This window comes from Lutra lutra, chromosome 3 (assembly GCF_902655055.1).
Source record: "Lutra lutra chromosome 3, mLutLut1.2, whole genome shotgun sequence".
NCBI lineage: Eukaryota > Metazoa > Chordata > Mammalia > Carnivora > Mustelidae > Lutra > Lutra lutra.
Genome location: NC_062280.1, coordinates 39,369,962 through 39,440,613, shown reverse-complemented (window position 1 = coordinate 39,440,613; position 70,652 = coordinate 39,369,962). Strand labels below are relative to the sequence as shown.

General features: G+C 49.5%; 1 protein-coding gene and 1 long non-coding RNA gene across 5 annotated transcripts; one reads left to right on the top strand and one right to left on the bottom strand.

Moving 5' to 3' along the window:
- Positions 1-15,986: 15,986 nt before the first annotated feature.
- Positions 15,987-53,505, top strand: GPR55 (G protein-coupled receptor 55). Of its 4 annotated transcripts, none has more exons than XM_047722540.1 (2): positions 15,987-16,202; positions 50,041-53,505. In XM_047722540.1, the coding sequence occupies exons 1-2, from the start codon at positions 16,184-16,186 to the stop codon at positions 51,009-51,011; spliced, it is 990 nt and encodes a 329-aa protein (XP_047578496.1). In that variant the 5' UTR covers positions 15,987-16,183; the 3' UTR covers positions 51,012-53,505. The 4 variants fall into 4 exon arrangements, with proteins under 4 accessions (XP_047578496.1, XP_047578498.1, XP_047578497.1 ...); XM_047722542.1 differs by lacking the exon at positions 15,987-16,202 and adding an exon at positions 41,382-41,554; XM_047722541.1 differs by lacking the exon at positions 15,987-16,202 and adding an exon at positions 41,382-41,790.
- LOC125095966 (uncharacterized) lies at positions 31,232-41,648 on the bottom strand. Its single transcript, XR_007126020.1, has 3 exons — positions 41,535-41,648; positions 35,038-35,412; positions 31,232-34,769 (listed from the first exon to the last, which is right to left on the bottom strand). It is a non-coding gene; the product is annotated as an uncharacterized LOC125095966 (long non-coding RNA).
- Positions 53,506-70,652: the final 17,147 nt, after the last annotated feature.

The following is a 70,652-nucleotide window of genomic DNA, read 5'->3' as shown; positions in this document are numbered from 1 at the left end:
ATCATCTGAAATTGGCTCATTTGGTCAACACATTTTTTGAGTGCCTATGATGTGCAAGCATGAAATGTATTCTATCAGGATATGGTGGTGACCGTGGTGGATCTGGAAACTTCTTGCCCACCTGGAGGTGATCGTCTCATGAGGCTAATCATCCCAGTAACCCTACCATGATTGCTAGCCCCACTCTGCAATCAGGGAGGCTGTCGCAGAGCAACTCTAGGCAGTGTCCAAGACCCTGGCACTGTGGCAGGGAAGGTTTTGACCCTGGAGTCTAAGTTCTGAGCCGGAGCCCTAGTGTTTCTCTGAGGAAGGACACACTTGTTGTCACCTGTGTTAACGTGTTCAGGCTGGTTTCTATAGCAAGGGCAGAGGACAGCGAGCCCGGTGGTGAATTCCTGGGAACCAGGGAAGGACCAGGGAAGTCAGGTCCTTGAAAAAAAGAAGGGGATCAGGACACTATAATTATGTTCAGATGTCTAAGAGTCTTCTAGTACATCGGTGTGGAAAACTAGGCTATAAGAGAACATTTGATGCTATTAAAAGAGGTTCACGGGATGTGGCTAAATAGAAAAATGAGGTTGTAGAACAGTCTACCTTATGAACCTCTCTCCGCTTTTTGGGTAAAAAATGTACATACAGAGATTTTAAAAAAGCTGCATAAATACACTTCAATGTGTTAACTTGAGTGTAACTAGGTTATGGATATAGAAATGCCGGGTTTCGCAAATAAAAAAATAGGACATCCCGTTAAATTTGCATTTCAGATGAACTGTGAATAATTTTTTAGAAAAAGTAAGTCCCACGCAATTATTCGTTGTTTATTTGAAATCCAAATTTAACGGATGTCCTGTCTTTTTTTTAATCCAGCAACTGTCTATGTGAGATTTTGTTTACCAGTGTGTGGTTTTTTTTTTTTTTTTTATGATGAATATACACTACTCTTGAACTAAAGAGGGGGGATCAAGAGGAGTCCTGCTGCAGTAAGAAGAGTTAGTTACAGAGATGTGCACGGGGGGATTCCTGGATTCGCAGGGACCTAGTCACCTGCAGTATAAACTCTGTTCTCGCACACAGGGGTCCTGGCCTGCGCGGAGTCTCCCCACGAGATCTGAGCGACGCCGACCACCAGGTGGCGCTGCCGGGCTGCGGTCCCAAAGGACCCAGAGAGGGAAAGATCAACAGTGCCTCCTCTTGGATCGGGGTGGTCCAGCTGGCCCTGAGGAGTCCCCAGAGGCAGGGCTAAGAGTTCAGGAAGAGCTGGGTGCAAAGTTGGAGCTCTGTCTCCAAAGCACACTCCTCTCCCCTTCCCCCCCAGAACTGCTGTTGACTGTGGATGAGTCCCAGGGGAGAACCGAGATGCAGCCACCTCCCCCCGCCGCGTGTTTCCTGTTCCCTTTCCTCCAACTCTACCAAAGGTATCTCCTCAATGACTCAGCTCAACAACCTCCGGGGACTCAGGCCTTGCCCTGGAATGGGGGGCAAGGACTAATCTTGTTTCCTGCTGGTCCAGGCTGGCAGTGATGCTGTGGGGAAGGAGGAACAGGAGGAGGGGGCAGGGAGAGGTACCGGGGCACAGCCACCAACTCTTGATTCCATCTAGAGGGACTTTTGGGGGAGAATGTAATTCTGGGAACTGCCAAAGTATTGGGAACTGCCTGGCTGGAAAGAGGCCCAGGAATAGGAGTTCAGGTACCTGGACATCTTTGGATAGAATAGGGCATGGTAGAGCCTCAGGGTCAGCCCAGCCTGAAAGGGAGAGGCAGAGAGAATGAGAGGGAGAACCAGAATCCTCAGCGATCCCCAGAAGGCCTTGGCGGAGCAGGTGTTGGGGAGTGTGATGGCTAATTTTATGTGTCAACTTGGCACCCATATGTTTGGTCAAATATTATACTAGATGCTTTTAGGAATGTATTTTTTAGATAGGCTTAACATTTATATCAGTAGACTTGGGTAAAGTAGACTGCTGTCCATAATGTGGGTGGGCCTCACCCAACCAGCTGAAGAACTTAAGACTGACCTGCCTCAAGAGAGGGGGAATTTGCCAGCAGGATGCCTTTGGACTCAAATGGCAGCATCACCTCTTCCCTGGATCTGCTTACCCTGCAGATGTCGGATTGCTAGGTTCCAGAATCATGTGAGCTAATCCCTTAAAACAAATCTCTCTCTCCCTCTCCCCATCCTATTGGTTCTCTTTCTCTGGAAAACACTGACTGATACAGGGAGCACCAGGGCCCTGACTGAGATTGGCAGACCTGAGAATTCTCTGGGGCGGTCAGCACTGGATGAGCATCTACTATGTGTTGACTTCTATGTCAGGCACCGGGCACAGTGACTTTCTGGAAAGGCACTGGACCTGGGCAATGAGGTGAGGAGAAAGCCCTCTCTTAGTAGCTCGTCCCAGAATTCCTCTTGGTGAGAACAGTCTCTGCGTGGGAAAATATCTTAGAGTCACTTGGATTAGTGAGAGCCACGGGTGTGAACATCTCCCTTCCTCCCTACTTTGCCTCAGTGACTTTACGAAGCCCCTGCTCTGCTCAGCCTTGCACAGAATGTTCTTTGGCCCATCTGAGGGGGGGAGATTAGGAGCATTCCTTCCGCACTCAGAGAGTTTGGGTCAGGGTCATGAGAAGAATAATACACAGGAGTTGCCATGTATAAGTATATAATACAGGAAAGCCAACTGTGAAATCTGGAAATTGAAAAAGAAAAAGAAAGAGAGAGAGAGAGGGAAATCCCTCTTCCCTCCCCCAACCACCATTTGCAAATTAGATCTGTCCCAGGGCAAGGAATAGCCCACTTACAGTGCAAGGAACAAATTGAGTTTTGGTTTAGAGCCTCAAGTTCTGGCATTTGGTGGTTTAAAGGTGATCTCTGAGCATGGTTCTGGCTGAAGGAATTTTAGTTTCCTGTACTGACCTTTGAACCTTCTGCTCACCCCTCAGGAAATCTGGGACTTCACAGAACACAGTCCAAGGCTAGCATGCCAAAACCATTAGCAGGATTAATTGCCAAATGGGTTTTCTCAGAAGCCTGGGTCCTGCATAAAGTGGGCAGCCCGCAAATGCAGGTCCAGGGTAGGGGTGGGGGGGGGTCAAACAAGACTCTATGGGCCAAGGTCATAGAGTCCACTGGAAGATGAGCTAGCTGGGGTCTGGGGTGGCTGGCCAAAGTTGGGGGGGTGTGCTTGGAAGTGGGCCCTGAAGAGGGGGTATCATTTGCATAGCTGGGAAGGGGTTTGAGGCCCAGAAGCATTTCCCAGAATGCCTTCTGTTTCTTCTTGAGAAGTGGCGAGAGCCCGAGGGAGCAATGGGTTTCTCAGCGCAGTTCTGGTATGAGTGTCCCTGACCACAAGCTGCTAGTACCACGCCAGAAAGAAAGAAAGAAAAATCGTAACCGCTGCCTCCCATCCCCCGTGTCCTGTGAGAGTCTCATCCTGTAGTAGGCTGAATGGTGGCCCCCAGAAGATATTGTCCACATTAGAATTCGTGGGACCTGCGAATGTGACGTCATTTGGACAAAGGCTCTTCACAGACATAGCTGAGGATCTCGAGATGCAGAGATCTGTCTATGGGATCATTATCTGGATGGGCCCTGAATCCAATGGCAAGTGTCCTCGCGAGAGATGCACAGAGGAAAGACACCGAGACAGAAGAGGAGAAGGCCGTGGAACATGGAAGCAGAGAATGGAGTGCTGGAACCACCCGCCAGCGAATGCCCAGAGACCCCCGAAGCTGGGAGACACAGGAGCAGTGTGTCCTCTAGAGCTTCCGGAGGGAGTGAGGCTCTGCTGACACCTTGATTTTGGACTTGGCAGCCGTCCGAGCGGCAAGCCATTCACTTGCTGTGGTTGTGAGACTCCAAGCTGAGGGTCGCTGGTTGCAGGAGCCCCGGGAAATGAATATTCATCCCAACGCGCATCTTCTCCGAATTCCTGGGGGTTCATGCTCCTGAGACTCTTCAGCCACGTGTGCCCAATTTTGCCCCATTTTGCTTCATGGCCACCTGCAAGTGAGATGGTCCCCTCATCCTGCTCCTGCTCCTGCTCCGTGTGAAATGTACTCGCACCAAGAATTTCTTGTTCTTAGGAAACCATGGGGCAGGAGTGTAGCAGAGACGGCTTCCATTCTCCAGCACAAACACTGAGTCTTCCCTCCTCCAAATTTGGCTAAATGAAACCATCCCCCACCTTTATGGAGTGAATCTGACACCCGTGGGCTAGCAGGTCCTGAGAAGCGGAATCGTGCACACGAGTGTGTGTGTGTGAGACAGAGAGTGTTAGCATGTGTGTTCCCCACACCATTCTCCCCCTTCTCATCCCCACCACCCTCGCTTCCAGGGGAGGAAGGAAAGGCATCCTTTCCAGCCAGGAAGCCAGAGCCTGGCCATCGGGGTAGGAGATGTGCCCAGAGTCTGCTTCTGAGGACAAAGAAAAGGGAAACAAAAGAAGACTGCCCAGGATTGAAGAATTTCATGTGTCGTTCTGGCCGTGGTGGTAGAGTTTTCTGGAGGATCAGGGCAGGCTCTGGCCACACAGAGCCTCCGTGATGACTCGCAGATCTGCGGCTCGGCTCATGCCTCCCCTTTGTGTCCCTGACTGTCATGTGGTGGCTGTGTAGCTGTTGGTCACCCCACTTCACTGTGGGCCTTTTCCAGGATGTCCCTTTGAGGCTACAACCATTTTGCTGGTTATACAAGTCAGAACCCTGTGAGTGCCCCCTGACCCCCTCCTCCTTATCATCCCCCAAACCCATCCCAGCCCCAGAGCCCCAGATTGTTTATCTTGCTTGTCACCGAAATGTCACCTCAGCAGTTTTCCTCTTATCAGCACTGTTGGCACATTGTTCCTCCCTCCGTGACCCTTGTGATGGTTGCTGTTCGCCTTGAGAAGGGAAACCAGCACTGCTTGTTCTCTGTGAGTGTCCCTAGTATCCCCAAACAGTGCCTGGTGCTCAAGAAGTACTTGTCAAATAATTGAATAAATGAAGTGAATGAATGAGCAGATGCTATGTTGAGCCAGGGTGGTCCTGGAAAGAAACAGATCTCGCAGAGTCCGAGATCCACCCAGGAAGAGCCCCAGGTACCCCGGATGATAAGAAAGGGGAACCTCTGGCATGATGAGTAGACCCCTCCCCGCAACCTGAGCACAGGGCTGGAACCAGCCAGAAGCCTCACAGGTCCCAGAAGCTGGCACAGGTGTGGAATGCCTTGGGAAACCCTCTCCACCTGGCTGATGTTTGCCAGCTGTGTTTTCCATTCATTAAACTTTTCCAAAGGCTGTTGAGTTCCGAGTGTCTGTGAATAGTGGGTGCTGAATGGGGCAAGGGGGCTCAGGGAACGTGACACGTACACCCTTCCTGCTGCCTTCAGGAAGACTTCAAAGGAGCGTTAGTCCAGTATAATTTAGGGAGTCCTTCTAACCTTCCGGTGTGGGTGGCAGCCTGTCTTGGGTCCAGCAACAAGCCCTATTACAGTTGGCTCTGCCCACCCTGCAATTGTGTGCACCATGACATTTTATTTTGAAATTGTCAAAATTGAAAGAAAAGTTGAAAAAAAGACTACATGAAATAACCCCCCCCTACACACACCCTCCCCTAGATTCTCCAACTGTTAACATTTTGTCGTATTTGCTTTCTCTTTCTCGTCCCCTTTCTCTGTGTATTTTACATACTTTTATTTTGCTGAACAATTTGCAAGCAAGTTGCTGACATCTTGATACTTCTCTTCTGAATATCTCAGCATCTCCTCCTAAGGATGTTCTGCCACAAAACCACAAGACCATTTTCACAACCATAATAGCATCCAGTGTACCATCTGTATTCAAATCTCTACTGTTGTCCCCCAAATCTCGTTTAAAGTTGGATTTTTTTCTGCCACCCAGAATCCAGTTGAGGTTCCCGTATGATATTTGGTTCTGTCTCCTGGGATCTAAAATCGTCTGTCACCTAGATGTCGTTGCTGTGGCTATTGGTTTGTTCCAGTGACCTTGGCTCTTTTGAAGAGTCCCGGGCAGTCAGCATGTGGGATACTCCCCATGCCAGATTAATCTGCTTATTTACTCATGGATACATTCAGGTTTAAGACATTGGACTAGAGTACGACCTAGGTGATGGTGTTTACCACTACTTGAATCACACCAGAGGACAGATGACGTCAGATTGTGCCCTCTGGGTGATGCTGAGTGATGTTCTCCAATTTCTCCTTTGCGATTAAGAAGTAGCTTGTGGGATCCTCATATGGGCCTGGACTCTACTGAGTGTCCTGTTCACCTAATAGTTTTGGAGACATCAGCGGCGAGCCTTGCCTGAATCATATACCACTGAGGGGGGCGGACATTGCAAAGTGGTGGCGGTTCATTCTTTCATTCCTTCCACCTTTATGAGCTGCAATTTCCCCCATCTCTTTCCCTAAAAAATCACTGCAGATTCATGGATTAAAAAAAAAAATGTGTTATAACCTGACACTACCATTATCCATTTGGGCGTTGACCTGGTCCCACATTGAGCAGCGGGAGTCCTTCAGGTCAAGCTCCTGTATCCCTTGCACGTGATCACAATTTGCCTTTGGCTCCCTGAGATGTTCTGGGCTCCCCCTGTACATTTTTAGCTCCAGGCCTAGAATTAACCATTTCTTCAAGGGGTCCTGGCTCCTAGAACGACAGCTAGAACACAAGAATACAGGGGTGCCTGGGTGGCTCAGGTAGTTAAGCATCTGCCTTCAGCTCAGGTTATGATCCCAGTGTCCTGGGATCAAGTCCCATATCAGGCTCCCTGCTCAATGGGGAGTCTGCTTCTCCCTCTCCGTCTGCTGCTGCTCCCCCTGCTTGTCTCCCTCTCTCTGTCAAATAAATAAATAAAATCCTAAAAAAAAGAACAAACAACGCAGTGTGATGTGTGCTCATTGGTAGAGGAGTGTTGTTCCTTCTAGGTCTGTCAGTGAACAGAAACTGGAAGCTCATTTTTACAAGATTTTTTATATTTATGTATTTGAGAGAGAGAGAAAGAGAGAGAAAGGATGAGTGTGTGTGGGGGGGTGTTGGGCAGAGGGGGAAGCAGACTTCCCGAAGATCAGGGAGCCCCATGCGGGGCTTCATCCTAGGACCCCAACATCATGACCTGAGCAGAAGGTAGCTACTACACCAACTGAGCCACCCAGGCCCCCTGGAAACTCATTTTTCAAACAATCATGAGTTCACACTGATATTTCCACCTCAAATTTAACATTGTAGGGTTTTTCTTTAACTTCTTTTACTTATTACTAGTTTTTTTTTCTCTTCAGTAAAATATGTATCTCCTTAATACTATATTATGCATAAAAGAATTTCAGAATTATAAGACCAATGGTATTACTAATAATATACCTAGCAAGTAAAACCTATATAATCAATTTTGTTCTGTTTGTGTTTGCACTCTATGGTAGGGTTTGCTTTATCCCGTCCTTGCAAAATTTAATTTTATTTTTTTGTACACATGAAACATAAGATTCAAAGTTAAAATGACATAAGAAGATAAACAAGAGAAGTCTCACCACCATCCCTATTTCCACATTGTTCCCTCCCACCAACACGGTTAGCTTGTCAGTTTCTGTTACACTTCCTGTGTTTCTTTTAATGAAAATAACACATTTTCTTATTTTTTTTCTTTCTTATACAAAGACAGTAGTGTATATTTCCTCTTTGTGTATTACCCTGAACTTTGTTACCCATTTAAATAGACCTCCCGTGCTCACTTTCATTTCCTCCTGTTTGAGAACGTTCTGACTTCACATGGAATCCATTCAGTGTTGGTTTTTGTTAACTGGTGCTGAGAATTAGCAAGGGCCCTCGATAATTTGATACATTTGATACCAGGGCACTGGAAATACCTGGGTCTTCCTGGGGTTTGTGTGCCCCCAGACTCCGAGAGTGATGGGAAAACAATAGAACGGAAGCCCAAGTTCAGGTGAGGGTCATGCAGCAGGCTGACCTCTCCTTCTTCTGGTCTCTCTTGGTATGTGGTGGCTTTACCCATCTTGGGATGGGGTGGCTGACCCCAGAGGATTAAGATTAAATATTGCAAGGAGAGAGGCACCTTCTGTGACCAACACTTGCCTTAGTGGAAATGCACACTTAAAAATTTTGAGATAAAATTCACATCACATAAAACTCAAAACTAACCATTTTAAAGTGTGTACTTTAGCCGCTTTCAGCACTATCACAATGCTGTATAACCACCTTTTCACCACCTCCAAAGGAGGTGATTTCATAGGAAATTTCATACCCATGAAGCAGTCATTCCCCATTTCCCCTTCCTCCCAGCCCCCGGCAATCACTAAGCTGCTTTCTGTCTTTATGGATTTGCCTATTCTTGACATTTTCTGTAAATGGAATCATCACGTATGCACCCTTGATGTCTGGCTTCTCTCACTTGCCTTCATGTTTGCAAGGTTCGTCCACATTGCAAATGTATCGGGACTTCACTGCTTCTTATGACTGGACACGCCACGCTTACCCATTTCCCAGCGGGTGAACAGCTGGGCTGCTTCTGCCTTTTGGCCCTACAGACAGCGTTGCTGTGAACCGCGTTACATAAATCTTATGGTCTAAACACCTGTTTTCCATTCTTTTGGGCATATCCCTAGGAGTAGAGTGGCTGGGCCACACGGTAAGTCTACGTTTAACCCTTCAAGGAGCCGCCAGACCGTTTTCCACAGCAGCTCCCCAGATTTCCACGCTCACCAGCGATGTAGAAGGGTTCTGGTTTCTCCGCACCCTCGCTGACGCTTTTTACTCTCTGTGTTTTTGGTGATAGCCATCCTACTGGGTGTGAAGCGGGCAAAGTACATGCTTGTGCCACGAGCTTGAGATGTCCGTTACTCGCTTTCGTCATGATGCCCTTTGGTTCTGCCTAAGGCTTCTATTTCCCTGTAAGTTGTGTCTTTATTGTCTTTTAAGCTGGTGATCCCGGGGATCCATGGCTATAGGAGAGGAATGCTGGTGTATACGAAGCACGATGTCAGCTGAATGTTTGCAAGAAACCTCAAATGGAATCTTTACTGCATAGAGTCACACCATGTACTATGGGGGTACAGGAACACAGAGGTGATATTGTTAACTTGGGGTTTGGGGTGTGAAGTACAGAATGAGACAGGTGACCTTTAGGACTGTTTTTGAATCTACAGCAATTGTTGTGATCAAGGTAACCTGGCCCAGGCCTGAGGTCTCCAGGCTCCTAACAAAACCACATGAATGGGTAGAGTAGCGCTTCTCCAGGCCAGTTGGCTCCCCACTGGGGGAGCTTTTCACCCAGTCAACTGTGTTGCTTGGGGCCTTAGAGGCAAGGAGGCCATGCCCTGGGGGCTGGGAGACCCAGTGAGTCAGAGACCAAGACCAGGGAGGGTGAGAATTACCACTTCCTGTATATGAAAAATAGTCAGAGGGATGTCGGTTGTGTCCTTTCCTTCCTTCCCCCTCAACCCCCCGCCCCCGACTCCAGGCTGTGGCCAAGAATCAAATTGGATTCTTTTACCAAGACTCAGCCTTAAGCTCCCCACAAACTCCTGGAAACTCAAGGGGTTTGAATAGGGGAGGTCCCAGGTAGTTTTCCTTATGGCTGTTAATGATTTTAATTATGGCTATTTTTCAAGGTTGGCGGCTGAGCAGATGAGCATAACATTCATTCAAGAATCGAGGTCATGGGTGCATGGGTGGCTCAGTTGGTTAAGCGGCTGCCTTCTGCCCAGGTCATGATCTCAGGATCCTGGGATCGAGTCCCACATCAGGCTCCCTGCTAGCGGGCAGCCTGCTTCTCCCTCTGCCTTTGCCCCTCCCCCTGCTCATGCTCTTTCTCTCTCTCTCTCAAATAAATAAATAAAGTCTTAAAAAAAAAAAAAGAATCGAGGTCTTATCTCCTGTAATTCTCATGCCAAGTAAAGTCCAGTGAGGTGTGAAATCAGAGAAATTCTACCTCGTGGATCAGGCAAGCCTGGACAGATGTGGGGGGGCCTCTGTGGGGGATCTACCATAAAGGATGGATGCGATTGAGATGGAATTGAGGGGAGTAAGGACAGGAAAGAGGCAGGAAGGAAAGGTGGGTCCTGCATCCGCATACTGACCGAAGCTGAGAGTCCCAAAGTAGGAGGGACTTCTAGGATAAAACTGTGAATCTGAAATATATGTAAAGATTATTGTGGCAATTTTATTCTAAAAGTTTCACAGCCAGTGACGCCTGGATGGCTCAGGGGGTTAAGCAGCCACCTCTTAATTTCGGCTCGGGTCACGATCTCAGGGTCCCAGGATCCACTGGAATCCCAATATGGGCTCTATGCTCAGGGCTCAGTCAGGGTGTCGGCTTGAGGATTTCTCTCCCTCTGCTCCGCACTCCATTCACACGCAAAATAAATAAATAAATAAATCTTTAAAAATAAATAAAAGTTTCATGGCCAAATTTGGAAGTTATGAAAGAGGAATGATTATTTCTTGGTGTTGTTAATTGTGAGAGCCCTAGTTACTTCTACTGAACATTTGCCAGACTAAAAAAGACACTCCCTTTTAACTGAGATAGGTAGTTATTTTTCAACTGAGATCAGAGCAGGATATTTGAGGGATACCTGGGCTTCCCAGGTCAGGTCACTCCTGCTGTCCAGGTCTAGTTGTTAAAAGCATCTACCTCCACAATCCGAAGTGTCCTGGCTTGGACAATAATTAATACGGCTCCGCTGTTTATCATGAATTATTATTATTATTTATTTAAAAAGTGATGGGAAAAAAATTGTGATGGAATATACATAATATAAAATTTACCATTTGACCCATTTTAAAGGGTACAGTTCAATGGCATGAAATTCATTTTCATTGTTGTGAACCATCACCACCATCCATGTCCTGAACTTATTTTTTTTAACCTTGCAAAACCAAAACTCCATAGTCATGAACCATTAACTCCCATTCCTTCTTCCAGCCCAGGCCCTGGCAACCACCCCTCTAAGTCCTGTGTCTGTGAATCTGGTAGCTCTAGGTACCTCATGTAACTATAATCATACAGTATTTGTCTTTTGGTGACTGCCTTGTCTCACTTAGCATAATATTTTCAAGATTCAGCCATGCTGTAGTATATGTCAGAAAGTCCTTTCTTCTTTAAGGCTGGATAATATTTCATTATATTTACTATGTATGTATGCATATATATACATTTTTACAATGTGTGTGTATACACATACACACACACACACACACTCACTTCCTTTATCCATTCATCTATAGAGGGACAGATCGCGTCTACATTTTGGCTATTTTTCCTAATTCTGCGATAAACATAGGCACACAATTATCTATTGTGTCTCTGTTTTCAGCTCTTTTCAATTCCTGAAATGTAACTGTTGGATCATATGGAAATTCTATTTTTAACCCTTTGAGGAACTGCCTACCGTCTCCAGTAGTGGAGACACCATTTCACATTCCCGCCAGTAAGGCACAAGTGTTCCAATTTCCCTGCATCCGCATCAACACTTGTTACTTCCTGTTAGTTAGTTAAACGATAATAGCCATTCTAATGGTTTCTCAATGTGGGTTTTTTCCTCTTTTTTTTTAAATTTTATTTTTTATGAACATATAATATATTTTTATCCCCAGGGGGGTTTTTTCCTCTTTTTAAACAGTTTTTTATTTTAGCTCTACTGTAGTTAACCCACAATGTTTATATTAGTTTCAGGTGTATGATATAATGATTCAACAATTCTATACATTACTGTTGCTCATCATGGTCAGTGTCCTCTTAATCCCCCATCACTGATTTCCCCCATCTCCCCACCCACCTCCTCTCTGGTATTCAGCTGTTTGTTCTCTGTAGTTAAGAGTCTCTTTCTTGATTTGTCTCTCTCACTTTTTTCCCCCTTTGCTCATTTGTTTTGTTTCTTAAATTCCACACATGAGTGAAATTGTATGGCATGTGTCTTTCTCGACTGACTTATTTCACGTAAGCTAATAAATTCCAGTCCATCCATGTTGCAAACTCCAGGATTTCATTCTTTTTTTTGTGGCTGAATAATAATCCACTGTACATATACACCACATCTTCTTTATCCATTCATCTATCAACGGACACATGGGCTGCTTCCATAATTTGGCTATTGGAAATAATGCTGCAGTAAACATAGAGGTGCATATATCTTTTTGAATTGCTGTTTTTGTATTCTTTTTTTAAAGATTTTATTTATTTATTTGACAGACAGAGATCACAAGCAGGCAGAGAGGCAGGCAGAGAGAGGGGGAAGCAGGCTCCCTGCCGAGCTGAGAGCCGGATGCAGGGTTCGAACCCAGGACCCTGAGACCATGACCTGAGCCGAAGGCAGAGGCTTTAACCCACTGAGCCACCCAGGTGTCCCTGTTTTTGTATTCTTTTGTTAAATACCCAGTAGTGCAATTACTGGATTATAGGGTATTTCTAGTTTTCATTTTTGGAGGAACCTCTATACTGTTTTCCACAGGGGCTGCACCAGTTTGCATTCCCACCAATAGTGCAAGAGGGTTCCTTTTTCTCCACATCCTTACCAACACTGGTTTCTTGTATTTTTTATTTTAGCCATTCTGACAGGTGTGAGGTGATGTCTCATTGTACTTTTGATTTGCATTTCCCTGGTGATGAGTGACATTGAGCATCTTTTCATGTCTATTCCCCATCTTTATGTCTTCTTTGGACTCAGTGTTTGTATGTATGTTTAAGATTTTGTTTTTAAGTAACCTCTGCATGGAACACGGGGCTTGAACTCACAACCCTGAGTTCAAGAGTTGCATGCTCCATCTTCTGAGATTGCCAGGTACCCCTGGATTCACTGTGGTTTCGATTGCATTTCTTTAGTGGTTAGCGATGTGGTATATCTTCCCATGTGCTTAGAGGACATTTGTATATCTTTTTTGGAGGAATGTCTATGCAAGTTGTTTGCCTATTTTTGAATCAGGTTTTTTTTTGTTGTTGTTCTGTTTTTGAGTTTTAGGAAGTGTGTATTTATTTTGAATATTAATCCCATATCAAGTACATTGTGGATTTTGTGTTACATGAGTTTGCAACTTTTTAACCTTGCAAAATTTTGAGATGTAAATATATAAGATATAAAGAGATATATTTTGAGATATAAAGAATCTCCAAACTAGGCTTTTGCTTGAGTGACTCATAGTGTAAATGTATAATTGAATTGTATAACTAGAGCCCATCTTAATGGTTATTTAGTTTGATGTTACAAATGCAAGTACACAAAACAGTTTTTTAAAGATTAGAGTTATAAAATTTAATCTGTTATTCTGCCTAATATTCTCATTTAGATCTGCATTATGTGTTGCACTGTAAAGGATAAGTTGTTTTTTAAAAATGTATCTAGCCCACACGTTCTCTCAACTATCAATCTACTTCCTGATCTATGCATTGGAAAGCTCTTGATAACTGTTTTGGTTTATAAAATAAATGCCTTTCCCAGCCATCATTAATTCTTGCAACATTTTTCTCTGTCAGTTAGATCATGTTTTTTTTCCTTAAATGTTTGGCAGAGTTCACTAGTGAAACCATCTGGGCCTGGTGCTTTCTTTTTTTGAAAGTCTTTTGATTCCTATTCAACTTCTGAGAAGAGATTTATTCAGATTATCTATTTCTCCTTATGTGAGTTTTGGTATATCGTGCTTAAAAAAAAAAAGATTTTATTTATTTATTTAGAGTGAGAGCACAAGGAGGGGAAGAGGCAGAGGCAGAGGGAGAGGGAGAGAGAGAATTTCAAGCAGATTCTACTCTGAGCATGGAGTCCAATGTGGCGCTTGATCTCAGGATCCTGAGATCATGACCTGAGCTGAAATAAAGAGTCAGATGCTTAACTGACTGAGCCACCCAGGTGCCCCTAGATTGTGTGTTTTAGGAATTGGTTCATCTCATCTAAATTATTAAATTTATGGGCATAGAGTTGTTTATGATAGTCCTATATTCTCCTTTTGATGTTCATTGGATCAGTAGTGACTGCCCCTCTTTCTTTTTATCAGACAAATATTTTTCAAGACCTCAAAGGAAGACCTGAAACCATAAAAACCTAATATTAATTAGTAATTATAAATATATAATATTTACTATTATAATTAATATTAATAAATGATAATGTTATAATTAATCACATAATTAATTATATAATTAACTACAAATCAATATACATGATTAATATTATAACTGATATTAGTTAATTAATATTAATTAATTAAGTTACTAATATTACAAATATTGGTAATTTGTGTCTTCTCTCTTTGGTTAGTTTGTCTAGAGGTTTATCAATTTTATTGTCTTTTCCTGCCACAAAGAATTAGTTTTTTGTTTTAGTGATTTTGTCTATTAATTTATCATCTTTAATTTTATTAACTTTTACTCCAATTTTTGCCATTGTTTTCTTCTGCTTGTTTTGGATTTCTATTACTCTTCTTTCTCTAGTGTCTCTAGGTAGAAGCTTAGATTATTACTTTTAGATCTTTCTTCTTTTCTAATATGTGCATTCAATACTATAAATTCTCCTCTAAGCACTGCTTTTGCTGCATCCCACAAATTTTGGTAAGTTTTCATTTCATTTTCATGTACAATATTTTCCTCAAAATAATTTTTGAAACTTCTTTTATCCATATGTCATTTTAAAATGTGTTGTTTAATCTTCAAATATTTGAGGATTTTGTCACTATCATTCTGTTATTGACTTCTGGTTTAATTTCACTGTGGTCTGAGAACATAATTTATATGATTTCTATCCTTTTAAACTTGTTTAGGTCTGTGTTATGGCCCAGAATATGGTCTATCTTGGTAACTGTTCCATGTGAACTTGAAGAACGTGTGTGTTATGCTGTTGTTGGGGGAAGTATTCTGTAAATGCCGACTGGATCCAGCTGATTGATGGTGCTCTTCAGTTCAACAGTATCTTTATTGTTTTTCTTTCTATGTGTCCATGCGTATCCATGTGTGCTCACTTCTTATGAGCACACCAGTCATTGGATTTAGGTTCCACACTAATCCAGTATGATCTCATAGTTAACGTGAGCAATTACAACTGCAAAAGTTCCTATTTCCAAATAAGGTCACATTCTGAGGTTCCAAGTGAACTTGAATTTTGGGGAGACATTATTCTACCCACTACACTTACCGCTGCATCAACAGACTCCAGTATTATAAGAGTGGATTATGGGGGCACCTGGGTGGTTCAATTGTTAGGCATCTGCCTTCGGCTCAGGTCATCATCCCAGGGTCCTGGGATGGAGCCACATTGGTCTCCCTGCTCAGTGGGAATCCTGCTTCTCCCTCTCCTGCTCCCTCTGCTTGTGTTCCCTCTCTTGCGTGTCTCTCTCTGTCAAACAAATAAACAAAATCTTTAAAAATAAAATAAAATAAAAAGTGGATTATGACCGAGAGAGCTGCAAGGCACAGACTATTTAAGATGGGGTTCTTAAGGAAACCCAAAACAAGAGAAGAGAGGGAAAACAAAACAAAACAAAACAAAACAGACATCTAGAGGAAACTGAAGTCTTTGGCACCAACAACTACAGCAAACACTAAACACAGCCTAGATCCTCATTAGATTAACCTAAAACCGCTTTTTAAAAGTCTGATTAACTCAGGTCCTATTATCACATACATCACATCTGACCTTTGACAACATATTACAAGCCATGCTCAAAGGCAACAAAGTAGTCTGAAGAGACAAAGCAAGTATCCGAACCAGACTCAGCTATGACAACGATTTTGGAATTGTCAGGGAATTTAAAAGGACTATGATGAATGTGTTAAGGGGTCTAAAGGAAGGGGTGGACAGCCTACAGGAACAGATGAGCGATGAAAGCAGACTGGAAGGCTGGAGGAGTGTCCTTGTCTCCTTGCCCTTCCCCCAGGGAAGATAAGGGTCTGGTAAGGCAGTTTCTCTGGATTCACGCCTTTATTAAAGAGAACATAATGCTCTTGGCTTTCAAAATGGTTACATTCCCTCTGAGTATGTTTGAAAATGGTTACTTTCCCCTGCACTTGGTTGACGCATGGAGATTTTTGTCCAGAACCTTCACAGTGAGAACCTGGTGGAGCTTCTGGAAGTAAAGCCCAGACAAGTTTGGGACTCCAGGGAGTTTTAGCTGTCAGGTTAGTCCACACTCTGCCTCTGGCAAGTCATCAAACCGTTTGAGTGTTCCTGTTCCTACGAACTGTGGGCTCCAATGGCGGCTTCAGCTCCTGGTAAGTCACATTTCTCTGTATCCCCCCCACCCACCAGATTTCAGGCTGGTGGGTTGCTCTATGACCTCAGTTCTCCAAAGGATCTAAGAAAAGCTGTTGATTTTCAGTTTGTTCAGATTCATTTCTTGTGAGGATGGAAGAAACTGATTCCCAAGCTCTTTATGCATGAGAGTTGCCTTTTGGAGGTTTTTTGTTATTCAGAATTATACAGTTTGGTGTCACGATTCTGATCTTCCCACTAATTCTTCTTTTCTTCCTTCTTAAAGTCACCCCCCCCCCCTTTGCTGAAGACTATCAGGAAACAGATGTGGAGTAACAAAAATAAGAAACATGAGAAAGTTATAAAGGGTCGGAATCTTACAAACTCTCTCAGAGTAATGACTTTCTGGTCTGTGATTTTGACTTCTCCCTCTAGAAATCTGCTGAAGCCTTGGTAATCCTCCTGTACCTGACCTTCAGGTATGATGACCACTGCTCTTCCCTGTTTCCAAGTTTTTCTTATCTTGTCCTTCTCCAAAAGTGTTTCTGGTGTGTTTTCTTGTATTGCTGTTACTTCGTAAACAACTTGAAGTCCAAGCCTCAGTCTCCTCTGTCCTTGGTGGTTGTCTGCCATCTTGCACAAAGCCAGGCTGTGATTAGGACTCGGGAAAATGGACTATCAGTTGGATTGGATTCTTTCCCCAGTTGGTTTGGTGTAGCGTGAATCACCTATGTCACTAAAAGGCCACTAACTACCACATAAGCCCAGACAGGTGTCCACGTGTCTGACCCAAGCCTGGCTCCAACAGGGACAGATTACTCCTAGGAAGAGCCATTCTGAATCTGACAACTAGATATTTGACCAAACCATCAATGCACCTTCATTGTAGAAAACCTGGGAGATGCAGCTAAGTATGAAGAGGAAAAGGAAAATGATCCATAATCCCATGGTCACTCTTTTTACTCCTCCGGAATTTTTGCTGTGCATGGCTAATACTCAGGGGGAAGGAGAAAGGGTTCTTTAGGAATCAATAAAAATCAAGGACTGTTACTGCCTGAATTGTTCTATGTGTATACAAAAAGGGATAACACAGTGGTTCAGGAAAGCGGCTGGACAGGAATATAGCCTTTTTATTCAAACGTATCTGCGTTCCAAATCTCAGGTCCACCACGTACTAGATGACCTTGAGCCAGCTGCTTCTCTCTGTCTCAGTGTCCTCCTCTGTGAGATCAGACTGCTCCCACCTAGTCTCCAGGGTGGTTGGGAGTTAATTCAGGGATCTAGTGTACCTAAAGCACTGTATACAGCACTGGGCACCAAGCCCCCAACAGGGAGCAGTTGAAGGGAAAGAAGAATGAGGAGAAGGAACTAGAGACCACCTAGTACATTGTGCTTAATTGTCTTCCAGCAGAGGATTTCCTGCTGTTTTAAATGGAGTGTATGACAGAGACCCAGGTTTCAGATTGTCTTCCCAGAGGAATGCCAGCTAATAAGGAAAGAAGGAGTAATAGAATTGGATAATTGCCATTCTGCAGAATCCCGTAATAATTCCGTCAATATCATCAGATGCTAAAGCCATTGAGTGAAGCTCAATACCCAACGCTGTTGGGTACGAGATGTTCACACAGTATCAAAATATCCTTTCAGGGGCACCAGGGTGGCTCAGTGGGTTAAGCCTCTGCCTTCCAATCAGGTCATGATCTCTGGGTCCTGGGATCGAGCCCCACATTGGGCTTTCTGCTCAGCAGGGAGCCTGCTTCCCTCCCGCAACCCCCCCCCAACCTGCCTCTCTCCCTATTTGTGATCGCTCTCTCTGTGTCAAATAAATAATAAAATCTTTAACAAGAAAGAAAGAAAGGAAGAAAGAGAGAAAAATTAACTTAACTCTTTAAAAAATACCCTTTTGCAGATTGTGTATTAAGGACAGGGGAGAGGTCTGTCAGATCTCACCTTAACTAAATGATCAAAATCAGATTCATAAATAGTGGGACAGATTAACGTTCTGTGCCTCCCGATGTGGTCTATTAAGGAAGGACATAGCATCACTTCCAGTAGCATCTGGCCCCAAATAGTTCATCTGAATTACATCACGAGGAAACAATTATGCAAACAGAGATTGGGGAATAGTCCATAAGACTCTTAAAGAATGTCAACATCATGAAAAACCAAAAATGGAGGGACAGCTGTACATGAAAATACATTAAACAGTGTGTGAACCTTAATTGTATTCAAGATGATAATTTTTTCAAAAAGGATATAAAGGACATTTAGGAGATCATTGGGGAAATTTGAAAAAGGACTGTCTGTGACATAATATGATTGTGTCCCTGCTACCTTTTTTGTGTGCAATGATGGTATTTTGATTCTGTAAGAGAATTGTCATCCTTTTTTTTTTTTTTTTTAAGAAGCAGGCTAAGTACTTAGGGGTGAGAGTAATCTTATGTCTACAACTAATTTCAAAGCATTCAGCAAAAAAAGGTGTGGTTATACATAGATATGTGTAGCTAGAAAAAATTGGTGAAGGGTAAATAGGTATTTATCTTTCAAAGCCAACCATGAGATCTCCTCTTTTGCAAGTTCAATATTTAAAAAAATTAAAAATTTGTAATAAAACACAGCTTCCAGATGAATGCTAGGACAAGACTTCCCAAGGACTGAGGCATTGGGACTCCCTCCTTAGGAAAATGAGAGAATGTCTGGCTTGAAGACATAGGCGTCATCTTTTCTGGCCACATTTTCTTGTGTCTTCTTTATGGACATCTGGTCCACAAAGGTATGTATAACCATCCTGTACACTTGAATTATATTTGGTTTTGCTTTACAGTTCCAAGAAGATTTCCCTTGAGCTAATGTTTACTAGAGTTGTAATACAACTAAATGTTCTACTATATATGGACACTAGGACTGCCTCAAACAGGCTCAAGAAAGAGCGCAGTGAAAAAAACCCTATGTTCATGTTGTGGAAATTTCACAATTATGTGGGAAGAACAAAGAGTCTGTGTGAAAGCTACTTTCCTTCCCAAGAACATCTGACCTCCCTGTCACATGTGACCGTAACCATGACTCAGACCCTTGGTCACATCAGGGAAACATAGAAAGTAGGAAGTTAAGATCTTTTTACTGGGGATCCCTAAAGAAATAACACATAACAAATAGACAACTGACAGTGTCTAAGTTGGTTTGTACTGTCTTACATGGTGTCAATAGCAGACTACGAATTATTCTTTTCTTTGCTACTCAAAGCAGATGGAGATGATCATGTCACAGGAAGGATGAATGAGATGGAATGCCAGCTCTTGGTGACAGAGGAAATTACTCTCACACAGTAAATGGGGAAGGAGGATGGGGGGAATTCAAAAGATGAATCCGTCTCTAACAGTACCTGCTCCAAGGGACAGTACGTTCGTTTCTTCTCACCTGCCCATTCCAATTGTTTGATGAAGACTGGTTCTAGGATGATATTAAGGCAGATTCCTGGTTCAGGGAGGCAGAGGGTGATAGTGGATTAGTGATGTCTATGTTATGATTTTTGAAAGACCATCTTGGCTTGCCTGTCTCTCAACTATCTTTGAATTCCCAACACTAAACTGAATGCTGGAAAAACTCTAAAGTCTTCAAAAAAGCTTTCTTAAAGTGATGATTATAACAATATCTAATATCTGTAAAGCACTTACGATGGGCCAGACTGTAACGGGAATGCTTTGTGTGTATTAACTTAATTGATCCTCATGACGATTGATGAGGTAAAAGCCATTATTATCGTGCTCACGTTACAAACAAGGAACTGAAGCAGGCTTCCTCAGGTCTTTCCTCACCATCTCAGTAAGCCTTTTCCAGTTATCTTATTTCAAATTTAAACTCCCATCACTTTTCTCTGCTCTAATTGTCTCCTTGGCACCTGTCACTGACCTTGTATGATGGTAGTTAGTTATTGTCTCTCTTCTCTCCCTGGGATGTAAGTTTCTGGAGGGGTTTTTGTTGGTTGGTTGGTTTGGTTTGATTTGTTACCTCCATCTTCAAAGCCAGCAATGAGGAACGAAGTTCCCTCTGACTTTCTCTTCTGTCTCCCTTTCCTGCTTTTAAGGACTCTTGTGATTATCAGACCCACCTGGGTAATACAGACTAATCCCCCTATTTTTAGGACAGCTGATTAGCAAACTTAATTTCATCTATAACCTTGATTCCCACATGACTTGATGCCAAATGAATCAACACATTCCCAGGTTCTGGGAATTAGTATGGGGATATCTTTTGGGGGAGGGTGTTATTCTGCCCACCTCAGAAGCCCTGAGGAGTGCTTGATGATCCACAAAACTTTCCTGGTTGCAGCTGGTGTTTCTACTTCCTCACCTCTGGCCCCCTCAGAACCAGCTTCCCTGGGGTATCCATTCTCCCTGAGCTCTGTAACCCAAGGGTGGGCCTAGGCATTGCCCAAATTCCCCAAGGCTCATTTAAAACGGGATGAAAACATCACTGTCACAACTGGCACTGAGACTCCTCTTAGCCAGGGAGATATCTTGACAACTGTTAGGGCAGAAGGTGGGGCCCGAGGGTGGAGGTGTCAGCATGAACCCAGGCCACAACTTGGGGGCTCGAGAGACAGAGAGGGGCCAGGAAAGCAGTGGGGTGAGAGGAGCCTGCCAGAAAGAGGCTCTAGCCTGTGTGGAAGCAGACTTGAGGATGTCCCCTAGGAACAGAGTGCCCATAGCCATTTTAGCTTGGGAAATGCTTGGCTGAGAAGCCAAAATTTGTGTTTCTGTAACATGAATCCTCCCCATCTCCATGTAGCCCACCAAACTCCAGAAATGCCTAGGACACTGATGACTACCTGTAGGCAGGAAGTCTTGGGGGATCTCTGGGAAGAGGCTAACAAACATGGTGGCCAGAGGGGGTCCTGGAGGTGTCAGCTACCCCTGCCCTGGGAACTTGCTGAAAAGCTGGGAGGGCTTTGGCTGTCTCCAGTCCATGGAACAGGGCATCCCAGGGAGGGCTTTGCCCCCTTCCCCAGACCCTTGAGGTCCAGTGGAGCCCATCTCATCTAGACCTCATGGGATGGCGAAAGTCTAGTAGACTTCTAGATCTCATAACTAAAGGCAGGTTGTACCTGTTAATTGTATGTTCTTGAAGGCGTGGGGATAACAGGAGGGCATTCCAATTGAAACACCAAAGGTGTTCAGCAGGTTTTCAGGCTCCTGGCACCCAAGCTGCTCTCCCCCAGGTATCCCCCTCCCTGTAGGCCTACTGCCCCATAGAGGACTCACCTTTGACCCTGTCGTCTCTATCTGAAGTCCAGTAACCCCATCTGTCCCCAATTTAATCTTCTCAGGGCCCAAAGAAAGGGGGAAATGTTCTTTCTAACTCTTACTTCTTAGTTTCCAAGCCATTCCAAGCTGCATCTGGCACAAAGTGGAACCAATAGACATTTATGTTCCTTGGGGTCAAAGTGTAGGCTGTTTTTAAGGTTTCTGATACATGTTGCCAAACCACCTTCCAGAAACCTGAGAAGGTCCTTCTCCCTCAACTTTTGCCAGCACCAAGAATTGCCATTTAATAAATTTCTGCCAATATAACATGAAAAAAACACCTCGTTTTCAGTTCTTTGATTACATCGAAGATGGGTTTTTAAAGTATACACATTACCTCTTCAAATGGGATGAGTAATAATGAAAAGCCTTTTTAAATGTCATTAAATCTCTATTTAGATATGAGAAAATTTTAATACATATGAAGAAGGGAAGGTATTGTTATCTGTGCCACTTTTGTTATGAGAGTTTTGGCTAGGGAAGGGGAAAGGAGAAAAACCAGAGAAAAGTGAGGAAGAGGAATGGAAAGAGCAGAAGAAATTAAAGAGGGAAAGAAGAGATAAAAAGGACAAAACTTAGAATTGGGGGAAAAAAGGGAGGTTTTCTCTTTTAAATGGAGTACAGGAAAGGGAGAACAGAAAAAAACAGTATGAATTGATCCTTCCATGAGACTCTTCAAATAAACTGTAAATAGTACAATGAACTAAAAAAACCCAAACAAAAAAACCCCAAAGACATCAAATCCAGCAACAGACTCTGTGTGAGTGGAATGGTCCCGGTTCTCCATGAGCTGAAAGTACAAGGAAATCCCTAATGACACCTTGCAACTTAGATGCACTCTTCCAGGATTGTGCTCGAGTGTTGGGATTGGGTTCTTGTCCTTCACACCGGGGCACGCTTGGCTCACGTCTCCAGCACGGCTGGCTGAGGTTCAAGGTTGGCCGCTTCTGCACATCTCATGACTCCCCTCTCCCTGAGTTGTTGTTTCCTACCCTGGTGTCAATGCTTTCACTTTTCCATTCACAGTCATGAACCAATAAAGGCTAACCTCAGTGTGATAGTCCCAAAACTACGGTAGCGCAGACCAAGGGGGCAGATGTACCATTGGCTGCTGGCTGCCAGGCAGGGGTTCCAGGCGACAGTTCAAAATGCCCATTGGACAGCAAATGGCTTTCTCTGGTTGGGGGGTGTGAGAAGAGCAGTGGGTGTTGGTTTGTCTGGTGGTCAAGGGTGATGAGGCTGTTGGAAAGTTAAATATACCAAAATCAGCCATGGGAAAGTTGACAGTAGATAAGGTCAACCCCAGTTAAGTATGAAGCTACCTCAGTTCTGACCTACTTTGTGAGAGTCACTAACATAGGTGACTAAGGTGTTCAGTCTGGAAGCGCGTCTCAAGGAGCTCAAGTAGAGTTCTAAAGAGCCACACTGAATACCCACCTGCAATGCCCCTGACTGGCCCAGGAGGTCCCCAAGGGACCGGGGGGCCAGTCCTGTTTGCTTGTGTTGCCGCCAGAGCAGAAAGTGCCCCCCACCCCACTGGCTGCAGCCTGGTCCAGGTGTGGTCAGCAGGCAGGCCTCACCCCACCTTTCTGGGGACAGTGTGTCCAGCTGCCACCATAGTCAACCCCCACCAAACTTTTCCATGGATTTCTTCCCTTCATCCACTCCCAGTGACTGCATGACATCTCAGCTCAGTACTTTAGGGTGTGTCTTTTAAGGACTTTTTTAAAAAGATTTTATTTGTCAGAGAGAGAGCAGAAGCAGGGGGGCGTGGCAGAGGGAGAAGCAGGCTCCCTGCTGAACAAGGAGCCTGATGTGGAGCTTGATCGTAGGACCCTGGGGTCATGACCTGAGCTGAAGGCAGATGCCCAACTGACTGAGCCACCTAGGTGCCCCAGTTAAGGACACTTTTTTTTTTTTTAAGATTTTTTTTTTTATTTATTTGTCAGAGAGAGAGGGAGAGAGAGCGAGCACAGGCGGACAGAATGGCAGGCAGAGGCAGAGGGAGAAGCAGGCTCCCCGCCAAGCAAGGAGCCCGATGTGGGACTCGATCCCAGGACGCTGGGATCATGACCTGAGCCGAAGGCAGCTGCTTAACCAACTGAGCCACCCAGGCGTCCCTAAGGACACTTTTTAATGCAACCACCAGGTTCCATCATCATGAGAAATAAAATTAAAAGTCAGTTCATACTCAGATTTCCACCTAGTTGTCTAAAAGTTGTCTTTTTACAACTGGTTTATTGGAACCAGGTCAGGACTCAAATGAGGGCATCTTTGGAGGGAAGTGCGTTGTGTTTTCTTAACAGTCTTCTGTCCCTTCCTTTCTTTCCATGTCCTTGGTTTGTTGAGGAAACTGAGTCACTGGTCTGGAGGACCTGCTCCTTGCACAGCAAATAACTGGGATCCTCTCCCCACTTGGCCCCCTGGAAACGCTCCACACTCAGGTGCCTGCCTCTCTGATCCCCTCCCCCTCTGGGTCTCCCTCTCAAATCCCAGCCTCCCAACAACAGTCCCCCCACTATGGGTTCGGCCAGGCCTTCCTCTCCCCCTGCTGTGTTTTGCACGGATCACCTGAGCCTCCCTCTTCTTTAGGGTTCTCTCCACTTGCCACGACCAGGATCAGTGACCACAAAGGAGAGCCGGAGCGCTGAGTCAGCAGGCACCCTCCTGCTGGAGGAAGCCGGGGCAGGCTCTGGCTGTGCAGCGAGAACGCGGGGGAGGATACTGGGGCATCTTATCTGTGAGGGTATCTGCCTTCTGCACCAGGTAGCGCCTGTAGGGGGGCTGCATCTGAAGGCCGAGGGCAGGGCATCTAGAAGGAGCCTCCGTGTGACTACAGGCAGTGGGCCTTCTGTATTGCCTTTGGGCCAGTGGCCTGTGCCTGAGGAGTCGTGATGGGCAAGCCGGATGTAAATGTGTGACAGAGCCTTCAGGTACATTCTTCCCACTCCTGAGAGAGAGTCTGAACCTCTTGGCTGATGTCATGCGGTGCTGAGTCACTTTCGGGGGGGGGCCCCACTCACGCTTGGCATGCTCACTCTCGCTCTGAGGAGTAACTCTCGTGCCGAGGCCCAGTCATCTCAGCTGTGGGCTGTGGATGTTTCCATCTGAGCTAACCGCAGTGGTTATGGGAACTGTGTCCTCTCTCGTCCCCCCTGCAAACTTTCTTCCCTTCGCCTCCAAACTTGTGGGGTACCCCTCCAACCCCAGAGATCCAAGTCTTCATGCTCATGAGGCCGGGACACATACCTGCTCACAAACTCAGGCATGAGGGGACCACAACATCTTCATTGTTTTCCAGGACTTAACTTCTGTTTTGAGGACCCCCAACCTCCATTTACTTAGGATTCTCTTCTGTCCCCAGGATTGCATGAATGCGGGGGTGAGGCTGTGTAGGGAGTGTGGGGCTGGTCAGCCTCCGGTCCTTGGGACATCTCCGATCCATGCTGAGTCACATCCGGGGTGATGCTCTGGCCCCACGTGGCTCAGGCCGTCAGCTCCCAAGGGTGGCGGTTAACCCGTCCCCATTTCTTCTAACTTGGATGATCAGTGACTTCCTCCCCCCTCACGAGATCAGGGTTCTTCTGTGGTCCCTAAAGTAGAACCCCCTGGGGTGATAGGATGAGGCACTTCTTGGTTTCCCACTGCCTCCCCCCTTTGGTGTGCAGGGCTCAGACAAGTGCTCCCATGCGGGGCTGGGCTGCTGGGATCTCTGTGACTTTCAGCAGGCTGCCCCCGTCTCTACCTGGGCAGGGGGAGCAACCCATCCATCCTCGCTCTCTGATCCCCACAGCTTACTGGGGTCTCTGCCATACCCTCCCCTTGGGGTGCTGCTCCCTCTGTGGGCTCCCTCTCAATGACCTGCCAGCATCTTGGGGTGTTTGCAAGGAGCCCCTTTAATGAGATCAATGGGGTCAGGAGGGGTGGGAAGGTTGGTGAAGAGCCGGCAGAGGAAAGATAGTGGCCCTGAGGCCTTGAGATTGTTGGACCGTGGCTCAGAGCCATGGCGGGGGTGGGGGATGGGTGGTGGAGGAGCTCATGACCCCAGGGGAGGCCGGAGGGGTTCAGGATTCCTCAGGCATTTGCTAAGAGACAAAAAGATCTAGAGGAGAGACTTGAGGGTCAGCTGGTACTGCGAGGGGAGTCCACTAGCTCCCCCAAAACAAAGTTCTCTAGTCCTGATTGTTAAGCTTGCAGAAAAACCATTCGGTCACAGGTGGGAGAGAAGTTGATTCTCCCCTTTGCCCATCAGGTTCACTGCGGGCTGGTGTCCAGTCTCCGGTAATTTCCATCACTGTCCTGGGAAGGTTTCTTGAGGTCTGTCTTGGAACCCTGGCAACAGAGGGATGTTACTGTGTGAGTGACGAATGACAGAAGGGGTCCTCTCGGAGAAGTTTCTTCTCAGTTGTTCTCACTACTGGGCCTGGGGGAGGAAGGCGGGGAGATGGGGGCAGCCTGGGGCACCCCCTGCCTGGCCATGATGTGCCAGCACAAAGCCCAAGGGGTGCTCATCTCTCCAGGCTCTTGCTTCTTGACTCCACTGTCGTCTCTGTTGTCAGGATCCCTGCCTCCCTGGGCCGGGGATGCCCAGAGACAGACATGGGTCCCCTGTCCTTGCAGGGAATTGCTGAGTCCAGACATCTTACAGGCACCCAAGCTCGGGGACTGGCTGAGCTTCTTGATCCCCCCATGGGGGGGCCCCCCGGGGCAGGAAAGGGGTGTACAGGAAGGTGGGGCCATGCTCTCAGGGAGCGTCCCTGGAGGGAAGCAGCCAGGATGCTGTCTACGGTGTCCCATATGGAGCCTCACATGGGCTGGCTCAGGTTGTAGAGTGGCTTTGCCCTGGGATGAGCACACCTGGTTTCAGCCCGAGCACTGCCTCCCGGGGCCCCACAGAGCCTCAGTTTCCTCATCTCTGCAATGGGCACAGCTGTGTTGCAGGCAAGGCTTCCGGGTCTCTCTCTCCAGAATTCTCTGTCTCTGAGGTCCCAAGGACCTCAGCAATCCTAAAGGAACAGAGGCAGGCAGAATCCAGAACCCTGGGTAACACTCTCTCCTGTTCCCTGGCAGCGAGGAAGAAGAATAGCGTTATTATTATCCCGCTGTGCCTAGCCCACTCTCTTCCTTTCCCCTTGCCCTTTCCTTGTCCCTTTCCCCCTTCCTGCTGCCCTCCAGCCCTGCCCTCTGCAGGCCCCCACTCTGGGCCCTGGGCCTGGCCCTCCCCCTGCTGGCCCAGCTCACACAGCCCAAGCTCTCACCTCCCACCCGCTGGCCCTCCCCTCACTGGGAAGCCCACAGGGCCCGCTGTCCTCACAGGTTCCCTGGAGCCCCCTGCAGCCCCCACCCTGCCGGCCTCCCTTCCCCATCCTGCCTCCCCACTTTCTGCCTGGCCTCCCTCTCTGTCTTCACTCTGCCTTTGGCCTGGGCCTCCCTTCTGGTCCTGCGCTGGCCTCCAGCCACCTGGCCAGATTGGTCAGCTGCTCCTACTCCCCGCCCCCCCCCCCCAAACGGAGTCACCACCTCCCACCATCTCTCCACCTTTGAGCCATCCTGCAAACCGACCCAGGGGCCTGGCATCCCCGCCAGGGGACACCTGCCTCTCTGGGAGCCCCAGGGGTCCCTCACCTGCTGGGCATAGGTAGCAGCACATGCCTGGCCACTGTGGGGCAGCCCCGTGGCACCCCCCATCTCCCCAGTGAGTTCTCAGCCACATGAGTGTCCTGCCCGGGTCACCCAGTGGGTGCCCCTCCTTGGGATCAGTCCACAGGCCAAGAAAACATGACAAACTGCTGTGTCCACGCTTGCCTCCCGCTCCAGGCTCTCAGAGATCCCCCTGGGAGGGGGTGGCTGGGCTCAGTGGACTCAGGGTACCTTTCCTTGCAGGGCTATTCCCCTCCCTGAGGCCAAACACAACACCCCCTTGTTCAGAAGGAGCAATGATGTCTGGTACTTACCCCATTCCCTGAAGCCAGCCGCCCCAGGAGACAGGGACCTGGGCTCCCTTTGGCAGAGTGAGGCTGTGGCAGCGGGAGGAGGGGTGAAACTCTGGTGCAAGGGGCTGGGCCCACGGAGTCCCGCCCCGGGAGTTGGGACTGGAACCCTTTGCTGAGCAGAGCACCCTCCTCCCTGTGGGTCCTGGGCCCTCAGAGGGCAACTGCTCAGCTGTGCACCTGAAGCTGGCCCTCAGCATCCTGCTGGGTGAGGACTGTGTTCCCACAGCTTCCCTGGGGGCAGATGGAGGCTGCGAAAGAGAGTTCCAGCAAGAGGGGAAGGCTGTCTGGAGGGGCTTTCCTGAGCCTCCTGGGCCTCATGGCCTCCACGCTCTCCATGACTCCCTTCCCCGCAGGCACCCGTGCAGCCAGAGCTGCTACTTCTCCCACCCAGGACAGAAGCAAGAAAAGGCTGGACCAGCCAGATACGGGGGGCACCCATGTTTATACTCTTCTGTCTGACCAGATGGGCCAGACACCCTGAACTGGGGTGGCCCCAAAGCAGCAGCACACCCCCTCTAGGAGGGTGAGTATTGGCTAAGTATGGGGGGCGCTGACCCCCAAGAACTTGCAGAACACAAGCTCCCTGCCCTCCCCAAAGTGGGGCAGGGCCTGGCGTGGCCAACCTCCAGAATTACACTTCCTTTTGGTCCCTAGACTTCTTAGTCTTGATAATGGCCTTCCTGTGGGGTGAAAGTTCATGGTCTGAAGACAGACCCTCTGACTGGTGCCTCTTTTCTAGGATTTACGGGTCAGGGGGGAGCCCAGATTCCTCTAGCTGATGGCCTTGGGTTTGCAGATGATTGTAAAGTGAATGTGGTCTGCCGGGAAACCCCAACCTTGAGCTCTACATTCTAATGCCAGGGGCCAGTGCAGAGATGGGCAGAGTGGGAGGACCCCCTCCACAAGACCCTTCCTGAGCCCAGCAACTTCTCTGGGGGTCGGTCCTACCCTGGGTGGAACCTCTGCTGGGCCCTGGTCCAGGCACAGGCCAAAGAACATGCTCCTAGGAGGTCCCATCTTCCCCAAGCCATCTGCATCCTCTAGGCCCAGTGTGGCAGGAATCCGAGGTGCCAGCTAGATCAAGGGTAGGGAGACTGGCTCTTTCTGGAGCCCAGAAGGACCCTTTGATCCTGGGTCTGCGGGACATAGCTCTGAGCGCTGCTGGGTGGGATTGGCAGTCCAGGGAGCTGTCTGGGGGTGGGGTGGTATCCTCTTTATTTATTTGGGGTGGGAGTGTTAATCTTTCCCCAGACGTACCTCCCCCAAACAAAGTCCGGATTTCTGGGGCCCTGGGGAGCTGGGTAGCCTGGAGGTGAAGTCTTCATAGGGCAACACAAGTGGGCCACTTCTGTGCAGATCACCCTGGAGCACTTGTGCTCTTTTCGGTTTGAGAACTTCTCTGGGATACATCTAGTGCTTGGCATTCCCAGGCTCCAAATCACCTCCCACCTGTGGACCCTCCCCCCTCGCTATGACCTTTGTGATACCTTCTCCTCCCCTGGGCACCAGCATCTCAGAGAGGGCTGACTGAGGACAGAGCTGTGCAATGTCCTCCCAAGTAAGGAAACCAATGACCCAATTAGTTGGATCCATGGGAAAGGAACTCTCTCACCCAGGGCACCCCAGGCTCCTGCCTGGGGCAGTGTAAGCACTGGGTTCTCAGAGGCTCAGCCAAGACCCGCAACTAAGAAGGGCTCATTGGTAGCTGGTCCATTGCTATCCATCTTGCACCTTGTCCCCTTAAGACAAGCTTCTAAGATGCGTGATGCTTCCAACCTCAGGTGGGGTGATGGAAGTCATGTCCTAGCCGATTTTCCTTTCCAAGTGCTATTTGGGGGCAACGTTTAATGAGCTCTAAAGGAAGGTCAGGCCCTCCTGCTTTAACTGGGAGCAATTTACTGAGACCCAGAAGAGATACACCAGCAATCAAGGTTCTCATGAGCAAATGATTAGACTTGGAGGTCTATTTCCTTCTACCCCAAATGGTATCTTTTAACGGCTCAAGGGGAATGAAATGAAACAAGGTCCTGAGATTCTATGGAGAGCTTATGGCTGCCCCAGTGCCATGGGCCTCCTCCAAGGCCTGCCCTTGGCCTGCTGCTTGGGATTCTGTAGCGTTTCATAGTTTCCAGAGCTGGTAGAATTAAGCTATAGGAGTACCTGAAATCTTCACTTACTCTCCTCCTGATTCCAGTATCCCCAGCACCAGCTAAGCTGCCCTGCTTTTCCTTCCTTCAGATGAGATGCTCTCAGGAAATAGCAAGGATTTTCCAAAGCAATATAAAATACTTGTTCAAACCATTTCATAGACAAACAGGGCAAAAGGCTAAGGTATGGAGGGCTGGCTCAACCGTCTTTTGGTCATCTGGTTATAAAAAGAGAACTTTGTACTTCTTACGTATTTTAGAAGGAGTAAACAGTATTACATGGTCTATGGTAAAGAAAACCAGTCCCGTATGAAGCCCATCTTGACAGCCTCATTCCCTCGGGTGGCTGTTCAGAAGGTCCTTGCCTGGCCAGCTTTTTACGTGATGTCTTACATGACCTCCCACCCCCAGTTATTTATTTTTTTTTTTAAGGATTTTATCTATTTATTTGACAGACAGAGATCACAAGTGGGCGGAGAGGCAGGCAGAGAGAGAAGGGGAAGCAGGGTCCCTGCTGAGCAGAGCCTGATGCCCGAATCAGTCCCAGGACCCTGAGATCATGACCTGAGCCAAAGCAGAGGGTTAACCCATTGAGCCCCCAGGCACCCCCTGCCCCCAATTATTTATTTTTGTTGTTGTTGTTGTTGTTGTTGTTGTTGAAATCAAGTATTTAATGCTGTCAGGATCAATAATTTGGAATATGGTAAGCTTTCTGGGGCACATTTCCCATTCATAGATCCACAGATGGTAGAGCTGGAAGGAACCTCACAGATCAGCTGGTTCCACGGTTCTCAAACTTGAGCATGCATCAACATCACCTGAAGGCCTCCTTACAACACAGATTGCTGGTCTGTCTCCAGGAATTTCTGATTCAGTAGGCCTGAAGGGGCACTGATAATCTGCATTTCTAATTTCTGAAGTGATGCTGATGCTTCATCACTTTTGAGAACTACTGATTTAGTCTAACTAACCAGAAAGTTTAAGTGACTTGTTCCTACCATCCTACATAATTGATCTAAATATATATTGATTTTAACAATTGCCATTCATTTTTTTTTTAAGATTTTACTTTTTTATTTGAGAGAGAGAGAGAGAGAGCACAAGCAGGGGGAGCAGCAGAGGGAGAGGAAAAAGCAGACTCCCTGTTGAGCAGGGAGCTCCATGCAGGGCTGGATCCCAGGACCCTGACATCATGACCTGAGCCAAAGGCAGAGGTTTAACGGACTGAGCCATCCAGGTGCCCACTGCCATTCATTTTTATACTATAGTTCTTTTTTTTTTTTAAGATTTTATTTATTTATTTGACAGAGAGATAGAGGAGCACAAGTAGGCAGAGTGGCAGGCAGAGGAGAGGGAGAAGCAGGCTCTCCACTGAGCAGAGAGCCCGATGCGGGGCTTGATCCCAGGACCCTGGGATCATGACCTGAGCCGAACGAAGGCAGCCGCTTAAATGACTGAGCCACCCAGGTGCCCCTATACTGTAGTTCTTAAGGTAGGTTTAAATTAAATAAATCCCAAGGTCTTTTACAATTTCTTTAAGGAACTAAGATATAAACTTAAGATTTCAGTACCTTGTGATTATAGGTCAAACTTAAAGCCGCTTAGACAAAATACCACATAAAGGGCTAATTATTTACTGTGAGAAGTTGTTGTAGTGAGGTCAGTTCTCTATTTAAATTCCCTTTACAGTCTGCATTGTTTAAATTTAGTTTTATTATCCGTGAACAGATCCTTTCTTATAATAGCAGCTAATATTTTTGGAGTAATGTGTGCCAGGCATTGTGTTATACTCTTTATGTCTGTCCCCAGTTATTAAGACGAGAATGACTCACCAAATTCTAAAGGAGTCAAGCATCTTGCTCTCTTTGGTCAATTCTCTATTTTATTTGGCCATTTCAACAGCATCTATACTGCATAGTTTACAGATTTTGAAACATTAGCATTAATGTTCTAGATGAGGACTTTTGCCACATAATGTTCCCTTTTTTTAACAACCCAGAGCAAGACTTTTCATGGCTCACATTTCACCCAGAACCACACACAAAAATTTACAAATTATTATATACTAACTTTTTATTTAATGTTTCCAGTCTGTGTCGGGAGGCCCAACCTAGAATCAGGGCCATCTTTTTCAACGAAACCAATTTGAAATTTTTAAAATTTGTGCTTAATTTGTTAACATGTGTTTTAAAATTTATTAGTAAACTTGGGAGACTAGAGAGGCAAAAGGAAAACCAGGGAAACCTTTTTTTTGGCGTAGGAGATCTGGCTCAGTTTAGACCAAAGAGTTAACTACCTATATGAGGGAATCATCATAAATATTGATTATTTACCACTTGGTCTCCAGCCAAACCATCTAATAAGCCCAGGGTAGCTTGGCTGATAAGGAAGGTTCTAGTAATTCATTTTTATATTATGATAAGCTTTGGCCAATTTACCTTTCGGGATCATACTGGACTCAAAGTGTTTATTATAGACAGTTGATTTCCATAAGCTGAAACCTATTTCTTGATGCTCTCCTTGGTGCTCTGGGTGGGTAGGACCTTTAAAGGCATCATTGTCAATAAATGTTCTTGATGTCCTCTCCCAAGACTTTGTACCGACCCCATCTTACCTTTAAGACTCTTTCGCATGTTGGTTAGCCCTTTGCCTTGACCCTTCCTTTGCATTTTGTGACAGGAAGTTCTACCTCTGACCAGCTCCTTTCTGTCTTCATGGGTTCCAATCTTTCCACCAACCCCTTTACTAGCTCTCTTCCCTGGAGTTAGCTCCTTGATTATTTTCTTACACTATGAATTATTTTCTACAAACCTGCAAGCTTCCTCCACTATCTTTACCCTGATCACTCTCCCTTCTATAGCTCCATGGAGAGTGGGTGGCATTTTGGGGTACTCCAAACCGTTGGGTCCAAAGTGGAACCGCTTTCCCCCCAGCCCCATCCTGAAGCCCCATGCTGCCTCTCCTTATGAATTCCCCCATGACCCATCTAGTCCTGTTGTAAGAACCCCCAGAGCCACTGTTGTCTTCACAAGCCCCTCCTTGCTTCATTTTGTCTCCTGGTCTCCTAACCACTGCTGGAATCCACATGTCCTTCTATGTCTCCTCCAACCTCAGTTCCAGCACCATCTCCTCCAAGAAGCCTTAGGGTTTAAAGAAAGTTTTCTTCATCTGTGTGACCCCAATTACATGCACCTGGCAAGTCCTCATTAATGCTTTATCCGTGAACGGCCACATCCCACATAAAGCTGGATCTTTCCAAATTGACAAATTAGCAAGCGAGTGTGTCCTCAGCATCAAACTTGCTAAACTGGACTCCTTCTGCTTCTACAAAGAAGGTATCTCTAAACGTTGGAGATGGTGACCTTATTCTCTGTGGCTAGCTAGATTTAATTTTTATTTGTCCATTTTGCAGAAGTCTGGGAAAAGGGAATTTCCTCCCATCACTTGCATTTTCTTTCCTATTTCCCGTTGTCGACTGCTTGTTTACTGGCATCGTTGTAATCCTCATAAAAAATTCCATCCAAGTTTATTTCCTTAAAGCTATGATATAACTTACATATTTTTCCATGTTGCTAAACATCAAATACAATTTTTTCGTGCAAGATACATCCTAATTAGCCAAATGTTTCACTTTCAAAAGCACTGCGTTGTTCACTTCTCATATGTAATTCTCCATAGGGTTCATTCTTTAGTTGTACTGATTGAGTTGGGGGCTCTTTGAGAACCAAAAGACTTTTGGAATGCAGCCTGCAGGAACATTTTCAAATTGTCCAGCTGCATCCTCAGGTGGTGGGAGGTGTGCGGGCTTTCCCCTGGCCCATGGGCCACCATGTGTAAGTTGGATTCAGCCATATGGCAGGAAGGTGACTTTTTATGTCACTGTCACTGGCTCAGGCCAAATTTGCCCCCTGGCTCTTTCCTTTCTGGGAGCCTCTTGAATGATCTGCCACCTTTTCTCCTGCTGAGGGCTCTGGTACAGGGTGCTTGGGACACCGGGACCGTGGTCATGGGCAGGGACAGGAGGCCGTGGGTCAGCTGTACGGTTGGACAGAGCTGCGTAGAATCTGTATGTGGTTTGGGACTGGTCATCTGAGAGTGTTAGGTCTGTGTGTGTGTGTGCGTGTGTGTGTGCGCGCGCGCGCGCGCGTGTGTGTGTGCGTGCATGTGGTTTTCTGACTTTAGATCTCCTTACACACTTGCACGATTGGTCTGCAGATTTTGTGTGATTAGCCAAATATGTGTATTTGAATGTGAGTGTGTGTAAGGGGGAGTTAATGTGTGTGTGTGTGTCCTTGGGGGCATGTGGAGGGGGTTGGTCCTTATGTCTCTGCACATGTATCTTTGGATGAGTTTGTGGTGTGTGTGTGTTTGTGTGTGTGTTTCTAGGTTAGGGCGTGTCTCTGCGTCTGCACGTGTGTGTGGGGGAGGTGCATACCCACATGCTTATGTGTCTATGACTGTGTGTGTCTGTTTCAGGATCGGTGTGCGTAATACTGGCTGTGAGTCATGAAGATCTGAGGAAAGACCACAACACCCAGCCCAATGATTCTGGACTTGGGGACTGAACTAATTGGGCAAAACCCCCTTTGATGGCTAAGTGATGTGCTCCCCATTTGTGGCCCGCTAGGAGTCGGTTAAGAAGGACCGACTTCCCGACAGAGAAAATAATGAACAGACATCTGGGGTGCCATCATCCCTCAGCGCCTGGGCCTCTCATCCCCACAGGAGCCTGGGCCGGGGCTGTGGCTGGCTGCTGGGCCTGGGACCACACCCTCTAGTCTCCACAGCCCCGCTCCGTGTAACCTGAAGCTGCTTCTCTGGTAGGTTCCAGACATTTCCTCAGACTGACAACCAAGGGCTGCCCCAAGTGACATACAACCCCTTTGTCTTGCTGTGGCTCCGGGAGCTTTTTCTTGGAAACGTGGTTCCCTGTGGTGTTGAAAGCGGGGTGCCTGCCAGCCATCTGTGAGGACAAGAGGAAAAGTACCTGTTCCCCCCTCCCACACACACACCTGGTTCTCAGATCCAGAAATCTCCTCAAGGAAGGCTCCTGTGTGTGCTCATTCGTCCAGGTGGGACGCTCATGCATCCCGGAAGCCAGAGTATCAGGGCGGCCTGGACACAGGCAGCTAGAAACAGGGACCCTGTAGGGAGAGAAACCCGCAGACTGGAGACAGGACCAGTCCCCAAAGCTTCCTCACCGACCCATGGTGACCATTAGGGCCATGTTTGTCAGGGACTGTCCTGGAGGTCCCCACAGCCCCGGGCACCCAGGATACCTGGTCACCCTCACCCCACCCCAGGTAGCACTGGGGTCTCCTGAGGGGAAGCTGCCTCTTGCCCAGGAAGTGTCCTCACTGAGTGAACTGGGTGGGGCCCCAGGATTGGGGCAAGACTGGGGACTTTACTCACCACACTCAGACTGGCCGAGCCTGGGTTTTCCTTCTGCATCTGGCCTGTGTCCACCTTCCCTGCCACCAAGAACGTGGGGCTGAGGCTTTCTGTGGAAGATTCAGGCTGTGAATAGCTGTTGGTCACCTCAGTTTGGTCTCCCACAGTTTGGTCACCCACACCTACCTCCCCAAAGTCCTGGGGCAGAAAAAGCTGGTGGAGCTGGGGGTGGGAGGGTGGTGGTGGGTGGTGGGAGTTGCTGAGAGAGTGGGGACCAACATCGAATTTGAGATCGTTGCCCGGCTTTTGGTGAGAGAATAGCAGAGAGGTCCTGGGCCTTTTGAAAACTGAGGTTTTGTGATTCTAGAGCCAGGCTGGGTTAGAAGCTTCCGAGTTCTGTCACCAGAGGAGGGAAGCAATGAGCCTTCATTCAATGAGGTTCAGAGAAGAAACAGCTAGGGTGGTGAAGGTCAGCCCTAACGGGCGGCCCAAATGCTGAGGCCAGTGCCCCCCTGAGGGCAGACGAGCTGTTGACACTGAAGGAGAGTTTTCGAGGTGGACGGGGAAAGTGATGAGCAGGGGAGGTGCATGGGAGCAGGGCAGGCTGACCAGAGCCCCTCTAGGGCTAGGATGCTGTAGGGTGGCTACAGGTGTGACCTCAGAAACCAAAGTCAGGGACTTCTGAGGCCAAGCCTGGGTAAGGAAGACCTGATACCTGATAAGGAAGACCCCGAAGTTCCCAGACATCCCTTCTTCCTCCCACCCTGCAAGCCTCCAGGCCCCAGCCCCTTCTAGCAGGGCTTCACCCCTCCTCCCGGTGCCACAGCCTCCCTCTGCCAGAGGGAGCCCAGGTCGCTGTTGCCTGGGGAGACTGGCTTTGGGGAATGGGGTAAGTACCAGGCACCGGGGGCTGTTGCTCCTTCAAGGGGGGGGGTTGCACTTGGCCCTGGGGAGGGGAAAGGTATCCTGAGGGAAAGGTATCCTGAGTCCACTGAGCCCAGCCACCCCCTCCCAGTGGGAACTCCGAGGGCCTATATGTGCCCAGGATGGACACAGAGCAGTTTGTCACATTTTCTTGGTCTGTGGACCGATCCTGAGGAGGAGCACTGACTGGGTGACCCTGGTCGGACCCCCATGTGGGTGAGAACTCACTGGGGAGTTCATTTAGAAGAGGTGTAGGTCCAGCTACTTTGATGAATACTTAAAACTTTCCCTTCCGTAATGGCTTTCTCTTCATACAACGTCACATTCTGCATGAAACAGAACTTAATGTCCTTCTACAGAAGTCTCTGTGGTTTTTAAAATGATTTAATGTAAATGAAAACTTCTGGTCACCTTAGAGCAGGTACCCAGCCAAGTCATGAATAATTTTCTACCTTCAAAATCAACAAGTAGGGGATGAATTTCTGTTCCTGGGACATCTGCTAACATTTTCTGGGGGCTGCGGGCACCCCTCATCAGCAGCAGTGACAACTGGAGGGAGGGAGGACATTCTCCTGAGGAGACAGGTGGGATGGGTAGCAGGTATGGCTGAGTTCCCTGGACAGCCTTGTGCCAGGAAAGGGATCCTGGATCTCCACGATCACCATTTTTTAAAAAGATTTTATTTATTTATTTGACAGACATCACAAGCAGGCAGAGAGGCAGGCAGAGAGAGGGGGAAGCAGGATCCCCGCTGAGCAGAGAGCCCGATTCGGGACTCCATCCCAGGACCCTGGGATCATGATCTGAGCTGAAGGCAGAGGCTTTAACTCATCGAGCCACCCAGGCGCCCCGATTTTCTTCTATTTTTTTTTTTAAAAGATTTTATTTATTTATTTGACACAGAGAGAGAGAGAGAGAGAGAGAGATCACAAGTAGGTGAAGAGGCAGGCAGAGGGTGGAGGAGGGCAAAACAGGCTCCCTGCTGAGCAGAGAGCTGGATGCAGGGCTCAATCCCCTGGACCCTGAGATCATGACCTGAGCCGAAGGCAGAGGCTTAACCCACTGAATCACCCAGGAGCCCCTCCACGATCACCATTTTGAGTGTGCGACCCTTTCCAACTCCAGCTCTACTCTGACCTCCTGGGGCCCTTTGTAGGCTCATGACTCGACCGTGCTGCACCTCAGTTTCCCTGTCTGTAGATGAGGCTAATGATAGTCTATACCTCATAGTCGGTTTGGAGAATGAACTGATTTTATTTGTCAAGAGCGTTGCCTGCTGACTGATCCTTAGGACTCTTGGTATGAATGGTGGAAGGTGCTGTCGCTGTCATTAATGAAGTCTCCTTGTGGGGGTTGGGATGATGGCGGTGGATTCTGAACCTGGCTGGACAGGAAGGGCCGGTATTCAATGACAATGAGTCAGCAGAGGTGGGGGACTCCGAGTCTGGGGGCAGGAGCACACCCCCCCCCCCCCACTAAGGGCTTTTGCATTAGAATGGGAATGTTGCCTTCACCCCTAGAGAGGAGCTCTGACCTGCCAGGCGTTTGGTATTGGAGAGGACTTTTTTTTTTAATCCTCCAACCTAGGATTAAAAGAAAAAATCAATTCAAAGATTTCCAGGAACGAAATGAATACTGTACTTTAACTGTGGCAGAAGGAAAATACACACATTATTAGAGTGCCCAAGACAGTTCGTGGGAACAAAAGGACGTACTCTTACACCCAAATGGACAATTTCCATGCAGTAAAACAAGTATAAATATGTGTGCACAAGGGGTAGGGGTGGGAAGGTGGCGTGGGGAGAAAACGCTCACGAATAATATAGTAACATTTAATAACAGAAGTGGGAAGGCTATTATTAACCCCACGATAGACACGTGGGCTAGAGCTTTGTACTTTATGCAAAAGGAAACATGAAGAACAAAATATTTCAGAAGCATCCACCCTTCCCAACCCCCAACACGTCCCTAGGAAATATACTAGTGGCCTCTGACAGGTGCCATGGAGCCCAGGGCCCAGGCAGGGGGCCTGAGGTGCCAGGTGAGCAGAAGAACGTCCTGGGAGATCCTTTGATGCCCCTCGCAAGGCATCGGTGAACCCAGACCAGGGAAGCCCTTGTGTTAACCTGGGGGGGGGGGGGGTCTCTGCTTAGAGTTCTGAGATGTTGGGCTGTTCCCTGGTAGTGGGACGGTCTTTCTGATATAAATAACAAAACCTCTCCTCTCGAGTTCAGCGGAGAGGAAGCTTTGCATGTCTGTCTTTTCCAGAACCCTGGAGTCTTTATAATCCCATCAGGACCCTACCTGGCTACAGGCAGGACGATGTGGGGAGCGGGAAGCTCAGAAAACCATTTACTGAAGCAGTGGTGGCAGGAATGGAAGGAAAGCCCACACCCAGTTCTGAGAGTCCAGAACTTTATGCCTTAACCTCACAGCTACATTTCCAGTGAGAGCCGGAGGGGGCGTGTGGGAGGGGAAAGGGGCCGGTTCTAAAGGCTTGCAGTCCCCCTCCCCGCCCTCCACCTCCCACCCTGTGTTTTACCCCGCCTTGCCTTGACATTGATGCTGTCAACTGCCCCGTGCCCACGTTCAAGGAGGCTGAACGTTTTGGATCTCTATGGATGGCTGTTAGGGTCCATCTGTGTTTTGGAGCAACTAGGGGGAAACACGGGGATGGGGGTGGTGGGGAAGAGCATCGGGGACTGGTTCAGACCACAGGAAGCGCCTCATTTCTGCTCCAGTGGGGTCATGCAGGCTGAATGCATAGGGAGGGCTTGGGGACAGAAGATGGCAGAGCCTGGAGGTTTGGATCAGAGGGTGGGAGGGGCTGGACCCATCTTGCTCTCCCTGCCTTTTGGTCCTCAGTCTCTCTGTTGAGACCTCCTCTTATATCTGGGACCCCACCCTCGGCAATGAGGAAGGTCCTGTTCTTTATGTTGCTCTTTTTCCTAAGACCCTTGAGGCTGACATAATGTCACTGGGAGCTGGGGGACTTGGGGTCATCAAGTACCGGACACTTGGCCAGTGCCTTCACCTGCCCTTGACATGCCAGCTCCTGAAAAGAGTTTTTGAGAGAAGTGCTACCATCTTGATCACCACTGTCTGGTACACACTGGTGACCGATAGACATTTGTGGACTGAAGGGATGTATGGCTGCCATTCACAGAAGTTAGGCAATGAGCCAAGTTTACAAAGCAGCTAATGATGGCATGGCTCTCACTGGAATCAGACTGCCTCAGATGATGGCTACCCTTCTCTCACACACCCTCTTTTAATCCTGATTCCTTCCTGTTTCTGCTGTTGTCCACCCCACAACCTGCTCTGGCCCTGCCACATGAGGGAGTCTGTCTTGTGTCCATTCCCTGAACTGCCCATCCCACTGTAGCTGGTCCTGATTTGGATGGGTGTGAGAAGAAAGGCATCATACCATTCCAGAACTTTCTCTGTGATGGGATGGCTTCTGGTCCATTGCACTTGTCCCCTAGGTCCTCTGAGCACCCGCTGCCCTTCTCCGGTCTAGCCAGCCCTCCAGCCTCTGCTCCTGCCAGTCTCCTCCATCCCCAGGATTCAGCTGCACAGAGCCTCCTGGCCCTCACCCAGAGCATCACAGTTCTCCTTCCTCCTGTCTGCATATAGGCTGTTCTCTGTGCTTCTAGCATCTTCTGTCTGCACTTCATCCCTTGTCTCTGGTCCCTGAGCGGCTCTCCTGTGGTGGGATTGGGGGGCATCCCAGCTCTGATGCCCTGTGATGCACCCAGTGGGCAAGCCCAGAGGCGATGGCCCATGTGTAGAGGGAGAACTTTAATCACTAAGGGAACAAATTCAAGCAGCGCATCAGGAGAGGGTGTGGCGAGTCCCCAGGTGCCGGGGAGCCGCTCTTTGGCAAACCCAGTCAAAGTGGCTTGTTCCTCGCCCTACACGAAGTGGCTCGTGAAGCTCAGATACTGCCCAGGACACTGGTCAGGTTGGAGGTATGAGCCCCCTACTCTGGGCTTCCCAACTGGTGGGCAGGTGGAACCCCCTCCCCCGCTTCCCCTAGGCTCCCAGAGCCTTGGGTTTGTTCTGGAAGATGAGAGGGTGGGCAAGACCAGGGATGCTGGTTCTGGGAGGCATGAGGAACCTCTGAGAAAAAGAGTTTTCCTATTTGTGACTTCCCAGGGGCAGGGCGGGGGCAGGGCATGGAGAGTTGCTGGCTGGATAGGCTGGATCGGTGGGTGAGGCCTTGGGAGAGTCCCTGCCTTGCCTACTGCTTAGGAGAGTTTCTCAGGCTCACACTCTCCTGCCGGGGGCGGGGGGGGGGGGGGGGGGGGGTCCACCGTTATGCCTTTGATGAGGGTCATTAGCAAAGCTCTTCAAGAGGGGAGGGTGAGAGATGACTCGGACCTATGTAGGACTCAATCTTTTGTGTTAAAAGAGGGAGAAAATTGGAACACACATGTACATATGTTGGTATGACGGTTGGGATGAAGCTGTCATCAGTGGTACCCTGAGGGGGGTGGACACTGGACTGGGGGGTGGGCAGTGGTGGGGGGCAGAGACATCTTACTGTCTGTGTTTACCAATGTATTTGAACCAGGCACATGTACTCAAAATTTTAGGTAAAAAGCAACAGCAATACAACAGAAATATTCGTGAAAAGAGAAGATAGCTAGAATGGGAGGTGGCCGAGGCTCCCTTTGGGGAGGGGCAGAGTGGGGAATCCATCTCTGGGGGCCCCTCAGTGGGGGACCCCTCCCAGGCCAGCTGGGGGCCCAGGGCAGGGAGTGAATTTGGTTCTGCCCGTAGCATGAGCATGGGCACGACCAGAGCCAAAGCGACAACTTAAAAGGGGGTCACAGTCAGTTCTGTCAACCCCTTTGTCCCACGACAGGGAGCCCATGCTCTGGGGGGCCAGGTGACCTCCCCACAGTCACACAGTGTTGCTATTTCTGCAGAGATGACCGTATGCTTGGATGAATGACCCAGACCGACTTTGGGGAGTTTCGATTCCTGTAGACACCCAAAAGTCACTGCATGCCTGTGCTTTAGTCTCTAATGGGATCGCCTGCTCCCTGTGCCCCTCTGTGTATGGGCAGCAGTCCCACATCCTAATCCCCCAGAAGGGCTGGGAGTCAGGATAGTGTTTTCTCGACATTGGCTGTCCCTTGGTGATGCCCGGCTTTTCCACAAGCTTCTTAACACTCCTGTATGCACCCTGCTGCGCTCCTTGTACCCCCACGAGCCCCACCTGCTTTTTGGAAGCTGAGTGAGCAAGAGAGGTCCCAGCAGGGAGATTTTCTTCCTAGAAAGAGGCTCCCCCTGCCCCATTCTGGTTCTACTCAGTGGGGAGGGACCCCGTCCACAAGGCCCCTCTCCAGACCAGACCGGAGAGCCACTTGAAAAGCATCTTGGTCCCACCCCCCTCATTTTACTGATGAGGAAGCCAAGCCCCAGAGAGGGAAGTGGCTCTCTCCGGAGCAGGCTGGTCACCAAGCTGGGAGGACAAATGTCGTCTCGCAGCTCACTCAGCTGCACTGGACCCCCAGCAGGTAACTGCGCCACCCACCCCCCTCGGGGCCACTTACTAAAACCCAGGCACAGAGCCACGGACTGACCTGGCTTTCCCGGACAGCAGGTAACTTTCCTGAGGCCAGCGGTGCCTCCGTAGTCTGGGTTCTGTCCATACCTGCGCAGACCCAGCATCCCCGATGGCCAGAGGGCCAGCAGCCCAGCAGCCCCCACAGAGCCTCTGTGAAAATAGCAACGGCAAGCAGAGGACTCCTGATATTAGTGACATTTCCTACCAACCCTCAATTTCCTCCTGATTTGACTCAAGGTTGCAGCTTCTTGCTGGGGTGGAGACATCTCACGGTAGGTAGCCCAGGAGCTTTCCCCAGGGGAGCTCGGCTTGCGTGCCATCACCTCCTGCTGGCCTGGCTGCCTGCTCTCCCGGAACCCGGCCTGGAAAGCACCCACAGCCCAAGATGACACACTCGAAGGAATCACCTGATAGCCCCCAAGCAACGGGCTCCAGGCAGGCCACAGCTGGGCTTGGGATCCCCGGCCAGCCCCTTACCAGTTGTGTAAACTTCCCTGGCCTCGATGTACCTCTCTGGAGAATGGGAGCAATGATGGTTTTTTTTTTTCCCCTCTTGGGGCTCTTGAGAGCAGTGAGTGATGGAAGTGCTCGATCGTGCAGGAAGCAAGAGGGCAGCTTTGACTGCTCTGATGTGTTATTACTGGATTATTTCCTATGGGTACCCCTATGGTACCCTGAAGGACGGCCCCATTGGGCCATGGTGATGCAGGTAGATCAGAGAAGTGGGCATTTGAAGAAAAGAAAGTAAGGAAGAGGGAACTGGGGGGCTCCTGGTTATATTGGATGTTCGGGCTGGTGATGCTGATGGGGAGCTGAGGTGGTGGTGGGGAAGATAAAGGAGAGACTCAGTGAGCGCCAGTGAGACCCCTCACCACCTGTTTGCTCTTGGGTAGACTCTAGCTTCTCTGAGCCTCACTGTCCTCATCTGTAAAATGGGCATGATTATAACAACATTCCAGGAAGGTGCCAAGTTCCCATTGCAGAGCACTTAGCACAGGGACAGCCACATCTCAAGTCCCTGAACTGAACCCCCCACTCCCCCAACCCCACTCCAACCCGCGAGGCTCAGGGTACAGCTCCAGCAAAATCTTGGAGTCTGGGAGATTCTGTGTGGTCTGTCCCCTCTGTGTCCTGTTCCTTTTCGCATCGTGTCTCCCAGAAGCCTAGCTCAGGTGTAGATAGATGGCTTTATTTACACTATGGTGTTAGTGGCAGATAACCACATCCAAGTAAATATATATATTCTAACCGTGGACTTCAGTGCGTCACCCCCAAAGGAGATGGGAACTGCCGGCGAGGAACCTGGATGACACTGGTCCGGGGGAGTGCTCCTCCTCAAACTACAACCCTTGGGCTGTATACCAGCTCTGCTCAGTCATGGCTGGACCTCCCTTCTCTTAGGTGGTTCATACCACAGTGCTCCATGTGGATGAGGAGTCTGGCAGCAAAAGAGAGGGGGATGGGGATCCTTCTCAGCCCTCAAACCTCAAAGTTCCATTCTTACTGTTGCTGGTGTTTCGGGAAAGTCTGTCTGCTGTTGGAAGAAAGGTTGGCTTGGTCTGAGCCGCACAGCTGGGTTCAGGGGCCGAGGCTGTGCGTAACAGCTCTGGGGCTGCCCTGGGTGGGAGCCGGGCCCAGGCAGCTGCAGGAATCAGAGCCCAGAGCCTGACCCGACAGCAGGAAGAGAGCCAGCTCGGGGAGGCCACGGGCTCCCAGCTCGCTGTTCAGAGGAGAGAACCCAGAACCCAGATGGAGGCCCCACAGCCAGAAAGAGCCAGGAACCGAAGCCTCTGGACTCCCAGGCCCATCCCTCTTCACACACAGACTATTTTCTCTCCTCTTCACCAAATACAAGAAAGTGTTACTATATTGAGAGAAGATTCCATTTCAGGGTTGGAAAAAAAAAATCCTTCCGTATGTGTGAATCCCCCTGACAACATTCTGGATAAACAGATCTCCTACCTTTGCTTACATACCTCTGGTGATAGAGAGCTCACTACATAACAAGGCTTCTCTGTCTGCTCTCAGATACTCCGTTAGCAAGGCTGGTCCGTCTCTGTGGCATCTGGAGCCCGTTCTGTGAAGTCATACAGGGGAGCATGTCTTGAGCACTGGGGGATGCTAAAATGTCTATTCTTTTATAGATCACGAGCGACTCTAGTCCTTTCCCCATATTCTCCTGGGCTGTGGCTCTCTAGCCCTTCCACAGGCAGCCCCAGCAGAAAGACAGTCCCCAGCATGCAGGTGATCAGAGTGGTGCAAAGGCCACTGTCACCCCAAGTTCCTCTTCTAGATCCTCTAAGTAGAGCCTGGTTCCTCTCATTTGTCACCATTTTTCCTGTTTGCGAGAATACTTAAGAACTCCCATTTCCCTGTAAGCCGTGACTGCCTCTGTGTTTTGTGTATACATAAATAAAAAAAGAACAAATTCTTTTCCAATATTTCAGTAATGTAGTTCCGATTTTATCCGTGACTCACACATTATTTAAGAGACCATTTAAGAGATTGCATAAAAGTACCAATTATCTATTATTAATGTCACGGTGTTCAACAAATAGTTGTGCTTTCTTTATGGTCTGAGGCAGAGAGGATAGACTTACCATTGTCTTGGAGACCCGGGCTGGGCCCAGGAACGGCATCCGTTTGGTGAAAAGATCCTTGTCGTCTCCCAAAGAAAGCATAGTCCCTTGATTTATGATTTGGTCCTCACTGATCTGCCTTTTTAATTGGGCTAGGAGGAGTTCGAAATTTCTGTCTACTTGTTGGATGATACTCGGGGAAGGGAGGATGAAGGTCTCTACCTACAATTATATTTCTGTTTCTACTACTTTTTGCATTTCTGGCATGTTCTGTATGGAAATACGTTATGTATTTCCTTGCTATGCGCCTTAGAACAGAAATTAAGTGTTTTATGTTTTAATTATTCATTGTAACTTTTACCTCTGTAAAGTCTCTGTGTTACTCTCTCAATTCTTTTTATGAAACAAAAATTACTTTGTCATATTCTCTTTTTTTTCCTAGAGTTCTGTGTGCCCGATAAGCCAAAATTGCCCTATCATTTTACTCTGTTCATGCCTTTTATTTTTTCCTCTGTGTTTCTTATGTGGGGGTGGGGAGAAAGGTCTGGGCTTTTTTAATGAATGCCCCTTTTCAGAGGGAGTATTAACATGGTCAGGGAGTGCTGTAATTCTATTATGTAATTGTTACATTTGTGTAAACCTCCTCGGGGTTACCCCTGCTGTCTCACAGAAACATGGTAGTTTTTCACATTTAGTTTCTATTGTGAATTTTCTCTTCCTTGTGTCTCTTTACAATAGACAAGATAATTTAACCTGAAAAATCCGATTTAGAAAATATGTAAGTTTTCACTCCAGCATTTGTTTCTCTTTACAGCTGTCCAAGTTTTGGGAGGATTTATGTAAATATCTTCCCTTCCCTTGACCCTCTCTCCATGGCTAATCTGCATTTTGAATGTCTTTTTGTGTCTGTCTTCATTCACTCCTCATGTTAGGCACAATTTTTATGATGTGATGGCTGACCTGTGGACAGATGAAGACTTTTTTTTTTAAATCACCGATCAGGTTCTTGTGGTCATTGCTCATCTCTGAGGTGGCATCTGCTCTCTCATCTGTCACTTCCAATTCTGTCATGCCTTGTCCCCAGGTCCCTCAGATGCTGTCTGTTGAAATGTTCATCCTCGGCCCCTCAATACTGATGTCTCGCCAGCTGAGCACGGGTTAGACCAATGCCATCTTTTAAATTTTATGTGAACCTCACTCCTGCCTCTGCCATGCCTCAAACACTCTCCCAGACTTTTCTTCTTTTAAGAGAAAGTCAAAAGCTGTTCTTATTTTTCTCCTTTTCTCCCATCATTTATTACAACTTAAAAAATTAAATTGTTTTCATATCATCATTAATTAGAAAAATATACATATGGGGGGGCGAGAGGAGAGAGAGAGAGGGTGATTTAAAAGACTGAATACATTGGGGCATCTGGGTGGCTCAGTGGGTTAAGAATCTGCCTTTGGCTCAGGTCATGATCTCAGGGTCCTGTGATAGAGCCTCAATTCAGGCTCTCTGCTTGGTGGGGAGCCTGCCTCTCTGCCTACTTGTGATCTCTATCAAATAAATAAATTTTAAAAAAATCTTTAAAAGAAATTTAAAAAACTGAATAGGGGGCGCCTAGGTGGCTCAGTGGGTTAAGCCTCTGCCTTTGGTGTGGGTCGTGATCCTAGGGTCCTGGGATTGAGACCCGAATCGGGCTCTCTGTTCAGCGGGGAGTCTGTTTCCTCCTCTCTCTCTGTCTGCCTCTCTGCCTACTTGTGATCTCTCTCTGTCAAATAAATAAATAAAATCTTAAAAAAAAAGAAAAAAAGACTGAATAAAAACCCACCATCTAACTGTTAGAATGTAACCAATATTGGACATATGGAAATTTTTTTCTAGGTTTTTTTTTTTTTTCCCCATGTGTGGGTTTTTTTTCTTAAATCATGGTTGAAGTCATTCTGAATGTATCGTTCTGTAGTTTGTGGGTTTTTTACTTAACACAGTCAGCATAAACATAACATAATCAGACAGAAAAATTTTCCATTGAGTAGATTTACCATCGTGAAATTAAGCTCTGGGTGGCATTTAAATGCGTGTGTGTTTTTTTGCTAGCAGAAAAAATGTTCAGGTAAACACATTTTCTGTACACGACTTTTTTTGCTTTTCCTGATTTACTTAAAGTAAATTTTTAAATACTGGATAAAAGATTAATAAGGTTTCTCTGACTTGTCCTCTAAGTTATCAAATCTAGAAGCTGTGTACACTCACCAGCATATCGATGACTGTTTCATAGAACCCTTACTAGCTTCTTTGTTGAAATGATGAGCAAAAATTTTATCTCTTTGTAAATCCTCTTCTGGGAACTCTCCATCCTTTGCCTGTTTGTCTCCTGAGGATCTTTGTATCATATAGTTTTTATACTCTTCATATAGAAAGAACATCATTCATCAGATGTTTCTGTGTATTTTCCCCCCCCCGGTATATTACTTGATGTGAAAATGTTTTAACAAAATGTTAAAAAGAAGGTTTCTACATATTGTGGTCAGAATATACCCAACATCATTTCTGCCCTTTTTTTTTTTTAAAGATTTTATTTATTAATTTGTCAGAGAGAGAGAGAGAGAGAGAGAGCACAGGCAGACAGAGTGGCAGGCAGAGGCAGAGGGAGAAGCAGGCTCCCCATAGAACAAGGAGCCCGATGTGGGACTCGATCCCAGGACGCTGGGATCATGACCTGAGCCGAAGGCAGCGGCTTAACCAACTGAGCCACCCAGGCGTCCCCTTTTTTTTTTTTTTTAATGGAAGACTTTGTTCTTGATAGGGAGATAATTCATTTTGTTAACTGTTTCTTGGATACTGGAGAAAAAATTATCTGTCCCCGGAAGCTTCTTTCCTTCTCTCCGTCCACAGATGTCAGACCTGCTCTCCTCTGTATCCTACACAGGTATTTGTCTCTCCAACATGGAACCCTGTCTAAGCATCGCTTCCCAGCCTCCCACTCCCACGCCAGTGGACCCCTGGGTTGACTGGCTCAGGACCTATCTGTGGCAACAGGTCAAGTGAGGGGAGCTTGCTGGTTCCCACCACAAGGGGACTGGCTTTTACTGGCAGCCCATCTTTGAGAAAAATGACTTTTTTATCTCTCGCTGCAGCCTGGATCCTTTTTTTCTTATTCCAGAGAAGTTCCTGGTCTTTTTAAAAAAAAGAATACTTTCAAAAAGATGGTTTCTTTGAACTTTCAGAGGGAATTCAGAGGATTAATTTTTCAGATTTTCTGCTTACTCTGCCATGAGGTGGAAGTATTTTTTTTTTCCCAAACTAATTTCTTTTTGCCAGTCCATAGAGTGCTTCCTCTAACTTCAAAGATTACCTTTTGAAAAGTTCCCATTTGAAGTCTGTCAGTAATTCAGATGTGACCTTTGGGATGGTCTGGGTGGAGAACCCTGAGGGCTAAGTTGTGCCTTTTTCCACACATCCATCTGGTACCTTCAAGTCAGAGAAGACCCAGCATCCGTTAGACCATTTTCTCCCGTCCTTTTTTTTTTTTTAAGATTTTTTTTTATATTCATTTGTGAAACAGAGGGAGAGAGAGAACGTGAGCAGTGGGGGAGGCAGAAGGAGAAGCAGGCTCTCCCCCTGAGCAAGCAGCCCGAGCAGAACTCCATCCCAGGACCCTGAGATCATAACCTGAGCCAAAGGCAGACAGTTAACTGACTGAGCCACCCTGGCACTCCAGGTGGGGGAGGCCTTCTTTAAGTAAAGGAATACAAAGCTAGCTATAAAAGGGAACACCTACTTTAGAATGAGAATGAGAAAATAAGTCGCAGTGAATTCAAATTTTAAGAATTGACAGATACTACAGACAGAAAAATAGTGTTTTTATTAATTGGCTGCTTTGCGCACCCCATAGGAGACTTTAAAAAAAAAGATTTTATTTATTTATTTGACAGAGATCACAAGTAGGCAGAGAGACAGGCAGAGGGGGGGGGCGGGAAGCAGGCTCCCCGCTGAGCAGAGAGTCCGATGCAGGGCTGGATCCCAGGATTCTGAGATCATGACCTGAGCTGAAGGCAGAGGCTTTAACCCACTGAGCCACCCAGGCGCCCCTCATAGGGGCCTTTTTAAATTTTTGTTTTATGTCTTTGATTGCCTCTACATATATGACCATGAGTTCGTAGTGTTTTCTACAGGAAGAAAAGGAAACTAGTCCTTCTTGTAACGTATTTGATCAAATTTAGTCAAATTTAAAAATGCCCAAAGCCTTCCTTCCCCAAGGCTTTCAAGGGAGCTATGCTGATGAGAAACAGCAGCAGAACAGGGCTTCTCTTGCTGACTGAAATCTGTGTAGCAAAGAAATAAGTCACGGGGATGCTCTCTGTGGAAGTTTTTGTTTCCCGGTAAAACCCTATGAAACCTGAATGTTCGTCAACAGGCTGTTGGCTAAATGGGTTGAGGTATTCCCACACAACAGGATGTAAGTGTGCCATTAAGAAGAAAAAGCCTATTCATTCACGCTGATGTGGAAACAATTTCCAAGAATCGTTACAAAGTGAAAAAGCAAGGGGCAGTGCTATGGGTGTAACATTTTCTAAATGTAAAGAAACATCGTTTGTGTGTGTGTGTGTGTATCCTTGGAAAATTTCTGGAAAAGTATGTACAGAACTGTTAACCACAGTTGTCTCTGGAAAGGACAGCTGAGGCCCTGGGGTACAATGGAGGCTTGCATCTATCTATCTTTCTTTCTCTCTCTCTCTCTCTTTCTTTCTTTCTTTTTCTTTCCTTCCTTTCTTCTTTCTTTCTCTTTCGGTACTGTCTGAAGATCTTATTGAATGCATAGGATATTTTCTCAATAATAATAATAATAATAACTAGCTGGAAAACAGATACTCAGCAAATGACTGCATTGGTCGCTAGCGCAGGATTCTCGGTAAAGGGCGATGTTGGCCACTTCTCTCAGCTGTGCCCACATTTTGGGCCCCCACCCCTGCTGCCAGGAAGTCCCTGAGGGCAGGAGAGGCGCAGTGAGCCTCCCTGGGCTAGTGTGACTGGCCTCTCCCATGCAGGGGCCCTGTGTGCTCCTGGGCCTGGCTCAGACCAGCCACGTCAGCAGAGCTGTACCATGAAAGGAGAGGTGTGTGCATGGAGTCTGGGTCATCTGAATTCTCTGTCCAGCCTCGTTGGTTCTGGAGGTCTGGGTCAAGTGAACATCTCCTGGGTTTGATCTACTCCAGGGCCACTGTTACGGACTGAATGTTTGTATCCCATCCCCCTTCCCAAATTCACATGTAGAAATCTAAATACCCCCACCCCCACCCCAAGGTGGTGGTATTAGGAGGTGGGGCAGTTTGGGAGGTGATCAAGACTCATGAATGGGATTAGTGCTCTTAGAAAAGAGACCCCAGAGAGCCCTCTTGTTCTCTTTCTGCCCTTGGCAGAGGGCCCTCCCCCAACTGTGCTGGTTCCCTGAAGCTCCAACCCCAACCGATGTGGCAACCTTCTAGGATGTGGGTGGCAGACAGCAGAGGGACAGTGTGCAAAGAGGGTCTGGGTCCTGGAAACAGCATTTGAATTCCTGATCAAGCCATAGCTCAGGTCGGCCCTGCCCTGGTTAGTTTTTCAATTATGTGAAACGGTCCTTTGCTGAAGCCATTCTGGGCCAGGGTTTGGACTTTCAGCAGGAGTTCTGATTGAAAACAAGGGACAGATGTTCACACACACTTCCATTTTTGTAAAAGAGAAAGGCTTGCATACACCTGTGCATGCGTGAGCGCCTGTGATACAGAGAGAGAATTTGGAATGAAATACACAAAAAGGTAACAGCCCTTATAACTGAGCAGCAGGATTAGAGGCATTTTCTTTCTAGCGTTTTCTAATTGTGATTCAGTGGGCACGAATGACTGTGTGATACAGTCCTTTGGATCTGTCGCCTGTAGAGAACGAGAGGGACTTCATCTCCTGTGTCGTTGGTGTTGTAGGAAAGAACATGAGCCCGCAGCTCAACAAGAACCAGAGCTGCTCCTTCAATGAGGTGGACGAGCTGATGAAAACCGTGCAACTGGCCGTCCACATCCCCACGTTCCTCCTGGGCCTCCTCCTCAATGCATTGGCCATCCGAGGCTTCAGCTCCTTCCTGAAGAAGAGGTGGCCGGATTACGCCGCCACCTCCATCTACATGATCAACCTGGCCGTCTTCGACCTGCTACTGGTGCTGTCCCTTCCGTTCAAGATGGCGCTGTCCAACGTGCGCACCCCCCCTCCTTTCTTCTGTACCTTGGTGGAGTGTTTCTACTTCGTCAGTATGTACGGGAGCGTCTTCACCATCTGCTTCATTAGTCTGGATCGATTCTTGGCCATCCAGTACCCGTTCCTGGTCAGCCATCTCCGGTCCCCGAGGAAGATCCTGGGCATCTGTGGCACCATCTGGGTCCTGGTGTGGGCCGGGAGCATCCCGATCTACAGTTTCCATGGAAGGGTGGAGAAGTACACGTGCTTCCACAACATGTCCGATGGCACCTGGAGCGCCAAGGTCTTCTTCCCCCTTGAGGTCTTCGGCTTCCTTCTTCCCATGGGCATCATAGGTTTCTGTTCCTCCAGGAGCATCCGCATCCTGGTCGGCCGTCGGGACCTCACCCAGGACTGGGTCCAGCACAAGGCCTGCATCTGGACGATCGCAGCCAGTCTGGCTGTCTTCATGGTCTCCTTTCTTCCCGTCCACCTGGGCTTCTTCTTGCAGTTCCTGGTGCGGAACGGCTTCATTGTGGAGTGCAGCTCCAAGCAGAGCATCAGCTTGTTCTTGCAGTTGTCCATGTGTTTCTCCAACGTCAACTGCTGCCTCGATGTCTTCTGCTACTACTTTGTCATCAAAGAGTTCCGCATGGACATCATGGCCCCCCGGCCTTCCAGGGCCCAGCTGGTCCTCCAGGATACCATGACCACCAGGGGCTAAGGAGAGAAAGACTGATGCAGAGGAAGGAAACCCCAGCCCCAGATTCTGGTAGCAGATACCCTGTTGCAAGGTTTCTGATGTGATGGACAAATGTGGCATATTACTGGTACGCTTTCCCTTTCGATGCTCACTGAACACAGTCTTTGCTCATTGTGCCCCAAAGACCTTTCCCCCGCACCCAGATGGCTCAACATAAATCACCCAGTATTTGGGAATCTCTGAAGGACCTGAGAACCACGTGAATTCTTTACTTCTGCGTGAGGCAGAAGAATTGAAAAGACGGAGACCATCTGAGCGAGGCTGTTTCCCAGCTCCCCCCATCCTTCTGTTAGACTGGGAGATTCTGGAAAGGAACAGAGAGGCGTTAGGAGAGAGAACCAAGAGGGTTGGTCGAGGAGACTTGTAGTTCCCAGTCCCTTCTCAGGCTCTGGTGGCCAGTAACTTCACAGCTAGTGGGGGTGATGAGGGCAGAACACGGACATACAGAGAGCCCCACATTTCCTATGGGGAAGAAAGACCCAGAAAGCCAGCCAAGCCTTCCTGTGCCCACGAGAAGGTGGCAGAAGGATGAGGGAAGCTGAGGTGAACCGGGCCGTGGTGAAACTATAGCTTGTGATTGACAAGCCTAGGAGAGGGGACTTCCCTGAGCGTGACCAGCTTGCTAACTTGAATGGACTGGGAGGCTGTTCGTGAGGCTGTTTCACTGAGAATGAGGAGAAACAGGCTTGACTGGGGTCCACCAGAGAGGAATAAGGACCCTGTGCCTGTCTCGCCCACCTGAGTCCTCTCTGGGCAGCTGGCCGGGTGGCACTGTCCACAGGACTGTCCCTCTCCAGGGGCTGGGAGGGAGAAAACGAGCCAGCTGGGGATCGGAGAAACCATTTGATGGCACGCAGCTCCTGGCGGTTCCTGGCTGGAGACTGTCAACCGTGGAAATCACGATCTGGCCCTGGCTTCTCGAATGATCTCGAAGAGGGTCTGCCTAGACCACTGCAAGCCTTCCGATGACTCAGACTGCTCCAGAGAGCCAACCGATTACAAGGATGAACTGTGGGGTGGTTTGGCAAGACGGGGTGAGTGGGATGAGATGGAAGAGGTGAGCTTCGTGTGAAAAAGGGGGAGGTCTGGAGGAAGCAAAGAACCACTTTCTACCTGTAGGCAAAGAAGCTTCCACCGCTAAGTGGTGGACGGAAGGTAGGGTGGCAGGGTGGCGGGGAAGAAGGTGGTTTGGGTAAAAGCCTGACAGGAGGCGGAGGCGGAGATCGGGCGATAACCCCAGGCTTGCAGCTCCGGGGCTCTGTGAAGGGGGCGGGGGTGGAGGGACGGGGAGGAAGGATGGAGGGCAGAGCTGCTTCCTGCTTGAGAATCCCCGGCTCCACCGAGGGCCATCCAAGGCTGGAGCCTCTCTACCTCCTGCTTCGGCCACAGCTGACTCGGTGGTCAGGGGCAGGAAAGGGCGAGGAAGCAAGTGTCAATGCTGGGGTGGAAATGGGTGCGGAGGTGTGATCTCAGCCAGGATCAGAGGCTCCCCTCCTGAAGGCAGGGCCTCCAGGGGGCAGCAGCCCAGGGCAGGGGTCCTGCAGACCCAGCCGCCCCAAGGTGCCTGCAGCGCCATGGCCATCCGGCCCAGAGGCTCTAAGGAAGCCAGGCTGTTAGATACAGCAGATGCTGGTGCCAGATGGGGCTCAGAGCCCATGGATGTGTGCGGTCAGTCCTCTCCTCCAATTTCTGTCTGTCTTTGCACTGGGAGCCCATCACGAGGCGCTTACATCTCCTCGTGTACTTTGGGCCAGACAGGGTTCCTAAGAAGAGGAGACAGCAATGCCCTGACCACCTGTCACGCCTGTGATGTTCATAAACATAAAATTTTGTCTCATGGGTAGCCTGCCCCTGCCAGAGCTGGGTGACAGAGGAGGCGGGAGGGGAGGAGAGGTCCGTGAGTGGTGTAAGTCCTTGGAGGGGGACAGCAGTATCAGGTCGGTGTGGTGACTGTGGGCTTGTTGGGGAGCCTTGGAGACCCCCTGACTGATGCCAACACACTGGGGGAGAAAAGGCCTCTTCTCTCTCTCCTTGAAGACCATTCCTGGTCTGCAAGTCGCAGAGGACTCATCCGGGCCTGTGGGAGTGGGCTTGGACCCAGGACCTCGGGCCAGGCTGCTCTGCTGGGGGCTTCACACTCAGTCCACTGGGCATGGAAGGGGCAGAGGTCAGGGCCAGGGTTAAGGCTGGGTGCTGAGGCACCCAGGGGCCCTCTCCTGCCAGCAAGGGGCAGTCAGTGAGTTGGAGAACTCTGAGCTCAGCTGTGGAAATGGCTGAAATGCCTGTCAGTAAAGGAGGCTTGGGGACATTACTCAGCCGTCAGTGTGACCATAGTTTTCCTCCCAGTCCGGAAAAACCCAAGAGATACTTGTAATAGGTACATGCGTGAAAGTAGCACAATTTATTGGGGAAATGATCTGATCAATCGGATTTGCCAAATAAACGGATTTCTGTGGTGCTGTGTGACGTGGTCATGGGGAGCACTTGGGCAGCCCTGGCTTCAGGGGAGAGCCGGCCGCTGAAGCCCTTGCCTGGTGACACACCGTCTTGGCCAAAGGAGCCAAGAAGGGCTCACGCTGGAGCGGCCGCACGGATGCCAAGTACGGAAGTACCCCGAGACTGCTCCCAGCGCAGCTCCCTACACCCCTACACCCACTTGTGTACTTGGCTCCCTGTGGCAGCAGCTGGGCCACAGAGAACCCCCCGCACCCAGGCCCAGCTGCTGACCCTCCAGGACTGAGCCCGCCACACCCATTCCCTCCATCATGTCCCCCTGCCATCGTGACTCTGGAGCTGCTTCCAAGAGCCCAGGCTCCTTTTACAGACATTGTGTGGCCCAGCATAGGTGGTCTGCTGACCCAGAATGGGCGAAAGACACAGGGCCAGCCCCCCAGAGGTCCTTCGCCGTGCCCCCTCCCTTCACCAACTACCTGTGGTGTGAGTCTGACTCTTCCAGGTTAAATCTGAGTTTTCTGTCATGGCTCCTGACATGAGAATCCTGCTCGCCTATCCAGAGCTTCTGGAGAATGGGAGCTCTTAGGTGCTGGCCTGGACCACCTCTTTCTCCTAAATTCCCCACAACCTCGGGCATAGCTAAGTTGCGGCCTGGGTGCTGCGGGCTGGCTGGGGACATCCCCACTCTGGACAGTTGCTATGTGTCTCCCCTCAACCCCCAAATCCATATTTTGGAGTCCTAACCCCCAGTATGACAGTATTCGGAAATGGGACCTTTGGGACATACTTTGTTTAAGATGAGGTCCTGAGCTTGGAGCCCTCACAATGGGATTGGTGTCCTTACGGAAGAGCCACCAGAGTCTTTTTGTTTTTTTCTGCCCCGCTGCATGCACGGAGAAAGGCTGTGTGAGGACGTGGGGAGAAGGTGGCCATTTGCAACCCAAGAAGGGAGCCCTCGGCAGAAGTCAAACCCGGTGGTACCTTGATCCTGGGCGTCCAGCCTCCAGAACAGTGAGACATACTCCTGTTGTCAAAGTCTGTGGTATTTTGTTATGACAGGCCAAGAAGATCAATGCCACAGCCATCTCCTCTGACCCAGGAGCCACCTCCCGTCTGGGTCATGTCCCCTCCAGGGAAGGATTGACCTTCCTTTGGGGATATCAGCCCCCCGGGGAACATTTGACAGGCAGAATGCTGGTCCATGAGCTCCATGGTCCTCTTGCATCCCTCTCTGGGGAGCCTGTGAAACTGAAAGGCCACAGCCTTGTAGCAAGTTGCCACAAATAAAGCCTAACTGCAAAGATGCTTGAAAAGGCCGAGGGCTGGCAGGTGACCATGGAGACCAGCAGAGGCTAAAAGAGCTTCAGTTAATAGGTCGGTGAGGAGAGCCTGGTATGCAGAGCCATCCTGGGGTAGGGACACAGGCATCTGCACTCAGGTACCACGTGGAGATGGGGGAGATTCCCACATGGAACTGTCATCCACCGTGAGGCCACCGTGGGAGCCCTGCTGCTTAGGGGGTGGGGGCTCAAGACCCAGAAGAGTGGCACTTTGTGGGGGGGTTGGAAATGCCCCCTACAACCACCATCACAACCCCTTCTCTCCTTTTCCCACATGCAGCCGGCTTCCCCGTAAACCCGGGACGCACCACCTTGAACGGGTCTCTGTGGGAGTGTGGGCGGCAGGGCGTGGAGGACGGAGTATGGGTCTTGAAGCAGGACACAAGGATGCCCCTCCCCCTGGCCAGTTTGAGCCTGAGCATCCCATCCCCTGCCAAGAGCCTGCAAGACGTGTCCTCTCCACAAAGCCACTGCCGGCCCCTTGCTCGGGAGCTGCAACCTGAGTGTGGGCTCTGTGCTTTGAAGTCTTGGAAAGAAGATTTGAAGCCTTGTCACTTCAAAGCCTGATGTCGGTTCTGCTTGGTGGAGGGGACCCGACTTCACCTTGGAGGCCTCAGACAGCCTTTGTTCTTTGGGGACCATCACTGGGGCAAGCGTCACCAAGATGCTCCCTTTGAGGGGAAGCTGTTGAGACAGAGGTTCCGGGGGACACCTGCAGTCACGCAAACCCAACAAAGCCCATCCCCCAGTGACAGACCTATTCTCCAAGGACAGCTCGGGCGGTACCTCCATGTCAGTGACGGTGACATGTCTGTGTGTCCAGGGGAGGCCACACAGGATGGAGGGGAGATACGCAGGAATCGGATGGCCCCAGCCTCCAAGATCCTAGGATCCCAGCGGCTTCTCATGGACGGTGTCTTCCCCATGGCATGATGCTGACTTGGGGACCATACCGTGTCCAGGAACCCAGGGATTGTGTGGGAGGTTTGGGGCCAAACCACAACTCTGTCGGTGGGTGGTGGGGTTTCCCCGCAGGGCAGACAGGCCGTCCCAACTAGAGGCCTGGCCCCACATCGGTGGGGACACCTCACCCTCCACAGGGAGCACTGGGCTCCCGTCTCTGGGTGTGGCCACCTCTGGGGGCGGATATGGGCCCTTTTGCTTGGTTTTTCCTTTGCTTTCTGTAAGTCTTGGGCATGGACTTCAAAGGGCAGCTGGAGCTGAATTCTCATGGATGGGAATCCAGCGTGTGCCCCCGCGTGGGGCATGGCCAAAAGGAGAAGTGTGGGCAACTTGGCAGGAGGAGAACCCAGAAATACCTGGGGAGGAGAGCCCAGCAGAAGAATGGACTCCCTGCCTTGAGGGCCTCAGAGCAGCGAGACAGTGGGTCCTCCCTGAAGGGGGCCTGGATGCACCCCATAAGTTGCACCCAGAGGAGTGCAGGCAGAATGCTGGGTGAGCAGCTCATGCCACTCGTCTGGATCTACTCCGGGAGGAGAGGTTGGGGCTGCGCATGTGGCTTGGCCTGAGACATAGAGAGGCTGAGTATCAGTCAGGGTAGGAAGCCACAGAGGGCGGAGTGAGTGGCCTCCTTCTGGGAAGGAATGCAGAATGCGGAATGGGAAGGTAGACAGAGTCCCTGGGAGCAAAGAGAGCCGGGGACCTTGTTGCCCAAGTGTGGGGCCTTTAGACAAGTCAGACCCAGTGTCTTTGCCTTGAAGTGCCTTGGAGACTTTCCGAGGGCATGGAGTTGGTTCAGGGCAGAGCCCCAACTCGAGGGGGCAGGCTGAGGGGGGTGGGAGCAGGTGGTGGGCTTTCTCAGCACTCAGCTGGTGGTCTTCAGCTTCCGGGACCTGGCAGGCACTGGAGGTTAGCAGAGAGAGCCTCAGGGCCAGTGACAGGAATGATTTGATTCCAAGGACAAGGCCGCACATCACCTCCCCACGCCTCCCACCTCCCTCAGGAAGGGGACTGAATGTTTGTGTCCCGCTCCCCAAATTCATACGTTGAAATCCTCACCTCCAATAGGATGAAACTACGAGGTGGGGGCCTTTGGGAGGTGATTAGGTCATGAGGGCCCTGAGGAGAGACCACAAGAGCTCCTTGCTCCTCCTGTCACCTGACAACACAGCAAGGAATGTAGTCTGTGAAGAAAGAGAGGGCTGTCCACAGATCCCGGCCATGCTGGCACCTGGATCTTGGACTTCCGGCCTCCAGAACTGTGGAAAAATAAATGGCTGTTGCTGAAGGCCCCAGCCTGTGGTGTTATGCTACAGCAGCCCAAAATAAGACGGGACCTAGTGTAGCAAGGAGTTGTTCATGAGATTGAGAAAATGTTATTTACCAAAACCCCCTGCAGGAAAACAAACAAACAAACAAAAACTTATTTGGGAACGCCTCTGGGGGTGAAAGTGGGAGAAGCTGTTCCAAGAGAGTATTTATTGCTTCAGAAAGGGAGGAAGGAAGAAAGGAGACCAGAGGTGGCCAGGGAGCTGGAAAGAACCAGAAGGATGGCAGAGGGCATGTGTCACCTGGAAAATCTCTAGTAGATGATGGAAAGTTGTGCAGTGCCCATCATGAGCAGATGTGCAAACAGGGATGGGAGGCTTGGCAGCCGGCAGCTGATTATCAGCCCAGGAGTGTGTGGCTGTCACAGGGCTGGCTCTCTTCCCCTCCAAGGCTGTGACACTGGGGTCCCAGTCAGGCTTATATCCAAGCCTGCAAGGGGCAGGGACCTGGGGTGACCCCAGGAGACGGAAGGTTGCTTGGTGCCTGTGGGATCAGAGCAGCTCATGGGCTGAACGTTGGACTCCCCAAGAGTACCTTCCCCCTTTGGCCAGAGCTGGCCATGACCCTGAGCTACACTCAGCCTGGGCTCCTAAGGTCTTGGAGACAGCCAGACTGAGAATAAGGAAAGCTCAGGAACTGGGTCAAAAGGTCAAGGCTGACTCCCTGCTCCAGCCCTGACCTTGCTTTCCTATGGCCGGCGACACACTTCAGCTCTGCCTAGGAGGCAGCCACCCGTGCAAAATATCTGGCACTGGTGAGGGCTCAATAAATAAATTTATTTCAAATTCGAATTGAAATTATTTTGAATTCGAATTGAATTAGAATTGTGGTGAGTTCCTCTTTTTAAAAAAGGAAGAAGTGGCGGCTAGTTGCTGTCAGTGTAGGCCACAGGTCAGTTTTGTACCATGGATTCCTCCTGCAGTCTGGAGAGGCTTGTGGGCTTTCCCCAGGATAGCAGTTTTATTATTTTTTAAATTTTTAATTTTTTACATTTATATTTATATAAATATAAATTGATATTAATATTTTATATTATTAATATTATTTTTATATTTTATTTTTTAAGGATTTATTTATTTATTTGAGAGAGAGAGAGAGAGCACGGGAGCAGGGGGAGGAGCAGAGGGAGAGGGAGAGAGAGAATCTCAAGCAGACTCCCCACCCGGTGCAGACCCCCGTGCAGGGCTTGGTCCCACAACCCTGAAATGGAGCCGAAATCAAGAGTCCGATACCCAACCAACTAAGCCATCCAGGGGCCCCCAGGCTAGAAGTTTTAAAGGCATAAAGTAAGATGTATAAGATCACTAAGGAAACCCAATATACTGAAATAGAGTCACCAAAATTTAAAAAAACTGTGATATGGCCACAGGTGCGCTTCTGTTTTCGGGCCTTGCTTAAGAAGGTCTGGTACCAGGCTTAATAGCTATCATAATTTGGGGTCAGCGATGAGCGGAGCTGAAACAATATTTTGAAATTTCAGCAGCAGCTGTGGAGTGATGTGACATTTGCTGTGACTTCTGTTGGTGGCAAAGTCCCAGGGACCGTCTCCATGACTGCGGTGTGATGCCTGCTCGCAAGGTGGAAGGAAATGATACTTTCAATTAGCAATTAGTGAAAATAAGTGTGTAATGGTTTTCCCCAGCCAGTTCCTGACTCCCCTGAGTTCGACGCCTGACCTCCAGGTTAAGGACTCCTGCTTTAGGCAGAGTACCTGGAAACAGATGTTCTTCCTCAGGAGAAGGATCACCTGTGTGCCCTCTTGGGTACGCAAATGTGGGCCACCAGAGTGCCATCCTTTTCCTCTTGGGGTTGTGAGCACGGGGGCTCAACAGAAGCTGGTCCGCCCCGCCTGTTGTGTAGCCCCTTAAGGTGGGGGGCGTTCTGACAGGAGAGACACCCGTAACCCCACCCCTGATCTCCGATAGGCAGAGCTGGGCGCACTTTGTCAGGTGTGCTAGGGGTGACCCAAGGGGCAGTGGCAGGGAAGAACAGTGAGGCCGTCAAAGTAAGTCACCTTGAGTAAAGTGGGGAGGCTGACATACTGTTCGCATTTCAAAGAGTGAGGGGCTGAGGGGCGCATGGAATGTGGATGACACAGGAGGTCCCTTCCCACCCAGCCACCCTGCCCCGGGGGATGGTGTTTTAGGAAATGACGGAAGGTGTGTGTAAAGAACACCGTTGGGGCCGCGGAGACCGCTGTGCGAGCAAGTTTCCACAGTGACACCTAGTGGCAGCAGGAGGCAACGGCAGCCGTGGGTTCTTGGGACCCTGCTTCTCCTCGTGGTGAGGAAGCCAAGCCGACCCCCTCTTTGGGGTGGGGAGAACCCTTGGGTTTGGGGAAAATTGGGGCCACTCTCCTGCCCAGTGAATTTGGGCAAGAAAAAAAAAAGTAAACAGATCTGTAATCTAAGTTGGTGAAGCGAGGCATACAGTTGCTTCGCTATCATTACGTATTTTATTATTATTACTGTTCTTCCAATGTGTTGACATAATGAGTTCCACTCTCAGAGGATGACCTTGCCCAAACTTATGCCAAAGTTCTTGGGGGCACATTATTGTCACACCATAAAGCATCTCCAAGGTCATATCCTGCTAGCAGCTCCAGTTTTTGGCAGGATCGTGGATTGTTTCCCTACTCCTCCCTCCCACCTCCCGTGCCCCCTTCCCACGATCACTGCTCCCCACTCCACCCAGGCCATCTGTCCTCTTTCTGCTCTTCATCATCTGCTCCTAGGAGTCATTACTCCTCATATAAGTGCTTGGCCATATGGTTTTTCTGTCTTGGGATATTTACCATGAAACCAGGAGAAAGCTGTAATTCAGACAGCAAAGGGGAGGCTCTTTTAGAAATACTCACCCACAGACACCCACCCCCCATTTAAAGTTCCAACAAAGGGCGCCTGGGTGGCTCAGTGGTTAAAGCCTCTGCCTTCGGCTCAGGTCATGATCCCAGGGTCCTGGGATCGAGCCTCACATCGGGCTCTCTGCTCAGCAGGGAGCCTGCCTCCTCCTCCTCTCTCTCTCTGCCTGCCTCTCTGCCTACTTGTGATCTGTCAAATAAATAAAAATATTTAAAAAAAAAAGTTCCAACAAAGATATGCACAGATGAGGTGATTTGCTCATTGCTAAGGCTGTGGGGCATCTGGAACCAGCAAACCTGGAGAGGGGTCTGCACAGGACAAGTGAGAGATCCCTTGTCAGGGGATGAGGCTCAGGTAGATTTTAAATTTCTGTGTTATAATCTGTCTCCATTACCCGTGGCTTCCCATAAAGTCCCCCACACTCAGTAGCCTTCTGACCTTTGTCATTTACAGGAGAAAGGAAACTGGAGATTTCCCACATGGGCTCAGACCCACAGACTTATAGGACCAGGGCTAAGGTAGAGAATCAAGCGGTTTCCCCTCAAGACTTCTAGAACTGTGGTGGGGAATGCCAGGGTCCCACTGACATGGGATGAAATCACAAACCCTTCCATAAGCTGAGGACTTGGGGCCAGCCCTAGACGTGTCCAGGTTTGCCTTCAAAGGGAACTGCTTTACAGATGTGGAAACACAGAAAGCAGAGGCGTGAGTGGCCCCTGCTTTCTGATTCCCAGATAAGTGCTCTTTCCAGGGCAGCACCATGGGTCTCTGTGCCCTTGCCCACCCTCCCCAAGCCCACTCAGGCTCTTCAGAGATCCTGCACCATCACAAGGTGACCCCTCTGCTCCCCAGCACAGGTTAGCACCAGCTCACCTGCCAGCCTCCATCTGCACCTGGTGGGGAACAGATTTAACCCTCTCCTGGTCTGTTCTGCCTCATTTGGCCCTCCAAGGCACTCTGCAGCAGGCAAGGAGTTCTAAATAAAGATGGTCCTTCTTAATTGTTGCTCACAGCAACAATAAAGCCCATAAACACCTGGGGATTGACGGTGACAGACACCACCATTGCCCCCAACCCTTGCTTCAAACTAGGGGCAACTGGAGGCTTGGCTACCCCTGGATCATGAGTGCCGGCAGCACCTACTGGAGATTACAGAAAGCCAGAGTCCCGGCCTAAGATCTTCATCCCAGCTGGGTGAGGGAGCCTTAGCTGCCCTGGGTAAATGTCATAGTAATGCTAGGGTAACTGAGAAGTCTCGTATTGCCACTTACAAATAAGGTCCCATTTCTCTTCAAGTTCAAATAGCAACTCTAAGCCCCCAATATTAGGGGAAAGCGCACTTGTGGCTTGGGTCAAAATTTTTTGTGATAGGGACATCTGGTTGGCGCAGTCGTTAAGTGTCTGTCCTCGGCTCAGGTCATGATCCCAGGGTCCTGGGATTGAGCCCCACACCGGGCTCCCTGCTCAGTGGGGAGCCTGTTTCTCCCTCTCCTGCTCCCCCGTACTTATGTTCCCTCTCTCACTAACTCTCTCTGTCATAAATAAATAAAATCTTTAAACAAAAAATTTCTGATGATAGCATCACACAGGCATTCAAAAAGTGCTGAATTTGAGTAAGTGAGACTCGAGGGGAGGTCTTGGGCTCTGGAAGTCCCGTGTGGCCCAAAGGATGGTGAAGACATGGACTCCAGAAACTCCGGTGAAAAGTGGAGATGAAAGTGTCCCATAAAATGTGAAAGTAAAAACGAACAGCATTTCCAAATTAATATATTTATTATTTACCTTCTATGGAATTCAAATAAGTATTTAAAAATGACCACACGTGAACTCTACAAGAGACATTTAAACAGTTGCATGCTTACCTTCATAGTCGCTATATGCAAGTTGAATCTTCATATTTGGAAAAATGATTTCTCTTGTGTGTGCATCTTCTTCTTCTTCTTCTTATTTTTTTTAAGATTTTATTTATCTATGCAGGAGGGAGAGAGAGAGAGAGCGAGCACGAGCAAAGGGAAAGGAAGAGGGAGAGACAAGCAGACTCCCTGCTGAGCATGGAGCAGGGCTCGATCCCAGGACCATAAGATCATGACCTGAACCGAAGGCAGACACTTAACTGACTGGGTCAGCAAATGCTGTGTGCCTCTTCTCCTCCTCCTCTTCCTCCTCCTCCTTCTTCTTCTTCTTTAAGATTTTATTCATTTATTTGACAGAGAAGGAGAGAGATTACAAGTGGGCAGAGAGGCAGGCAGAGAGAGAGGGGGAAGCAGGCTCCCCGCCGAGCAAAGAGCCAGATGTGGGGCTCGATCCCAGGACCCTGAGATCAGGACCTGAGCCGAAGGCAGAGTCTTAACCCACTGAGCCACCCAGGTGCCCTGTGTGCCTCTTCTTAACCGCCAAGTGAGAGACGCCTCATTCTCAGGGTTGCCTTAGTTTGGGGCACAGTTGGCCTGTGCCAGTGGTTCCTGGGGAAACCCAGGTCTGGTTAGGTGGAGCCAATCCAGATTCTTCCATGGAATACGGAAGCAGAGGGGGTGGCATTCCCCCAGAGGCAGTGTCTGGTCTAATGCCTGCTTCCCTGCCACAGCTGAGTGACCCAAGGGCCCAGGGCTAGGGGTCACCCCCAGCATCACATTGCCATGCGTTCTCTCTCCTGGAGAGAAGCTGAGGGAGGTCCCCAGGTGGCTGCCGTCACCCGCAGGCGTGTCCTCGGCAAGTTCCCTGAATTTGGAGTTGCTCCTATTTACATGGGTTAGCTCAGGCTGGTTTCTCTTGCAGGCAACAAAGAGCCCTCTTGTGAAGGGAAGGAAGGTTTCCTGCTCCAGAAGGAGGAAGCTGGTTGTAGGGGGAGGGGAGGGGGGGCTCCTGGATGTAGGTGGGACTAGGAGATTCCCTCTTTGTTGGTGGATGAGGAGCAGTATCCTATGGACAGACAAGCCTCCGAGCCACAAGGGTAAGCCCTTTCTGATAATCTTACCTCCATTCCTTGGGAAACACTGGATTAGGGTCTTTTTTTGGATGTGTGGAGGGAAACCAGCGGCCATAAATTACCCCGGGGGGGCAAGGGGAAGGCACAAAGTCTTCCCTTCCCTGGGGTCCAGGAGGCAGAGCCCTGATGTGGGGGTGGGGGGACCGCTAAGGGCCCTGTCCGCAGAGACCAGGGCAGTCTCTGGAAGCTGCTCTGAGTTCCCTGGGTGCTCGGGAGCCACCTCTGGTGGGTGTTGCGTCTCCGCTATGAACACTGAGGCGGGTACCTGGTCCAGATCTGGCCCCTGGCAGCTGCCACCTGAAGGTCAAGGAGGTGATGGGAACCTCCCCCTTCCCCACATCTCCAGGGGATTCTCACTGTCCTCAGGTCTCAACTTGGACACACATCTGTCTGGAAAGCCTTCCCTGACTCCGGAAGAGGCCCTTCCTACATGTCCCCGTGGTATTTTGGCTTCTCACATGGAACTGAGGTGTGTGAGGGTTTTTGGCTACAGGGAGAACTCAGTCAGGTTCCTTTGAGAAAAACAGGTGAGGATGCTAACTATACAATTTTGTAAACTTACTAAAAATTACTGCTTGAATAAGGAAGGAGAGAAGGAAGGTGGGAGGGAAGGAGGAAAGGAAAGCAAGGATGAATATGGAAATAAAGCCAACAGGACTCTCCGCTCCATTGCAAGGCCCCAACAGACCCACAACAAGACCTCCCTGGACAGGCCTCATGGGGCCTGGAACAGGGCTCAGTGCTTAGAAGGGCTGGAAGTTTCCAGAAAGTTTACTGACTCTGCTCTCCCCTTCAAGCCTCTCGTCTCTGTCTCCCCCCACCACCGTCCCTCTGAATGGCCCCTCTCTATGCTGGTCTGTCCCCCCATGTTGATCTCTGGCATCCTGAGGACTGGCCTCCTGTGGGTCAGGAGCTCCCCGCGGATCCAGTCAGCCATGGCGGGGGCATCATGGGGGCCACACAGGGTGACATGATCACCTATGGAGCTGCTCCCTCCAGCAGGGGCCTGACAGGTATCCGGAGGTTCCGTGCATCTGTTCCTGCCCCTAAGCCTGGGGCCACTACCTGTGGTCTTCCTGGAACAGTCATTCCCATCTGTAGTCTCTGTGGCCACTTTCGGGTGACAACCACAGAGCAGAGTAGTTATGACAGAGACTGTAGGGTCTGCAAAGCCTCCGATATTTCCAGTGCGGCTCTTTCCTGACTTCTACACAGAGAGGTAAGCCCTTGAGAACTGGAAGCTGTAAGCTCACTTCACACTAAACAACCTGGACATTTTCTAAGAAGCGCGGCCTGCTGCATTTTGGCCAATGAATCCACTCCGGGCTGCTGTGGGGAACTGCATGGCCCACAGAAATGGTCACACACAGAAGCACCTACGTACCAGCAGCAGATTCAAACATCCGGGTAAGAGAGCCAGACACTGCCTGGTGCCCATAGCCGGGGGCTGGAGAGGCCTGGGATTGTGGATTCTGGATGTTACCGAATGGAGCATGGAGATCTCTTTGGGCACCGGTGATGAAGAAAGGCTTCCTGGGAGCTGGAGTCCTGCTGATCTGGACTGAAAGAGGAGGAAGCCATCGCTGGTAGGGAAGAAGGAAGGCAGTGACTTCATGGGTGCACGAGGCCCCTGGTGCCCCGTCAACACCAGGGACAACGTGGAGGGGGTCACATAGCAATTCCTGGGCAGTTTCTGTGGCTGGGGGTGGGGGGAAGAGGGGTGACCAGCCAGCCTAGGTCCTGTGCCCATCTCAGAGTGGGCAAGTGGGAAACCCATTGTGGCACCAAGAATGTCCTGTGGAATTCTGGGAAGGAAATCAAGAGGACTTGGTTTTGGTTCCTTGGAAAGCAAAGCAGGAAGCAAAGGCTCAACAGACTCTCCCTTGTTAGGGAGGGTGACCTCAGGGAGCAGGAGAGAGGGAGAGGGGAGTGCTGCAGCAAGGACAAGCCAGTTCCAGAGTGCCGCATGGAGCTGGCCATGGCTTGGTGACAAACCTCGCTGGTTGCTCAGTCTTGTGGGACCATCCTCTGAGAAGCCATATAAATCACTGGTTCTCAGCATCATCCTCCAGAGGAGAAAAGGAGAAGAATTTGTCCCCAGGCTCCATCTCACGTTGGTTCCCTTGCCGTTGTTAATTGTCTGGACTTCTGGCTGAGCTAGAGGGGATACTGTGTCTCATTCCCTAATATCCAGGGAAACCCCGGAGGCAAGAAATGCACAGCGTGGACCAGAGGCCACTGGGTTGTGCGTGGAGGAAGCTGGTCCGAGTGCACACAAAAGGGGGGGTCTCCGCAGTGGCCGGGGTGGTGGCCAGTGGCCCAAAGATAGGTGAGAGAGGTCCAAAGTAGCCCATGGACATGTCTGATGCAGAGGGAACTTGAGGGTATGCGGGGGGGGGAGGATAAAGCTAGAGTGACCACTGTTATTCTACAGACCAGCGAGGCTCCAGCCTCCAACAGAAGTGGGAACTAGGGTTGATGGCCATTTGCACAAAGAGATAACCAGGGCTGGGGCCATCACCGGGTTGAGGGAAGGTTCACTGTCTCTAGTGAGAACCAAGTCCTTAGCTTCCACGAAAAGAAAAAGCAGAAGGAGCTCCTTTTTGTGGAATCCAAAGTGGACTTCAGAGGTTGCTCTGCAAATATGGCATTAAGCTAAAAGAAGGCATGAACTCCTGGACGCTTGTTTTCTGGCCTGTAGTAGAGAAATTCTTAAACAGAGCACTTGGGTGTTGTGGTGGGGATCGCAAGATAAACAGCGAGGGTTAAAATTGTGCCAAAAGATCTGGAGGGCTGGGAAGTAGATGATGGCAGAACACCTGGAAAGAACCAGGAGCTGCCCGTCCCCGGCCCACAGCTGGAGGGAAGAGGGAGGGTTTGTTCTCACCATGTGCTCTGCTCATCTCACCATATCCTGCTCATACCCCAGCCTTCCTCTCCACGTCAGAGCCACAAGTCATGGAGCCCAAGGAGCTGGGTTGCATCTCTTGGCCTCAAGGTCGGGTGAGGAGAGGGTGGCCCATGGTGGCTGTGTGTGGGGCTTAGTCACCCTCTCCCTGTGCAGGAAGGTCAAGCCTTTTGCTTGATGGGAAGTTGGCCAAAGTCAAAAAGAGAGGTGAAAAGAGCGACACAGGGGAGTCACCACCCTAGGAGACATGCTATAGGCTCCCCCGCTGTGCTCGAGAGCCCGTGTTTGTGTCTTGGGCTAAGTGCAGGTGTATCAGGCCGAGGCTGGCTGGCAGTTCCGTGTGCTCCCAAGGGGGAGGGCCAGCGTCCAACTCATCTGTCCCTATTCCCCAGACAGTGCTCGGCACACACCAGGGCTCCAAACCATTTGTTGAATGAATGACTGATATCACCTCCTCACGTTTTCTTTTTTGGTTCCATCCCAGCCTGTAGCCAGGGTAGGCTGAATGATGCACAGAGAAACTTCTTTTAACAGCTAGGAAACCTGTGCCAACTCTCTCTGTGAGGAGACGGGAGTGGAGGTAGTGCTGGGGCTTCCTGAAGGCTCCAGACTCCCGAGGACAAGCAGTGCGCAGTGTTTTCGCCTGTGGTCCTCGCGCTTTCCCCCTCCTCCCCGTTCCCCGACACGGCCACCCAACGAAACTGCTGGAGGACAGCTCTCCTAAGCCAGGCCATCGGATTCCCCCAGCTCCGAGCAACCCGAGGGGGGGCCACCCAAGCCCTGGGACTCGGTACAAGTCACCAAAATACTGTCCTTTCCACTTAGTGCTTGCCCCAGTTCTGGTAAATGCAAGTTTTATTAAGCAGCAATGACAAGAGGCAAGAGCACAAAGGCAGAGTCGGAGCAGATCCAACTGGAAATTTTCCTGGTCTCCGAGGCACAATCTCTGCTCAGCAAAGCCTGGCCCGGGGATCCTCGGTGACAGCAGTCTCCTGGGTAACCGTGGGCTGGAACAGAACGGGGAGCTCAGGCCCTCCTGGGGGAGGCCCTCTCTGGAGCCGGCTGGGCAGGCTGTGTGTCGGGGCGGGGGGGCAGTTCAGCCCTGAGGGGTTTGAGTGGGGTAGAAGCGACCTGGGTGGGCACTGGGGCTCCATTCACACAGCGGGCCTGGAGGGCAGGTGTGCCTGGGTGGTCAGGGGCTAGGGTGTCCTGTGACCCCTGGGAGAAGGGAGAACTGCTCGAATCAGTTGCATCTCACCCCTTCCCCCGCAGACGACAATTCCCCTGGTCTCCACCGCCCAGGCAAGCCCTGTCCCCCTGAACTGGGCATTTCTGAACAAGGGGCTTCACATCCGGTGGCAGAAGTGGAGGCAATGTCCCTCAGGATGTGGGTTTGGGTGTGTGTGCCTCAGACTATGGAAACAGATGGCCTAAATGCCCCATCTGGTGGTGGCTGAGTGAGACACTCCAGGAGCAAAGCCCAGACCTGCGGGCACTTTGTTGCTGTGTCTCCAGGGAGAAGGGAACGAAGGGGTTGGGGGGCTATCTCGGAAGAGGATACTAGAGGCAGGTGGGAGACAGGGAGAGGAGACGTCGGAGGCAGAGGCCCAAAGGACCAATGGGAATGCCACCATCTCCTGGACGTTGGGTGTGTTCAGGATTGTCTGAAACTAATGCTGAATTCTTTTGAGCTCTCAGCTGTTCCTAGACATTCTTCCAACTGCTGTGAGCTCAACCGAGAGCTTAATTAGTCCTATGGACGGCCAGGTGGGGAACAATATTGTTAGCCCCAGTTAACAGAAGGGGAAACTGAGACGAGGAGAGCTTAAGTAACTTGCTCAAGTGCCCTGTCGCCATAGCTGCTGATATCTGAGGATGGCCCTGACGGTTGTGCCCCTCCTTTGTCCATGTGTACCTCCCCTCCCCTCAGGAGGTGGCGCTCGTGTCCCCTCTTTCTGAATCTGGATTAGGCCCAGAGCTGTTTTGCCCAGTAGAATGAAAAGATGGTGGGCTGGGGGCTCCAAGCCCGGGGTGTTAAGAAGGCTTGGAAGCTTCTGCTTCCTCCCGGTTGGAACCCAGCCCCCGGGGTGTGGGGAAGCCCAGGCAGTCTGGCGCAGAGGCCCATTGGGAGGAAGTCGATGGCCCAGCCAAGCTCAGAATGTGACTCTCTTAGCAGATCTTGCCTCCATCAAGACCACTCTGCTGATGACGCAGAAGGCAAAAACCAGCTGTCCCCCTGAGCCCTGCTCAGACTGTTAAACCTCGAGCAAATGCTTCCTCTCTTCAGTCACGGGTTTTGCAGAGTTTATTTTATGCAGGAACAGAGAAGCAAAGCGATCACACAGCCAGTTTAAGTGGCACAGTAGGATTCAAACACAGGTCTGGTAGCCCAGGGTCCAATCTCCTACGGCCACTGTCCGGGGCTCTATGGCCAACATTGCCATGTGTATACGGTGTCCTCTGGAGCTCTGAGCGTCCTCCCAGAAGTGAGGCTGCACAGACTTCCTTTTGGGTCTGGGATGCAGCTTGGTTCTCAGTTCCCAGGAGCCCAAGGCTTCAGAACATTCCTCCTCAGGGGTTCCCTGAACTCCCAGCCCAGCCAGGGGCGCAAAGAGCTGGTCTCAGGTCAGATCCATGGTTCCAGCCCTCCTCAGCTACAGAACCTGCTGCCTGGGATGCCCACAGGGGACCCTGCATGGTCTGAGCCCCGATTAAACCTAATGGGTTTTTTTTCACTCTCCCCCTCCCCACACCTGCCATCCAAATGTCCATGAAAGCCCCATAAGCTAAGACAAAAAAAAGTCAGAGAGGTTAAGTGAAGTCCTGGGCGGGAGCTGTGGTGGGGGAGGGAGGTCTGGGTCCTCCTGGTCTGTGCCCACCCCCACTCTAGCTTGTTAACTGAGCAGAACATTTCTAGGGAGAGAAGGATCAGAGTCCCACAACCCACACCCCTGTCTTTTGCTTGGGGAGAAGGGTTTCCATAAGGCTGCTGGAGAGCTTGATAGGTGTGTCCTGATGTTTGGGGGCGGGGGCGCTGAGTGTGTGACAGGCTCCCGAGGAAGCTTTGGTGGCAGGTTGTGGCCGGAGCTGTCTGCTTGGAGCACAGAGCCAGGAAAGGCCCACATTCTGGGAGCCGGTGGCAACAAACGAAGGATGTGGGAATGTTCCGGTAGCTGGTCTTGGTTGCCTAGCTCCCGCCTGAGGAGACCTGAGTTGGCAGAGCTGTTCACCTGCCCTGAGTTGCAGTGGGGGTGGGGGGTGGGGGGTGGTGAAAGGCTCCCCCAGGAGCACCCCCCTCCAACACAGGGGCTCCAGCACCAAGCCCTCCCCCTGAGCAGCCTGTGAGGGAGGGGAGCGTGGGAGCAGCAGGCAGGGAAGGCAGAGGAGAAGCCGGCCAAGCTCTCCTTTGTCAGCTGCAGGCTGCCCACGGGGCACAGTTTTCAGCTGGTGGAGGGAAGCAGCTTCAGCTTCAGATGAACTTTGGAATCTGGGTTATTTTTCCTAACTAGACACTATAATTACAGAAATCAGATTTTTGTTGTAAAAGTGACCCAAGGAATTTTTCTTCTCTTGGGTTGAGCAAAACAACAACAACAACAACAACAACAACAACAAAAAACCCAAAAACCCAAGAAATCTTACTTAGATTTGATTTTGATTTCACCCACGGTGGGGGGAGAACCAACCCCACAGAGTAGGTTTGAAAAGGAAGTGGGGAAGAAAGCACGAAGCTGTGTTCTGGTAATCTCCCTCAAGGCTCTCTTGCTCAGCGACACAGGGCCCCAAGCAACAGAAGAATTCTAGCTAATTGAGCAGAAAGAGATTTATGGACAGGACGCTGCGTGGCTCAGAGAATCCCTGGAAGGTGGGGGGAAACTGCTGCTGTCATCAGTAATTGGGAGGTGACACACGGAATCCACAGTTGAAAGCAGGCAACAGGACCACAGAGAGGACGTCACCACCTCCCTGCCCATGGATGCTGGGTGATGGGATTTTGGCTGTCCCCTCCCTCACATTGCTAGCAATTATATAAGGAGAGAGCCGCTGTCTCCCTCAGACTGTGTTGGTGGGAAGACCCCAAATCCAAGAACATGGTTCTAATAGTGGGCTCTGGGGGCGGGGGTGCAAATTAATATTTACTTAAAGGGTGAACCCTGACTTGAAAGTGAAGTAATGGCCGAGTTTACCCCCAGATGGCCAAGATTCCATCCTCTGCCACTGGGATGAATGGGGATTTGAAAGCTAGATTGTTGTACAAAATAGACGAGTATAGGGGCACGTGGGTGACTCAGTTGGTTAAGCGGATGCCTTGGGCTCAGGTCATGATCCCGGGGTCCCTGGATCGAGTCTCCATTGGGCTCCCTGCTTTGTGGGGTGTCTTCTCCCTCTGCCTCTCCTCCTGCTTGTGCTCTTGCTGTCTCAAATAAATACATAAAATCTTTTTTAAAAAAACACACAAACAAAAAACCAAAAATAGATTATTATAGGAAAATAAAAATGCCTTTTTGGAGGCCTGAGTTTTTGGTTGTGGAATTCATACTCACCCAGAGATCATGCAAGAAATGAGCAAAATAAATCGGTGAAAGGCCTGGGCACTTGAGGGCCTTGCTCAGTAAGTGCTGGACGAAGGGGCTGGTCAAAGTCACAACCCCCTCCCCACCCCCTGTTTCCTCACTGCCATCCCTCTTCTCAGCAGTCCTCCTGCAGGGCCGGCCCAGATAGGACTTGCTGGCTTCCAGCCACAGGACTCTATCTCTGGGGTGG

Coding starts and splice junctions, on each gene's coding strand:
- GPR55 (XM_047722538.1), top strand. CDS start 41,426: ATGTCGTCTCGCAGCTCACTCAGCTGCACTGGACCCCCAGCAG. Junction 41,469..50,040: donor CTGCACTGGACCCCCAGCAG/GTAACTGCGCCA, acceptor TTGGTGTTGTAG/GAAAGAACATGAGCCCGCAG.